Here is a 64,635-nt window from a genome sequence, read left to right on the forward strand (position 1 = left end):
CAAGAAAGTAAAAGGCCAGAGGTTAAAAAGATCACCTACATGTCTATTGAAATCACCCAGCATTAAGATAGGAATAATGTTAGAGAGTGTGATTTTGAACCAAGAGCTAAAATTGTCAAGAAATAAATGAGGTATGCCCAGAGGGAGCAGATGACAGCAATGATGGGGTAGTGGATGATATAAGCTCATAGATGATATTTAAAGCTGAAATTTGGAGAGAAGAGAGGGAGAATAATCTGGACACATCAATGCAGAGTAATGATGACACCTGCTTCACCTCCTGCCCAGTGTGGGAGGGGAAAAAACAGCCACTCTTGACAGGGGATGCAATGTCCCCAGAAGAAAGTCAGATTTCCATTAGAGCAGGAGGGAAAGATCGTATAAAGAAGTTGAAGATACGGAGAAACTTGGTTGTTGCATGGTAGAAGAAAGGTGTTATGTATAGGCATTGGTGGGAAAAGGATAGAACAAGGAATATGCAGGGCTTTTCTGGGATTGAGTGTAAGAGATAAGGGATGAGCTGGGTCTCCATGGCTTCTTAAACATGAGTGAAGTGCATAATGATAGAAATCCTGGATTTAAGGCAGGTAGTGGAAACAGGGTTGAGTGTTCAGTGTAGATAGGAATGGGGGGTCTGGGGATCTCTCCAGACCCTCATCCATGGAGGTAAGGAGGTCTGAGGAAGCTGGGTCTCTTCTTGATCTCAATGATGGGGATAAAAGGCCTGAGAAGGAGTGTGTCTCAAGACTTCTAGCAAAAAGGGTCCAGGGAAGATACCACCAACAACCTATATAACCCTTTCCCGCTGTTGTACACAGGAGGCTATTGGTTTTAGTATTCAGGATGCGACACTTATTTTGGGAAAGTGTTCTATGCTGATTATTTTCTAATCTCTGGAGTTGCAAGTATCCTCTACCCATACTTTTTCTGGAGTTGGGACTGACCTCTGGCTGTTCTAACTCCATATTTTGGTTTAAGGTTTCAGAGCAATCTTAGCTTTCCTGATAATGAATTTGCATTTCTGTTTCTTGATCTCTTTATTTTGAATATTTCATATTAAAAAGAAATGTTGACTCTACTCCATTATTTTAGAACTGAAATTTCCCTTTTTCATCTGTGAAAAACCCTTATAGTACCTCATTCTTCAAACATTCTTGGGGAACCCTGAATGTTTATACCTATAGGTCTTTTCTCATATGTTGAGAATTTTTTTAAAAAAGAACCCTCTAACATCCTGCCTTTGAGATAATAGGTCTGACTGTCAACATCCTAGGAGCCCAGCAGGAGGACAACAGGAATCCCCTCATTAGTAGGTGGACTTTTGTTCAATTCCCCTGTTTTCTAGTAAGGTCTCATCTATGCTTGGTGTCCCTGAGCAGAAAATTTCTCTGGTTCACATTCTTCATTCCTAGGGCTGGGTAGGAGTTGATGAACAACATGGGACAGGGGAGAGGCCTTAGGGTTCTAGCCGCTCCTTCCTTATATGAATATCTCTATAATATACTCCATCTCTTACCCCTATAGCAAATTATATTCTCCCGAATGGCCACACCTATGTATAGCCTACCCCACAAACACTTTTTACAAACTGGTGTTGACACACCTCAACTGAGGTGGTGGGGGCGGGTGGCGGGTGGCGGGGCGGGTCTCTGTTCCTTCCTCTTGATTCTGTGTAGAATTTTGTAACTGCCATGGCCAATTCTGTGAATGCAGCAAAAGTGATGCTTTGTGACTTCTGAGCTAGGTCATAGAAGGTGACATGACTCCATTCTGCCTCTTTGTTCTCTTTTGGGATGCTTACCACAGAACCCAGTTGTGAGGAAATCCAGGGCATATGGAGAAGCCACATGTGGGTGTTCTGCCCAACGGCCCCAGCTAAGGTCCCAGCCAACAGCCAGCATTAACCACCAGAGATGAAAGTGAATCCTCAGGTGTCTCCAGCCCTCACTTTTGGGACTTCTAGCTGAGCTCCAGACATTGTGGAGCAGAGACTAGCCATCCTCACAGTGCCCTGTGTGAATTTACCATGGTCCCACAGGAACCATGATAAAAAAAAAAATTATATTTGTATTAAACCACTAAGTTTTGGGGGTAATTTGTTACTCAGAAGTAGATAAGTAATACACCCCTGTCTTCGGCAGTCTCTTGCACCTCTAATTTCTAAGCTTTTTCAGTATTCTGATGCAAAACCCAGCTTCCTTCTTTTTTATCCCCTTGCTTTTCCCCACAAACCTGCTTCCCACTGCAGCATTTCGTTATACCTTTCTCTGATCTAATAAGTCCATTCTCACTGTCTGTCTACTTTCCCACTTTCAAAATTGTGTGACATCTCTGCATGTTGTCACTTCTCCTGTCCTCTGTATTTTAATAGGGTTTGCTTGGGTCTTTTTAATCCCTATGTGTTTATTTTAGTGGAGTCAAGGATGAGTGGGGATAAATACATGTATTCAATCCACATGTCTCCCCTCTCTGATTAGTTTGAACCCAAGATTATTTGATACTTTTCTGAGCCCTTACAACATCTTATGATTTAATTTTGTGGCAAAAAATAGAAATGAACTCCAGCTAGTTTATACACATACATATATGAAGCATTATGAGATTTTCCAGCAATCGGAGGGAGAGTTCAATGGCCAAGACATGGGGAGGGAAGAAGGTAGAAAGTCTCCACTGGATGTTCACAGATCTCTCTTTGTCTAGAGTAGTGCTGCCCAAAAGATAGAACATGAGCCACAGATGTCATTTTACATTTTCTAGTACCACATCGGAAAAGAAAAAGAAAAAAGAAAAAATATACAGGCAAAATTAATTTTCATGTTTTATTTTTCCCAATATATTGAAATAAATATAAAAATATATTAACAAGATATTTTACATTTTGACCGGCTACCTATCAAAATGCTCAATAGCCACATGTACTAGTGGCTACCAAATTGAACAGTCAGGTACAGATCATAATTGTTATTGCCCTTGAAGGAGCTCAGCTCCAGAAATTTTTTTGCCTATTTCTCTGTTTTAAGTACCAGATTTCCAGGAGAGAGAATTTCATTGTTTCATCTTAGGCCTATCCTGGGCCAATCAGCTATGTCCAGGAGCCATCATTTAATATCAAAGACTTGGCCAGTGGGGGCCATCTTGGGTACCACAGAAGGTGGAACTGTAAGTCAGGCAGCTATCCCAAGAGAGAGAGAAATACACTCCTGCAAAAATTTCATCACTTTTTTCATTTTAGTAATTTTGTTTTTTATTTTCTGCATTTCCTGAAGCTTTGACATCTTGGGGCCTGAACCTTGAGATACTTCCCCTCTCAGGGCTAGTCAATTTCTAGAGATAGTAAAGGACTCACCTGCAAATGTGCCTTTCATATGTAAGCTACCAATTCAGAGTCCATACCCCAGCCACCTCCTTTTATCAGGTTCTAACACTCAGACCAGGGACCAGAAAACTAGGGACACCGTCTATGCCCCAGAACCTACTGAAATGATCAAACTAGACAATCTTAAGCCTGCTTACCCTATCTCACCCATTCCTTCTCTTGGAAACACATCAAAGGCACTTGTTCCCATTTCCCCTTTCTCTCCCTCTGCCTCCTGACCAATGCTGGTTCTTCCCTGAGTGGCCTTGTATATTGTACTTTCTGTTTCTAGGGAAGTGTGAATATAAATTTCTTCCTTTGTGACAGTCATTTCTATGTCTGTGTGTCTTACCATACCTGATTGAAACAAATCCTGGGTACATTTTAAAACAAATTTGTACATTTCACAAGATTTCCAAATATAAGATGGTACTCAGTAAAAACTCTTCTTCCCATTTGCCCAGGATAACCTCTGTCTTAATTTTTCATGAATCTTTCCAGAATTTAAGAATATATAAATAAATACAAATATTTTTATTCCTTGTTAGCAAAAAGATAATGTAATATACCCACCGAAATAGCTTTTAATCATCTCATTGGTGTCACTTCTGTTCTTGATGTCCTTGTAGGATTTTTAAAAAAATTCTTATATAATCATGTATAGTTTAATTTTTATATTAGTATTATTTTTTAATTTGCCACACTCATAGATTTCCACTCTTGTCACATTTTAAATTAATGGAGGCAAAAGTGGTATCTTATTTATCTTTGACAGTGCTTCCCATGTGGTCAGTAAAAGGGAAGTAAATTGAAAAAGATGATGAATAGACCCTTGGTGGAATAAGTGAATTAATATTAGTGAAATATTTTCAACACCTATCCATAGTATTTATAAATACTATGCTTTTAAAATTATTTAAAATATATAGTTGTCTCTGTTTGAAATGAATTTTTTTTTTTTTTTTTTTTTTTTTTTTGCATTTTAAGGATAGGCTGATAGTATTTGGGAGCTTGGAAGAAGATTAAGTATAAAAATCATATCAGAATGTAATCCAAACCTAACATATGTAAATAACTTGAGGTCTTCAAATAAATGAGTCAAGGTTTAGTATTTTTCTTACAAGGAATGGACTTATATTTTTATTTGGAAACTTTTTGCGAAAAACATAAAGGCATAAGACAAAGCAAGCATAAGTCAAACTAATGGGTACAAAAAGAAAGAACAATATGTTTACAGAAAGCTCTATTAGAAGCTAAATGTCACACAAAACCTCTGCTCCTCTGATCATTCTGGTATGAATTCTGATGCGTGCTTTTTCACAGTCCCTGGTGAGTTTTTCCTTTAGAAGTGGTCGTTAGTAAGGTCTAATCCCCTCTCAATCCCATGGTGGGGTAACAGGTCTTTTTAAAAACCTTTTACTCTTATGTAAAATGGTCATTTGTTCTAATGCAACTGCATTTTCACCTTGCAGGACAAAATGGTCCCACAGGAACCGGAATTTGGTGTATTCCAAGTATCACTGGAATTTGGTGTATTCCAAGTATCACCATTCCCTTTGTTACCGACAGCAAATATTTATCAAGGGCAGGAGCTACGTCTTTTCTCCTGTGTGTCCCTGGAGCCTAGCACAGTGCTCTGTTTGTCAAGTGAAGATAAGAAACCTACTCTCAGGGAACCGACAGTCGACAGTGAAATTTAGCACTTTGTACAACTCCACCTAGGCATACGGAAAGCAGATTAAAATAATATCTTCAATTTTTTAAGCATTTTAAAACACTGGAGTAGTAATACTTAGCACAAGTCAAAGTACGAATCTGAAGTATACAGCTTAATGAAGTTTTACAAATGAATACGTTCATGAAAACACCACCCAGATCCAGATAGAGCACATTTCCAGATAGAGCACATGTCTTATTTCTAGCACTCCCACAATGCACCTTATGTCCCCTTCCAGTCATGATCTTGCCTGTATCATCTTAGACTCATCTCGCCTGTTTTTTAACATTATGTAAATGTAATCATACATTGTCATCTCTTTTGAGTCTGGCCTCTTCACTTAATATTCTGTGAGAGTCATCCATGTCATTGCACATAACACTAGTTTGTTCTTTTTCAGCACTAGGCAATGTTTCTCAGTATGAACATATCATAATTTACATATCCATTCTCCTGAATGAACACTTGGGAAGCTTCCAGTTTAGGCTGTTTTAAATAAAGTGCTATGAACATTCATATACATATCTTTTTAAAAAAATATTTTATTTTATTTATTTACTTTTTTGGTGTACCATTTCATGAATTTTAATGTGTGTGTAGAATTATACAACCACCAATCAAGATACAGTTCTATCGCCCCAAAGAACTGCCTGCCAATCCTCACCTCTAATCCCTGACGACCACCAATCTAGACTCCAACACTACAGCTTTGACTTTTTGAGAATGTCATGTAGATGGAATTGTACAGTATGTAACCAACGGAGACTGGCTTCCTCCACTCAGATATTTCCTTTGATATCCATCAATAGTTCTTTTTCTTGCTGACATCATTACAAGTATTCTGCTAGAAACAAGCACTCATTTCTATTGGGTATATTTTCAGGAGGGGAATTGCTTGGACATAGTTTCATCATATGTTGAACTTTAGCAGGTACAGCCAAATATTTTTCCAAAGTAGTTGAGCCAGCAATGCAAGAGTGTTCCAATAGTCCCTGTCTTCACCTGCATTTGGGAAATATTCTGGTGAGTATGATTGTATATTTCAGTCATTCTTATAGGTGTGAATGTAAATTAGACTTTAAAGTTTATCATAAATCATGGAAAGAATTAGTCATCTTCTGTAGCAGATGCTGTTGGTGCCCTGCCTGGATCCCCTGGGATCCCTTTTACTGTCCCACAGCTGCTGCAGGTGCTGTGGCTAACAGCTTACACATGCAACTTTATCCAGCTCGGGCCCTTGGGCCATAAGAGCTACCACACAGTTTACACCCCCAACACACTAGGGTGGTCACAGGCAATCACTGACTATTATGGGGTACAAGAGCCCAGTTCTTTCACCTCAAGGCAGATGGACTCACAATGTTGCAATTTACACTTACGAGCTCCCCATGGGATCAGGCGCAGTGACCTCACCTGAAATCACATTTGTCTTTGGCTCTTCCTCCTGCCCCATCCTGCTCCCCTCACTCCCTGGGGTTTTCCTGTGAGCACCCTCCCAATAAAGAAATCAGACAAGAAACCCCATTTTCGGCTCTGTTTCTAAGGAACCCCAGACAATTTTGCAGCATCTATTTCTCCATCCTCCACCCCAAAAGACCCCTTTTTTGGTGAATACTGTTAGAAAAACTAGACATTTGACTGTAACTCACAGAAAACCTGATAAGCAGTTGCTTTAAACAAGTGTTTGTGTGTTTCCTCCAAGCAACTTTGCCTTAATGTGACAAGTGCCAGGTAAGTGGCGGGTTTCCAGACAGAACTATGAGATAAATGAAATTACCCTTGATGATCCATCCCACTGGCTCTCCAAGCCCCTTTCACCTGTGTTGGTCCCTCCCTCTACTTGCTTCCCCCCGACATGTCCCAGTGATCTTAGAATGCTCACTCCAGTCATTTTCAATATAAAACTGAAAATTTTGAGGTTCTTCAAAGATTCTGCACACATAAATTAATATTTTATGCTGAACAACAGAAAATTTTAATTCCTGAGATTTTTATCATTGGTCAAATTAATAACTAGGCAGTTAATTTCATTAAACTTTTAAAGACATCCTTCTAGTTATTTCTCTTCCTAGGAAGTGATTGTATAAACTCATCTGTGCTCAGGTGCTAATGACAGTCATTAATTCTTTGGTTTAATTAGTGATTATAGAGGGCCTGACCCAGGCTCTAAATTAGGTGTGGGGATTACAAATATGAATAATATATTACCTCTCTTTTAAAGACCTTGCATGCACACATATGATTGCACTTTCCCTCTATTGTAATTGTCAGTTTGCTGGCCTATTTTATCCATTTAGATTGTAAGCTTCTTAAGGTCAGGAATATGTTTTATCTCTGTGCTCCTATAAATAGCAGAGTGACGGGAACATCCCATATATGTTTGTGGAAAGCAGAGTGGCAGAGGGGGATGAGTGAGGATAAAGAAAGACAGGCAGGGAGGGAAGAAGGTGGAATAAATTAAATAGGCCGCCAATTCTTTGTGCTTTCCTCACTGAGAGGCAGAGTCTATTTCCATATTCCTTGCATCGGCACTGACCTTGTGACTTGCTTCAACCAGTAGAATGCAGCAGATGTGATGCCGTTCCAGGCCTATGCTTTAAAAATAGGAAGCTTCTGCTTTTGCTCTCTAGAAGCTTCTGCTTTTGCTCTCTGGAAGCTTCTGCTTTTGCTCTCTAGGGGAAGCCAGCCCCTCGTAAGAAGTCCAACTTCCCTAAGACTACCATGAGGACCCCGTGGAGAGACCATGCAGAGGAGAACCGAGGAACCCAGCCAACAGCAAGGACTGAGGCTCAGATATGACCCCAGTTGTTTCAACTGGACCTCAGCTATTCAAGCCATTACAGCTGAGACCCCAGACATCATAGAACAGAGATGAGCTATTCCCACTATGCTCTGATCAAGTTACTGACCCACAAAATCATGTTCAAATGAAGTGTTGTGTTAAGCCATTAAGTTTGGGAATGCTTTTGTTACATAGCAAAAGATACATGAAGCTAGAGGTATTTGCCTTCAAAACATCATTTCCAATAGTTTTTATTCTATTTAAGATATGCCTGTGGGAAGAGAGGAATTCTTAATACAAAGTAAAAGTTATAATAATGGAGATACATGGGGCAAAAAAAATATTTCTGACATATTCTTTATATTCTAATAAGGATAAGGCCTATGTTGATTAGTCACGTTGGATGCTTTGATCGGGGTAGAAGGGAAGCTAGGGAGTCCACTGCATGTGTTGAAACTCAATTATCTACTATGGCCAGGAAGCTAAGATAAATGAATAAAGTGGGTTAATTATGGCAGGCATAGGGAACGGTGAGAATGATGGATTGAGAGCCACCAGTATTCACTCAATTCTAGCCAATTATAGTTACAAGAGAACAAGGACCCTGTGTTGCTGAATCATTCATTTTTTCCCAGAAGCAAAATAGCCATATTTTTACATAAAATCTCTAGATTTTATATCTGGGCTAAAAAAATTTGTAGAACTGCCAATATGAACATCCTGGTCTAGTGAATGAGAGCACTGGATGAGGTATCGTGCTCAATGTACATTTCATGTGTGTCTCTCCAGACATCCTGTGGCTTTTGATAATGAAAGTTAGCCTACCTATATGTTTTCCAGCAAAGTCCAACCAGAATAGACTCAGTGCTTGACATTCCAAGTGCTGGTGGAGATGTGGAGCAATCAAAGCCATCATATACTGCTAGTGGGTGTGTGAACTGGTACGATCATTTTGGAAAACTGTTTGGTGTAAGACTGAGCATACACCTACCCTATCCCTCTGTCCCAGGAGCGCCATTCCAAGGTAAATATCCAAGAAAAATGCAATATATATTCACCAGAAGACATGTACTAGAATAGTGGTCCCCAACCTTTTAGGCACCAGGGATAGGTGCTCCTATGAGAATCTAATGCCTGATGGTCTGAGGTGGAGCTGAGGCAGTGATGCTAGTGCTGGGGAGCAGCTGCAAATACAGATGAAGCTTCGCTTGCTGGCCCACTGCTCACCTTCTTCTGTGCGGCCGAGCTCCTAACAGGCCACAGAACAGTACCGGTCCATAGCCCAGGGGTTGGGGACCCTTGTACTAAAATGTGCATAGAAGCATTATTAGTAATAGTCAAATGCTGGAAGCAAATAGTGTTAATCAACAGTAGAATGGATAAACAATGTATTCATCAAGAGAGTATTACACAGCAATAAAAACATTTATGGTTTGGGCATAATAATTACCCTTGACAGGAAGATAGTAACTCGATGCAGTACAAGGGGACTTCTGGTGCACTGGTCATGCTCTGTTTCTCTTCTGTGAGCTGGTTACATGGGTGTATTCACTTTGTGAAAAAAGTCACTGAGCTGCATACTTCAATTTGTGTCCTTTTCTGCATGCATGTTCTATGTTAATACAAGTTTTTAAAAGAAAATTTTGAAATATATAGCACTTCTTCAACCTGGGTCAAAAGATGAGGACAACACCAACCTGGAGCAGTATGAGAGAAAATGAAGCCTTTGTTTTTCGAAGTCATGAGAGGATCGTGTAGCGCTCTGGGGCGGCCTGCTAGTCGTCCTTTCAAATCTTATCTTGATTTTCCTGGATATAGGGCTGCCTAACAAGAGGCTGCATTTCGGTCTACAGCCATGTCACCCTGAACATGCCCAATCTCGTCTGATCTTGGAAGCCAAGCAGGGTTGGGCCTGGTTAGTACTAGGATGGGAGACCACCTTGGAATACCAGGTGCCGTAGGCATTTTAAAAAAAAAAAAAAAGAGGCTGCATTTCCCAGCCTCTCATATTGGGCCAGTGGGAAGTAGGCAGAATTGAAGGAGATGAGCAATTTACTGATATCTCCCACATAGGATGAGCCACTTGCTGCAGACTTTTGCTTTTGCCCTTTCTCTTATGCCTGAATGTGGAGATGGGAAGGACCCATCTTTGACCATGCAGACAAGAATAACATCTTAGGGGATGGTAGAGCCACAAAATAGAAAGAAAACCTGTCTCTGGGTAACTATGTGACTCAGAATCACCCTGTCATCCTAAAAGAGCTAGAATGTCGACATGAGAGAAAAAAAAATCTCTTATTTAATATGCTATATTTTAGGGTTTCTTTGTTACAACAATTAAGCCTCTGCCCTTTCCCAGATGTTTCATAGTGCAGCTGACATCATACAACCACAAGCAGCAGGGACTTGAGGCTCATAGGCTGCAGCTGTGGAATTACCTAATGGGCTGAAGTCGGTCAGAATTAACATGTAATCTGGGACCTTCACAGCCATAGCTGTCAAATTGAAATATAGTGAAGTTGGAGCAGCAATTCTTAATGTGTGGCCCCCAGAACAGCAGCAGCAACAGCACTGGGAGCTTGCTAGAAATGCAGATTCTTGGGAGACATGTCAAGATGTTGAAGAAGATAGAGACTGTGCATGCCTCCTTTTGTAATGACACCAAAATTGTAACCAAACTACAGAGCAACCAGCATGTGGAGTCACCTGAGATCTGGGCTGAACAGAAGCCCTACAACTAGGGACAAAAATAAGAAGTCACCTCAGATAAGTAGGAAAGGTGGAGACATGAAATGGCCAGGTCCCACAACAGCGTGTGGCTGTCAAGAATTGGGAAGGCTATCTTGGTTGCATAGCCCCCTCCCCACCTGAGGAGCAACAGGTCCTGGCCCCATGCTGGGCTCCCCAGCACAGGGTTCCAATGCCAGCAAGAGAAGTCCCTACAACCTCTAGTTGTGAAAACCAGTGGAGGTTGTGGCTGAATGAGATGGAGGGCTAAGGGAGTCACAGGTGTTCCTCTTAAAGGGCCTGCACTCAGCCTTACTCGATGACAGACTCACTCACTCGCTCGTTCAGAGCTCCAGTACTGGGGCAGCTGCTCAAGGAGTACCAGGGAGATATGGGAAGACACAGAGTTGTCTGGCTTCGGGGCGAAAGCTGGAGGAGTGGCTTTCCCCAAACAGAAGTGCTGGCAGTGTCCATGTTCCTTTGCTGAGCCCTCCCCCTTCACAGCATACAGACAAGGGTGCCATCCTAGCTGAGTTGCTATCAACCTGGATAACACTGGTTACTCCACCCAGGTGATTCCCTGAGACTCTGCCTCTCCCAACTTGTGGATCCACCCAAGCCACTTCCACTAGTTCATTTCGTACAAATGCCTGTCTTGGATTATTCTGTGGACTTTTCTAAAATCTCTCAAAGCCTCACAAAATCCAAAGAAGCAGCATCTGGCCTCAGCATACCCTGTATCTCTTACTAGCAGCCCCAAGCCCTGCACTAGCGGCAGCCAGCCTTGGTTTCTAGCTTGGCCTCTCGAGGCACCTAAAAGCCCAGCATGAGTGGCAGCCATCTGTGGATTGCTTGGTGACTCATATCAGGTGGCCTCGGAGATGCACAAGCTTCAGCTGAACTTGGCTTGCAGCTGGACCCCTCCCAAGGCTGTGCCGCTGGGCCCCACAGGATCTACTACATAAAGCCACACTACTAAGACCAGGAAACTTAGGAGCCCTACCTAATATCTAGAAATGGATACAGGGAGATAGCCAAAATGGGGAGACAAAGAAGCATGTGCCACATGAAAGAACAGAACAGAGCTCCAGAGAAAGATCTAAACAAAATGGAGACAAGCAATCTACCAGATGCAGAGTTCAAAACACTCGTTATAAGGATGCTCAGGAACTTAGGGAAAGAAGAGATGAACTCAGTAAGAACTTTCATAAAGAGATGAAGAGGACATTAGAGGGAATCAACAGAGTGGATGAAGTGGAGGATTGAATCACCAGTACTAAGGATGAGGTAACAGAGGACATCTAATCAGAATGGCAACAAAAAAGAATCCAAAAAAATTAAGAGAGTTTAAGGAGCCTCTGGGACAACATCAAGCATAACAATATTCACATTATAGGGGTACCGGAAGGAGAAGAGAGAGAGCAAGAAATTGAAAACCTATTTGAAGAAATAACGATGGAAAACTTCCCTAACCTAGTGAAGGAAGTAGACATACAACCCCTGGAAGTTCAGAAAGACTCTCAAATAACATGAACCTAAAGAGGCCCACACCAAGACCCATCATAATTAAAATGCCAAATGTTAAATAGAAAGAAGGAATCTTAAAAGCAACAGAGAAAAGTGATTAGTTACCTACAAGGGAGCTTCCGTAAGACTGTAAGCCAATTTCTCAACAGGAACTTTGCAAGTCAGAAGGGTTTGGCACAAAATAGTCAAAGTGATGAAAACCTAGGATCTACAACCGAGATTACTCTACCCAGAAAAGCTATCATTTGGAATCGAAAGACAGATAAAGAGCTTCCCAGACAAGAAAAAGCTAAAGGAGTTCATCACCACCAAGCCCATGTTACAGGAAATGTTGAAGGGACTTCTTTAAGGAGAAGAAAAAATATGAATTAAAAATATAAATAAAGAATGACAATAACTACATATCTATCAACAAGTACTTCAAATGAAAAAGAATTAAATACTCCAATCAGAACATAGGATCACTGAATGCATAAGAAAACAAGACCCTTATGTGTGCTCCCTTACAAGGGACTCACTTCAGATTGAAAAACACACACAGTTGGAAGGTAAAAGAATGGAAAAAAAAATTTCACGATGGACCTAGAGGGTATTGCGCTGAGTGGAGTAAGTCAGATAGAGAAAGACAAATGCAATATGATTTCACATACATGTGTAATCTAAAGAACAAAACAAACAAACAAACAAAAAACAGAAACAAACTTATAGATACAGAGAATATTTTGAGGATTGCCAGATGGGAGGGAGTGGGGAGGTCGGTGAAAAAGGGGGACGGAATTAAGAAATATGAATGGGTAATTATAAAATAGTCATGGAGATATAAAGTGTAGCATAAGGGATATAGCCAATAATATTGTAATAACTATATATAGTGTCAGAGGGGTACTAGATTTATTGAGTGATCACTTTGTGAATTATATAGGTGTCTAATCACTATGTTGTACACCTGAAACTAATATAATATTGTATGCCAGCTATAATTAAAAAATTAAAAAATATTAAAAAGAAAAAAAAGAAATGTAAAATCTTGGGTTCCATCCTGGATGGAAAAATCAGAGACTCCGTGGATGAGGCTCAGCAATGTGTGTGTTCACTAGTCCTCCAGGGATTCTAATGCACACTCATGTTTGCCCTCCCCCTAAGCCTAAACACTGGCTTGTGGGGGTAAGAGTGGGGAAGACAGCGGTGTGTGATCAGCAAGCTTTTTCTGTAAGGGGCCAGATAACACATTACATTTAGTATTCATGTCTCTTTTCAGCTCCTCTTGACTGTGGCAGTTTTTCAGACTTCCCTTATTTTTTATGATATTGTCAATTTTGAGGAGTACAGGCAGGTATTTTGTAGAATGTCCCTATTTGGAATTTATCTGAAATTCTTCTCATGATTAGACTGGGGTTATGGGTTTTGGGGAGGATGACCACAGAGGTAAAATGCCATTCTCATCATATCACGTTGACAGTGTATATTATTCATAACTTGTCAATGTTGATGTTGGTCTTGATCACCTGGCTGAGATAGTGTTTGTCAGGTTTTTCAACTGACATTACTCTCGTGTTTCCCCTTTCCATACTGTCCTCTTTGGAAGGAAGTCACTGTGCAACCCACACTTAAGGAGTAGAGAGTTATACTTCACATTCTAGAGGAATTATCTCTGTTGTTACTTCACATCCTTACCTTCTGTCCATGCCTCTAACCACACGGTCCTGCATCTGCTCGGGTTCCTTCCCCAGAGCTGCTCAGACTAAGTTCCCTAGTACCTTCACAGACAGGGAACACTTTTACACTCTCAACTCCCTTGACATTGTTGGCCACATTCACCTTTCAAACTCTCTTCAAACCGGAGTCAGGCAACGAAGGCTTACATCTGGGCTATTGATCTCACTGGAAAGCCGCTCTCATTCACCATCTCCGCATCTATAAAATGACAATAATAACAGTGTCTAACCTGTCCTGAGTAATTACTGCTGTGTAAAGACCCGCCCCAAAATTGAGGAGCTTGAAATGCTATTTATTATTTCCTAAGATTCTGAGCGGTTGATGGTCTCAGCTGGGTGGCTGTCCCTTATGGTCCTTTGAGTGGTTGCAGTTAGATGGTTCCCAAGGCATGGGTTGCCTTCATGTACATGCTGAGTCCTAGACTGGGGTTTTGGGAGCAGCTGGGGCTGGTCAGGCATCTCTCTCTCTCTCTTTCTCTCTCTTTCCCTCTCTCCCACTTTCACACTCTCCCTCTCTCCTTCTCCACCTCCAACATCATATAAGTCAGAATTTCTCAAAATATTAATGTGTTGGGTGCTCATTTGTCTGTAAGGAACAATAGAAGGCTTAAATAATAGAAGGCATTTTTCACTCATTAAAAAGGATATGAAAATGGACAGTTGCAGACATTGTTTCAACTGCTCAAGGATGCCATCAAAGTCCCATGCTCTTGCTTTCTGCTCTGCCAACGCTGGCATCTGGGCTTTCCTCAGGATGCTGGCACCCGCATGGTCACAAGATGGCTGCCACACCTCTAGACCTCCAGTAGAACAGAGTTTGTTTAGGACTCATTTGATGTAACTATGTCACATGACTATAACTAGCTGAAAGGGAGGCTAAGAAGAGAGAATGGAGCTTGGTACATTACCATTGCCCATAATATTGTAGATCTGTTATCAAGGAAAAGTGGAAAATGGATATTTAGTAGGCAAAAAGATGTTCGCTACATTATGTCAGCCACACTATGTCTGCAGCTCATTCCCAGTACTTGGTAGATATATGACAATGTTTGTGGATGGTGGCCATCACAGATTAGGAAGTCAGGACTCTAGTTTACCTCCTCTGAAGGAGATTCCTTACCCCTCACCCCTGTGTAAAGACCCACAGATAGAATTAACAACTATATCCTCTGCCCAACAATACCCAGGGCAGACTTTTATCAAAGTACTTGAAAAACAGTAGGGTTCTTAAGTTTGCATTTCTGTCTCCTTCTCAGTTGTGACACTTTGAGGTCGGGAAACCAGATTTATTCAGTCCCCATCACCTAACATGCTGGGGAAATAAATATGACATTGAATTATGGGTTTAGGGAAAGTTTTGATAGTAGAAGGTCTACTTAGGAAAAGTGAGAGGAGTCAGAAAGAGAGAAAACAAAACAGAAGAAACATGCAGGATCGGTCACAAAATTCTCTTGAAAAATAGGAAGGTAAAGTTAGTTTATTAGCAAGTAAGGTTACTTTCGCTGATTCAATAAAAAGGAGAGTTAAAAAAACATACAGAAGGTGGTGAAAGAGATTCAAAATAAAGAAGAGGGAGAGCAAAAAGAAGGGAGAGAAGAAAGGAGAGAGAAAAGAAGAAAGGGAAGGTGGATATGTTAGTTTCCTGTGGCGGCAAAATAACAAACTACCACAAATTTAGTGGCTTAAACAACAGAAATTTATTCTCCCACAATTCTGTAGGCCAGAGTCTGAAATCAGTATTTCTAGGCTGAAATCAAGGTGTCAGCAGAGCCATGCTCCCTCTGGAGACTCCAGAGGAGAATCTGTTCCTGCCCATTGCAGGATCTGGTGGCTGAAGACATTCCTTGCCATGTGGCCACATTGCTCTAGTCTCTACCTTCATGGTCACATGGCCTTGTCTTCCGTCCAGATGATCTCCCTCTGTCCCTCCCTTATAAGGATACTTGTCATGGCATTTAGCAGCTCCCCCTCCAAATAATCTAGGATAATCTCCTCAATTTAATCACATCTTCAAAGACCCTTTTTCCAAATAATATCACATTCTCAGTTCCCAAGGATTGGGGCATGAATATCTTCAGGCTGCCCCAGTGGGAGAGAGGAAGGAGAAGAGGAGAAGATATCAACAAGTCAGCCTCTCTCACTTGAAATATCACCTTCCCTTAGAACAGTATTGCCCCCAAATCACTCTTTCTGAAATCACCTGAAGGATTTTAGCTCTATGTATGCACCTCCCATTCTATCATATGGAGGCCACAGGAATGTAACTCTCATATCTCTGACTACACAGAGTGTGACTGACCCTGAGCCTCAGCCACTGCATTCTGAAATCCACCACTGAGTCGGGAAGGAGTCCATGCTTCCCATGAGACGCTCCAACCAGTGACTGCGCACAGCAGGGACACTGAGATAGGGGCACCTCCAGGAGACATGGGACTCCTCTGACAGGTGACTTAGGCTCCCTGAAGGCCTTGCTGAACCTTCCTTAGAATAGCCTTGTAATCTAAGAAACTTCCACCGAACATTCTCCCTTTCTTCCTGCTCTCCTTCACTGAGGTCAGATACCTATCCAGGTCTGACAGGTCTCCAAACGCCTCCCAGTTCCCTCTCCATTTTCTCTCAGGTATATCCCCTAATAAATGCCTTGCATATGTAATCCCTTCCTAGTATTTGCTTCTTAGACAATCTAGACTAACACATATTACCTACTTAATATTCATCTTTAAATAAGTCATCATTAAATAAATGTATTTTAAAAAGAAATTTTACACCACTACTAGAAATAGAAAGCCAATATCACTTGCCATAAACAGAGGGAAAGATGAAAATTAATAGAGACACAGACCAACAAAATGATGTTACTAAATTTCAGCCAGGTAGCTATTGCTCGACTGCTGGAGGATGAAAATCTGCGGTTGACTTCTTGCTCATTAAAGGGAGTTCAGTGAGAGCTGAAAAGGTGTTAAAGACCTATCAGCACAAAGCTGAGACTTTCTCTTGTACCTAATTAGAAGGACCAGAAGAGAATTAAAAAGAGAATAACTTTCTCACATGGGGCATTCACTTTAACATTTACCGTAGATCAGTAAATACACCTCAAAGAGTCGCAGAGCCTTGCACATGATTGACAGGAACAGTTATGGGTTCATTGTTGAGAAGTCTCGTGGTAGGGAAATTATTGAGATTTTAGTTTGTGTTTTGTTCTAGCAGTAATTTCCCTCCATCAGTACCAATCAGGTAGATGTTCCTTCAGGTTTTCTTGTCTTTGGGGAGCTCTGTGTTGAAAAAAAGTATTTTGAAGACACCTCTCTTGCAGTTTTTAAAGAAAGCCTAAACTCATGAATGAGGAAGAGAGAGACATGAAAACAGGAGCACAGAGAGAAGCAGGGAGGTTACTCAAGCTGGGGAGGGGGACAGTGGCCCAGGATCCAGAGAGCAGTGAAGACCCTCATGACCCTCCCTGGGGAAGAAAGGGGAAGAAAGGGGAAGAAAGTGGCTGCATGTCAAACTCACTACATTGAAATGGGACCTTAGAGGCAGTTTAAGGAAGATAAAATTATGTGATGTCCACATACCTGAGTTTGTGGATCTAGATTCATATGCACCTACGTCTAAATGATCAATGTTATCATTTAGTAGAAGCATCTCAGGAAGATTAGAGCAGTAACTCAGAATGGTAATCAACTCACTCCCAATTTACATTGATTTTTTTTACATTGATATTTATCTATTTACATCTATTTACATACCCAAAATGATGGAGATTTATTGTTCCGCATGTATGTCCTTAATTTATAGAATCACACCTCTGTTTCATAGGAGTAAGCTAAAAAGTAATTATGTCCTGGTGGCTTTTAATTCATTGGGAAAGGACACAATGTCTTTTACGTTAGTCACAGAAGAGCAGAGAAGTGAGCAAGTGCCATTTTAATAGGTATTTAGTTGAAAGTGTTGGTATCAAGTGAGAAAGCACAACTCCAACTGGTTTAAGAGCACACACAACTGCATATGTGTATAGTGGTTGTGGTGGTGAGAGAGAGAGAGAGAGAGAGAGAATGAATATTTTTATTTAACCATTCCAGGCATAAAATTGCTTCAGGCAGGGCTAGATCCAGTACTATCGTGAGAACTCAGTCTTGCTCTCTCCAACTCCTGGCTTTGCTTTCCTCTGCGTTGGCATTATTCTCAGGCAGCTGCTGGTGGCAAAGGTGGCTGCCTACCCTAGGCTTGTATAACATCCTTTTTTAGCCTCAGGGCAAAGTCTCAGCAAAAGCTCCTCTCCAGTGCTAGTTTAGTTTGGATTTCATGTCTGCCCTTGAAGCAATTACTGTGGCCAAGTTGAAAGTTCTAATTAGCAGGGTTAAATGCCCACCTACCCCAAGAGGGGTGGAGTCGGCCTGTCCAGAACTGCGCTTTCAGTTACTGAAAGATGGAGGAAATGGAGGCTGGAGGGCAGATAAAAACACCAGGTGTCTTCCACAGGTAGACTCTTCACTTCCCCAGACACAGGTGCACACAGGAGCAAGGAGAACTCATTAGTATGGAGACACTAAGATCTCATTCTTGGAAAATTCTGAGTGTGTTAACAGACTAAGTAACCCTCAGGTTACTTAGTGAAACAATTCGTCTATCTCATAGAAGGTATTCGATTAACATTGATCATTTTAGTTGAATAGAAAAATGCTTTCTACAAGCACATTCACAAATATGATTCCATTTGATTCTCATAGTAACCCTGAGAGGTAGGTAAGAAATACCTTATTGTCTCATGTAGGAATAAAGACACTGAGGTTCAGAGAATTTTAAAGATTTGGCCATGTCCCTAGAGCTTGTCAGTGGCAGAGTTAAGTTTCAAAGCCAAGTCATTGGACTCTCAATGTTAACCCCAAATCACAATGCTGAGAAGGAAAACATGGGGATGCCTAAGGACAGGCTTCCAGAACAACACAGGCTCTTCATGCCAGTCATTACCTGTCTAGACCAGCACTGTCCAGTAGAATGACAATGTAAACCACAGATAAAATGTTAAAATTTCTAGTAGCCACATAAAAAAATTTTTATAAATCTTGAAATCTATTTTAATAATATATTTCATTTAACTCAATATATTATCATTTCAACATGTAAATCGACACACAAAAATCTTAAAGAAATATTTTGCAATCTTTTAGTAGTAAGTCTTCACAATCCGGTGTGTATTTTATTTACACATGTAGCACAACTCAGACCGGCCACCTTTCAGGTGCTCAGTAGCCACATAGGATCAACTGGTGGTTCTTGTTTTGGATAGTGGAGGACTAGAGGCAAATTAGGTATAAATTTAGGGCATCTGCAAAGCAGGAGCATAACAGAGAGGGGCTGAGGAAGAAACAGATTTTGCTTCAATGAGTTTAACCAGAACTTTGTAAATTAGTCTAGAAAGAAGAGATTTAAAATAAAGATACATATTTTGTGGTTTAGTATTGCTTTTATTTTGAATTATAGTAGTGTGAGTATGGTGAAACACCAAATCTTGTGCTTGATTAGGAGAGAACTGAAGATCCTAATGAGGTCCTGGGGACGATGCCAATTGCAGAATAAATGACCCAAGATGTGGCAACAGAACCTACTCCAGCTAGTTTAATCAGAAAAGGAATTTATTAAAGGATGTTAGGTAGCTCAAGGAATCTCTGGGAAACCTAAGAATCAGCCTCTCAAGGGGTCAGCCTGAAATGATGCTCAAATTGCAGTTCCAGTCTTCTCCAGTAGAGGCTCTGTCGCTGCCATCTCCTCCCGCGGGGGAGGGCAGATCCTACCACTTTTGCTGAGCTCAGGACCCTGACTACCGCAGCCTTCCTAAGGGAAGTCTGTGAGTATATCCCAGTAGCAGAACCTGGGTCATATGCCTGCATCCAGCGGCAAGGAAGTCTGGGAAAGCAATTTTGAGGATCCCTTGTGAGGAGGTGAGACTCATAAGAAGAAATTGCCCAAAAATAAAGGTGTGGTAAAGGTATTGAGTTTCCTCAAGCGTGGCCCATATCCACTACACCAAATAAGTTGGTTTTCTCATTTAAAGATTATTGTGAAATATATAACATAGACAAGAGTAAATATAATATGTATGTATGGTAAAATAATTATTCTTAGCCTCCAGGTTAAGAAATTCAGCATTACTAGCACAATAATCCTACAGGGTTACTTTCCAACCTCCCCGCTCCATCCCCAATGGATGTCTGAAACCAAGGATAGTACTGAAACCTGTGTATACTATGTTTTTTTCCAAGAAGTTCACATACCTTTTCACTTAAAGGAAGCACTTTACAGCTTCTCTTTGACATATCTGAATCCCTGGCATCACTATTCCTGTGCTTTGGGACCATTATTACATAAAATAAGGATTACCTGAACACAAGAACTGTGATACCCAGACAGTCAATTTGATAACCCAGAAGGCTACCAAGTGATTACTGGGCAGAGAGAGCCTGTACCGTGTGGAAATACTGGACAAAGGGATAATTCAGGTCCTGGGCAGGATGGAGCAAGGAAGCATGAGATTTCATCACTCTACTTAGAATGGTGTGCAGCTTAAAACTTATGAGTTGTTTATTTCTGGAATGTTCCATTAATATTTTCAGACTGTGGTTGACCACAGGTAACTGAAACCGTGGAAGGTGAAACCTTGTATAAGGGGAGGACTACTTACTTTGAACCCCCATTTGTCCCTCCTTGATTTTATACCTGTTCTTCTCCCCAAGTGACCATCACTATCCTAACTTTCGTATCAATACTTTTCTTGTTTTGCCTTATGTTTTTTAAAATTGAGATACAGTTGACACATAGCATTGTATTAGTTTTAAGTATATAACAGAATGAGTTTATATGTGTGTATGTTATGAAATGATTACCATAAGTTTAATTAACATCTATCACCACATATAGCATATAGTTATGATTTTTTTCTTGTGATGAAACTTTTTACTTTTTAGTATTAACTCTCAGCAACTTTCAATTTTTTTAAAGTAAACTTTTATTTTGAGATCGTGCACATTCATATGCAGTTGTGTTCTCTTCATTCAATGGTAAATTTTACAGAACTGAGAGTACAGTATCACCAGCAGGATATTGACATTGAGACAATCCACAAGCCTTATTCAGATTTACCCAGTTTTACTTGTACTCATTTGAAGTGTGTGTATGTGTGTATGTGTGTGTATTTAGTTCTATAGAATTGTATCACATGTGTAGGTTCGTATATCAATTACCATCATCACAAGGATTCCTCATTTTTCCCTTTTATAATTCTTAATTCCTGACAGCCAGTAATTTTTTCTCTATTTTTATGATTTTCTCATTTCAAGAATGTCATTTAAATGGAATCATACAATATTTAACCTTTGGGATTGCTTTTTTTACTCAGCATAGCTCTCTAGACATTTTTCCAAGTTGTTGCTTGTTGTCCAATGGTTTTAATATATGGGTTTCTATGCCTAAACAAGATATTGTTTACTTTTATCTGTTTTCTAAAATAACTTGAATCTTAAAGAACACTTCTTCTATAGCTTGGTTTTTTTCATTTGACAATATGTTTTTGAAATAACCTTTTCTAATGTGTGTGTCTGTGGCCATTCATCTTCACAGTATGGATTTATTACCATATATTAATCTAATCAGTTATTGATGGGTATTTGGATTGTGTTCAGGTTTTATTATTATTATTTTTTTTTAGTACGATGAATAATGCTACTATGAATATTCTTATCCATGACTCTTGGTGCAAAAGTGCAAGACTTTTTCTAGATTACAAAATTTGGAGTGGAATTTCTGGCTCATTTCATATGTGTACATCCAATTTTACTATATAAAGTCAAATTCTTTTCCAAAATGTTTGAGTCAGTCTACATGCCCATTAGCAATGTGCGAACAATCTCATTGCTCCAAATCCTCATCAACACTTGTCAAATTCTGCCATTCAGGTAAACATGAAATACTATTTCATTGTTGTTTTATTTTGCATTTTCCTGTTTACTAATGAGATTGAGCATCTTTTTATATGTTGATGGACTGTTCATGTTTTCTTCTCTCCTGGAAAATGCCTGTTCATGTCTTTTGCCATTTTTCTGTTGAGTTTGTCTTTTTCTTTTCCATTCATAAGAGTTCTTTAAAAATTCTGAATTCTGATTATTTGTAAGATGAATGTGTTTCAAAAAGTTCTCCCAGTCTGTTCTTTAGCTTATCATTCTCTTCATTGTGTCTTTTGACAAATAGTCATTCTTAATTTTTTTGTAGTCAGACTTATCAAATATTTTTATGACTTGTTTTTTGTGACTTAAGAAATTATTCTCTATCCTACGGTCATAAAAATATTCTTCTACATTGTCTATCTGTCTATCTATCTACACACACATTTTAATTTTAATCCGCCAGAAAATTATATGTGTGTACATTATTCAGTTTCCTATATTTTTCCCCAAATGGATAACCAAGTGTTCAAATTCCACTTATGGAGTAGTACATCTTTCCCCTACTGCTCTGCAGTGCCCTCTCTCATAAATCAAATAATCACACATGTGGGAGTCTGTTTCTGGGCTCTTTGTTCTGTACTGGCAATATAGCTGTGCACCAAAGGCACATTATTTTAATTACTATTGATATCTGATAGAGTGAGACTCACACCTGTTCTTCTTCAAAATATTTGGTCATCCTTTCATATAAACTTTACAACAAGTTTGTCAAGTCCCATGAAAATACCTCTTTTCAAGCATTTTTAAAAGATGTATTAAATCTACAAATGAATTTGGGGATTTTTGACTTCTTGTTTATTCAGAGTCTTCTATTCCATTAATATGGTAAATTTTTCTTTGATTAGTGTCTTTTTAAATGTTCTCCAATGAAGTTTTCTCATTTAATCCACAGAGTTTGCACAATTTTTAAAATTTATTTCAAAGCACTTGTATTCTGGCTGCAGTCAAAGGTCATTTTTTTTTTCACTAGACCTTCAATATTACTGTTACTGACATGTAAAAATGCAATTGACATACCTCCCCACTTACACATGCAGATTTTCTATACAACATACTTATTAAACTCTTATTAATTCTAATAATTTACCTGTAGATTCTTTCGATTTTTTCACATAGACAATCGTGCTGACTGCAAATAATGAGAGTTTTATTTTTCTTTATAATCCTTATTATCTTTATGTCTTCTTTTTTGTCTTATTATACCTGCAAGGAAGCCAGTCTAATGTTGAATGGAGTGGTGCGAGCAGGCAGCTTTGTCTTGTTCTGGGGTGCTATCTCCACAGGTGAATTTGGTTTGTGAAACTTTAGCTGCATACTTACTATTTGTGCATTTTTTTCTTTTTTGGGGTGGGGGCAGAGTCTAGGGGTCCTGTCTCCCAGCTCTTTTTCCTAGACCCTCCTTTATTATTATTTATTATTATTATTATTTATGCCTATAGCACCTGGTCTTCCTAGGTGGTCTCCCATCCAAGTACTAACCAGGCTGGACCCTGCTTAGCTTCCGAGATCAGATATCCAGCTTGTTCAGGGCAGCATGGCCATAGACCATGGACCGCAGTTGGACTGGGGCGCGAACCCAGAACCTTCTGCGTGTAAAGCAGAACGTGCTGACCGCTACACTATGGAACTATGTCCTGTGTGTTTTTTTCTAACACTATGTTATACTTCAATAAAAAGTTTTTAAAAAATGTTTAAGAATATTTTCCCAATATCCTAACTTCTCCTTATAACTGTATACTCTAAGGATGCCACTGAGCAGGTTTGTACCTGCCTATTTTCAACCTGACTATACATTACTGCAGAAAACAAGTCTTAAGTGAGAACACTGATGGCTGCTTTCATGTATTTGAAGAACTATCAGGGAGAGGGGGGCCCAGGCACAGTCTCAGCAGTGCCTAAGGGCAGAATGGAGAGGGGAGATGGAAAAGCATGGAAATAGGTTTCTATAAAGCAGAAGGAAAAGCTTTCTAACATTATTCTTGTCTTAGCAGGGAATAGGCTGCTTTTTTAAAAGGTGAGCTCCCTAGCACTGGAGTATTCAAACTGGACGGGTACACCCTAAGGATATTATGCAGGCTGCTCCCTTCCCCCCACAGTGGGTGGGGTGTGAACCATATCATGTCTTTTGTTTCTTCCAGGTCCAAGCTTTGACCTGGATTGGGTTCATTTCTTATTCTACTTTTAGGGGGTGCTCTGTGAACTCCACTCATAATATTTAGAAAACTGATTTTACGATAGAGAAGAGTCAACAAAGGCAAAACTGGTTCTTTGAAATTGTTAATAGTATTGGTAAACCCCACTCGAGTCTGATCAAAAAAGAGAGAAAGATAACACATTAGAACTTCTTTCTTCCAAAGAAAACCCAGCAAACATAGTAGGTGTGTATCCAACAATCGTTGAATAAAAGTGTTGTTATCTGTGTTATTTTTAATCCTCAGTCCCCTAAACGTTGCATTATTTGAGGTTTCTAGTTTTATATCCCATTATTCTACAATCTCAAATAATGGATAAAGTGATCCAGGCATTCATCGCTTTAAAATCCAGTCAAAAAGAGAGAGCTCTGTTAATGGAGGTTGACTACCTTTTGTAAAATAAAGCATTTTGAACAAAGTTTTAAAGATTTTTATGAGATGAGGGATAATTCTGATTTTATAGTTTTGATTTATTTTTACTTTCATTCAGCCACGCTCTTTCTAGCAAATCTCGTTTCTTGGCGGATAAAAATACATTCGCAGAGTTTCCCAGAAGCCGTGCCATCAGCCTCACAGACTAGAAGGAAGCCTTGTATCTCTATGCTGCTGTACAAATGTCTTCCTTCTCCATCCCTCCAAGCGCCCTCAACACTCACCCCAATCTCTCACCCCTACCCCACCACTGGTTACCCAGATCAAAGTTATTTTCATTCTTACTTGGCTGAGAAAATCTGTGGAGTCCGGACAAGGTCGAGCCCAAAGAGAGCGACCCCTTGAGGGCAGACTCAAGGCGTCTCGCGTCTGTTCTCTCTGCAGTCCCAGGAAAGCTGCGCCCCATCTCCAAGCGCAGGGAGCACGCCGGCCACGCCAAGAAATCCGTTACTAGGCTGCTGTGTCCCCAAGCGCCATTCTAGGACGGAAAAGGACGGGGAAAACCGCTGTGTTGATTTCCTAGGCCTGTGGGCTGGGCGCGCAGCGGCTCAGGTTACAGACAGGTGAGTCTGGTGGTTGGGTGAACCCCTGGCCAGACTCGCCCTCGCATCTCCTCGAGCTGGCACAGGTCTGATCACCCCCTGGAGGGGTGCACCCACTGCAGCCGTGGAGGCAGTGCTGTGCGTCCCTGGGCGCACCCGAGCAGGGGCTGTGGGAGCGCAGCGCTCTCCCCAAGGCCGGCACAGACGCTCTTAGAAACTTGGTATCTTTCTCTCACCAACTCCTCTTCCTTCTCTCCCAACCCCCTCAAGGTATAAAGGTAGACAGGAAAAACCAAAACCAAAGATAAATGCAAAGCTTTCCAGTCACCTCCCCAGTAGGGGCAGTAAGGGGATGTAGCCCATCTTCGCGTTACTAGCTTCCTGGAAAGGTATTTACCAGCCTCAGAATTTGGAGAGCGGGCGGTTAGGGGAGGCAATAATGGGAGTGGGCGAATATAAGAAATTCGTTTCGAATCTGCCTTTTCATAATGTGCCCTTGGCTTTTGTTTCCATTATGTGTTTATTTGGGATGAGGGTGCTCCTGGAATGAAAGGTCTTGGAGTGAAAGCTGCTTTGGCGGAACAAGCCGACTTGTTTTTCTTACATTGCATGGCACAAAATAACAATGTGTTCTAAAGATGTTGAATTTTAAAATTTATTATTACTGTTTTTATTTGGGGAAACTGTTGTTGATGATGGGAGCTTAAACGCCCAAGCTCCCCTCCCCTTTACCAGATCAGATCCCTGGGGGTCTCCCCACAGCCTCCCCCTTCCGGCCGCCAAGATTTCAACAATCCCCGGGAACAATCCACAAGGTCCAGAGGAACTGAGACATTTTTTGGCTTGCTTGTCGGAGACAAACACTCTTGGGGGTAGGAGGGGGCCCAACTCTCAAGAGGCCCCATATCTCTAGAGGGGTGCCCTGGGAAGCGGACCTGGGGTTTACCTCAGAGTTCGCCCCGAGGTACCTGTGATGGGAAATGGGGTTGGGGATTCATTAAAAAACGCTCTTCTTTTTAAAAAGGGGAGGGGGGGGGGAGAATCAGACGTTAAATTCTTTTGCAAACATTCATGCCTAAGGAAGGGCTGGAACAGGCAGCCCGGCCGCCGGAACCGGTCGGACAGGTAGCGAGCTTGTTGACACCGTTATGTTGCAGGGCGCATGCTCACTCCCAAGTTTCCTGGTGCCTTTTCTATTCCACCTTATGAAACTTTTTCCTCGGCGTGGTCTCACCCGCGATTTAAGGCATAGGTGTCGCTGAGCCAGAAGGCTAGGAATCGCCGGGAGTTCGGGGGAGAGGCCAAGGCCGCGCTGCGGCGGGGGACCGAGGGAGAGGGCCGACTAGGCGGAAAGGTGGGCTCTGGCCGACAGGAGCCGGGGACCCAGCCATTGCCGCCGCCTCTAGCGGGGAGCAGCCGGGAAGAGGGGGACGCAGTCCGGGTAGGGGGCCCCACTATGCCCAAAGTCTTCCTAGTAAAGAGGAGGAGCCTGGGGGTCTCGGTCCGCAGCTGGGATGAGCTCCCGGACGAGAAAAGGGCAGACACCTACATCCCAGGTGAGCGCGGGCGCGGGGTCCGGGCCTGGGCTCTGAGCTCCTGGGGTGGGGGCAGGGATGAGCAGGTCCCCTCTGTTCATCGGCTGAGGCTGGACTCCCCACCCCATGGCCCCTCTTCCAGGGGGAAGGAAGAAGTCTCTGAGAACGAGAGGATTAAGAGTGAGAGGGTTGGAAACCCGAGACATCTTGTTGCCCCTTCCCCCTAGTGGGCGCCTCTAATTGCCCAGCGGCGGGACCGTTGGCTGCAGAGCGGGTCGAGGTGGCCTAGAAGGGGAAACTGAAGGCCAGTAGGGGCTATCCCCAGTCTCACGTCCTCATGAGGTTGCACAAGGATCCGTCTAGCCCGCGGGGGCTGGGTGGGTAGAGGTCAGACCCCTTCACTCCCATCCCAGAAAGAGGAAACGTGGCGCGCGGGGCCCCTGAGTTCCTCGTGGGCACGGGGACCGGGACCTAGGAGCCGCCCCTAGGACCCGGAGCTCGCTCGGGAGGCCGAGCCGGGGGCTCTCTTGCGCACCCCCTCGGCTTTAACCAGGTCTGGGGCGGGGTGGGGCGGCTGCTGCACCGCCCGCAGGTCAAACTGCCGCAGGCGCCCGGGCCTGACGCCGCGTGTCTGTGTGTCCCCGCGCGGACCCTTCCTCCGCAGTGGGCCTGGGACGTCTGCTCCTCGACCCCCCCGAAGACTGCCGCAGCGACGGCGGTAGCAGCAGCGGCGGCGGCAGCAGCAGCGCTGGGGAGCCTGGAGGCGCAGAGAGCAACTCGTCCCCGCGCGCCCCCGAGCGCCAAACCCGCGAGCCTGGAGACGCCGAGGGCCCGGGTGGACAACTGGCGGCGAAGCAGCGCCCGGTCGCCAGGTCGAAAATCAAGGTATGGTGCCGACTCTGCCCCCGCCGCCACCAGCACCACACCCTGGCGTCGGGATCTGGGGGCCCGCGCCCCTCCCTGCCGCACCCGCCCGCGTACCCGGGCACCGGGGAACCCAGCTCGCCCGCCGCACGGCTCCTGCACCTGCCCCTGGGCCGGGGCCAGGGCGCCTCCGCGCGTTCTCCTGCTGGCTCCTAAGCCAGCCGCCTGCGCCGCTGCGTCCCGGAGGCTGGCTCCCCGAGCCGGCACAGTCCACCGGGCAGCCTCGGGAACTGCCTAAAAGGCTCAGGAGCAGCTTTCTCCCTCCATCAGTCAATTCCGTGTGTAAGACCCAAAGACTAACCAGGCCGTCGGGGTTCCCGTGGTTGGAAAAGAGGGACACAGGCTCCGGAATCCCACCCTCTGGGGAGCAGTTCTTAGCGCTGTGTGAATTCTGAATTTCACATCCTTACTTGGGTTTTGGAGACTGTGGCGGCAGCTTGGCACACAGTGGGCCTTTCACAATAACAGCTATTCCCAATGCCAATTATGGAGTGTCCGTTAGACACGAGGTCTGTGCGGCGCGCTTTACATTTGTCCTGTCTTTAAAATTTTCTTGAATTAAAATGAAGGATAAATGAGTTAAACTGAAAATTGCCTCAGTGCCCGCCCCAGTGGGTTGGAGTGTTCCTTCCTCTCTATCGTCGCGCTTCAGCTCCCCTCCCCCACTCCAGTCTTCTAGAATTGTAGGAGACATCTGCACTTCCATGATTGCCAGCGCAAAGAAATCCGCTACCCCCAAGATTAAAGAATCCCATTCCACTGACTCAATCAGCTAGAGCCAGGGAGTGGTGTTTTAGGAACACGAGCCCAATTTCTAGCCGGACGGGCCACAATGTGACCCTTTGCGGGCTCCCGGCCCTTGTTGTAGGTGATAATTCTTGGGCGGTCCGGCTGCCCAGGAGGGGGTGGAGAGGATAGAGAAGAGGAACCCAAGCGTTTTTGCTGTGGATTGGGAAAGCTTCCGTTACTTTTCCTGGGAGAGGCGATCTCTCCCCTATGCATACTCTTGACTCCTGAGGCTTGGCTGGGAGTTGGGGGCGGAGAGGGCTGGGGAGGAGGATCTCTAGAGTTTGCTGTGGATTGGGAAGGTCTCCGTTACTTTTCCTGGGAGAGATAACCCCTCCCCTACTCGTATTCCTTATTCCTGGCTCCAGGGCTTGGCTGGGAGTGGGCCGGGGTGCATTCGGTTATGAATCGAGGCTAAAGGGCTGACCTGGAATCCTTTGGGAAGACATCTTTAAAGGATGCTCTTAAGAGGGCATACTACTTCGTGTTAAGGGTTCTGCTGAGGTTCAAAGTCAGCTAGCCTGAGGCTTTTCTGGGCCAGATGAGGTTAGGTGGGAGAGCTCAGTTTGCCTGAGGCTGGCAGCTCTGCCCTTCAGGAAATTCTACAAAGTGTCCCACTTGCATATTTATCATCAGGCTGGGAAGACAATTGAAACATTGTTTTGGATTGGATTTTAGACAGTTTGCCCCTCAATTGCCCAGATTACTCTCAAGAGAAAGTGGCTGAGGAAAAATATCCAGCCCCTTAACCAACATTTTAGGAGATCTTTCTTCCCTGCCCCAGGCAAACAGTGGGCTGGGAGCCCTGGCTTAAAGGGAATGAATAAACCTACGTGCTGCCCCAGGGATGTGGGCGGTGGGGTGGGGTATTGCTTTTGCTCTTCAACCATTAACATAGTTTCCGGAGGAGTGTTGTTTGTTTACTGAGGAAGGCCGGCAGCTTCCACCCACAGATAAGGAGACATCTTGGTGTTAAGATGCTCCAAGCCTCCAGAATTATCAGTCGTGATAGTGGCCATTTTCAAATGACTGGCCAAATTGCCCATGATTTAGCATGTTGTGTAACAATAAAGTTCTATGCAAAGCACGGAACTCTCAAGAATTAGTTTCCTAACCAGAGTGAAAAGCCACTAAAGGATAAGGCTCATACATGATGCATAAATTTAACAACTTAGTTTTAATGATTTTAAGACACTTGGCAGATGGCTCTTAGGACCAGAGGAAGGGCAAGTGTGAGTTCTTGACCTGCAGAGAGAGGCAACATCCCATCTAACAGTGTGGAGTGCCTGCTGTGTACCAGGTAGCAAGCCAGGAGATAAAAATGCTCCCACTCTAGTGTTCTATAATCCTCTGACAGTAATGGTTAAACCTCTAGGCTCTAGTTTTGTCACTTCTTAGCTGTGTGACCTTGGGCAAATTGTTAATCCCTCTGAGCCTCAGTTTCCTTGTCCTTAAAATGGGGATAATGATACTTATAGATTTGTGCGGATAAATGAGTTAAGATTGGAGCATGGTAGGTGCCCAATAACTCTAGCTAGAATTATTTGGATTGGTGGGGAGACTCAATTATTAATAACTCTAGTACGGGAAAGTAAATTCTAAACCAGAAGCACGGAAAAGATGTGGTAGATTCTGAGCAGGGGAAGTTTTCTTGGTGTGGATTTGAGGCCTATGGAAAAGGGGAGAAGCAGGCTTTAGGGTAGTATGAGCTGAGTCCAAAACCTGTATAAAGAAAGGACTCAGAACTATGGTGGCTGCAGTATGCAAAACTGTTGGGGATCAGGGAAAGTTGAAAGTGAAATGTAGCTAGGACAAGGTGAGATAGTGAAGGGACCAAGCCAAGTGTGGATGTTCCCTTGAGGGTGAGAAAGGATCTCAGGAAGGTTTTTGAGAAGGAAAACCTCAGTTGAGTCCATCTTACCAGCTATGGTTAGGGACATATGACCTCTTCTGAACTCAGTTCCCTGATGTGTAAAATAGAGAAATAATAGAATCAGCCTCTCAGAAGTGTTGCGTAGGTTAAATGTAAAATATTGAGCACTTTTGTATATTATAAATTGCCCAATAGGAATTTAGCTGACAATGACTTATAGCAAGTTTTGTTAACATCCAATATTAGTTTGCCTGTAGTAGAGACAAGGGATTTACCAACCTGACTACAACCAGTGGATCTGGAGAGGAGTGGTAGGTGCCGGTTAGGAAAAGTTCTTTCTCAGCCTAGTTGTCTTTTGACTGTGTGCCTTAGGGCAAGTTACGAAATTGTAATTGTCTCTTTACTACTGAGGATTCTGTAATTTACAAAACAGATCAGGGTGAGGAGATGATGTGCCTCTGGGAAAGTGTTCATGCCAGAGGTCCAGGTCACTTTAAGTCCCTTTTGTGCTGGAACCATTTGTAGAGACCCCCTCCCCATCACCATTGTCCTTCCAAGGTTTATTAGAAACAAAGTTAACTCTGAAGTTAAATCAGTTTGTTGACTGATATTATTCATTCCTTATTCAGAGTGGCTGGTGGGACCCAGGTACAAGTTTAGACTAGCAAGTGAATTTGTCTTCTTACCCGATCCCATTCTTTTTCTCTCTTCTTTTGGCCTCTCCCAAGGATTCTTCAAAGGAATTGAGATTAGAATTATTTCGAAAGTATTCTTGGCTTTTCACCTGGCTCTGTAGTCCGGAGTCTTCCAGTAGTGACAGATGTGTGAATGTGGAGTAGTCTTTTTCTTTTTCCATCATTTTTTTATGAAGATTTTCAAAGGCAGAGTACCTGTCACCTGGACCCAACCACGATGAACTGGTGGCAAGTCCCACCCATCCCTCCCCTGACCTTATTTTAAGGCAAATCTCAGACATTATAAATATTTTGGAATGTGTCTCTAATAGATAAAGACCAAAATATATGATTACACTCATATTCACAATGGTGTTCACATTGTTATTTGTTTCATAAATTCATACCTTTATTTTTTCAGTTTGCTGAATTAGGTCTACATAATGTCCACGCATTGTAATTGATTTATGTGTCATTCAAGTGTCTTTTTACATATTTTCCCTCCCTCTCTTTTTCAGTTAGCCGTTGAGGAGATGGTTAATTTGTTTGTGGAGTTTCCAGCAATCTGGACTTTATAGAACGCATCACCGTGGTGTTTAATGGTCCTTGTCACCTACATTTTCTCTAAATGGTAGTTGGGTCTGCAGCTGCACTGTCCAAAATGGTATCCACAGGCATTTGTGACTATTTAAATTTAAATTAATTAAAACTAAAAATTACATCCCTCAGCCCATATTTCAAGCGCTTAGTAGCCACTTGGTTAGTGGCTACTCTATTGGACAGTACAGATTAGGACATTTCTATTATTGAAGAAAGTTCTATTGGACAACACTGCTTTAGATGCTTGATTGGGTTTATTTTATTTTAGCTAAAGTACGTCACAGTGGTGGGCATCTTTCCATCAAGGGGCACATAATATTTGGTTGTCTCTTGTGATATTAGCAGTCATTGAGGCTCAAGGTCTAACTATTTTAGGTTATTAGGGGTTGCAGAACAGTAATATTCTAATTCTGTCCCGTATTTATTAGCTGAAATTCTTCTATAGGGAGACACTTCCCCTCATCTGCCATTTGGTTTCCCAGTGAGACAGTTCATTTAAGAAAAGCAAAATATGATTCCTTTTATTAACTAGTTTTCAAGATAATCAGTTGGTTCACCAGAATTCTCTAGTGATGGTCAATTAGTTTGTGTTTAAGTATTATTGTGAGTCATAGATTTAAGTAGTTTACAAAAACCCATCCATTTGATATTTTGAAGAGAACATAAATTCTGTCCCTGACTCCTTTCTTATTCTGTCTCCCAAAAGAGAATTGGATGTCCTTCTCCCTGCCCCCATTGTAACTTGCTACTCATCTCCCTGACTACACATTTGGCTAATCAGACTCCTTTTCTTGATTCTAAGTCTGCCAAAGGCAGAGAACAAGCCCCTACTGGGCTTGTATCTCCAATACCAAGTGAAATAATGCCTGACCCACGAGAATATAAGTCAGTACAGAACAGAAATACAGGCAGGGAAGAAGTCAACAGTCCCTAGACTTAAGTGACAGCATTTGAAGTAAAACAAGAAGAAAAGGGAGATCTTAGAAAATACTTAGAATCGATGCTCAGAAAAGTTTGAATTAATTTAAAGGGGGAAAAGGAGGCATAGGAGAACAATATAAATGTTAACTGCACCAGCTTTTAATTTGAATATAGCGAAGTGGGTTTTTATTGTTGGAAGGGCCTGCACAGGTTTAGTCACAGACAACAAGTCCACTGTAGCTAGCTTAAGCAGAGAATGGTTAATTATAGGGTACTAAATAGACTAAAGAAAGACCAGGCTGAGCTTCACTGCAGAACTGGGCCACCTAGGGAGCTGCAACTACTGCCTGTATGGCTGCCTGCTCCTGTATCACGATGCTTCTGCTAATGTAGAGTGTAAACCAATTGCCATGTGCCTGCCTCTGTTCAATTAATCCAGGTCCGAATTCAAATCTTCTGATAATGCATGTAATTGGCAGAACACAAGTCCCTACTGGGCTATATTTAAAAACAATAGCTGCAAGGGAGTTTGGGAAATGTCATTTCTAACTTCCTGGTCTCTGCAGTACAGGAAGGCTGTCCAGAAGGAGGAGGAATAGAGGCTGAATGTCTAACCATAGGATCTATCACAGGGATCTTTAACACTTATCTCGGCCAATCTCATTTTCAAGGGGAGAAAAGGAAAGCTCAGAGAGGTTTAGTTGAATTCCTCAGTTATTAATGGCGAAGTCCAATCGAAGGAGCCTTATTCTTTTAACGTCGTTGTATTGCATAATGGGGGAGGTATCTTTGGTACTGTAGCTGTTAGCGTTGACAGTCTGCCATGAAGGAATCTGAAGCTATTTCTCACCATGATATGAGACAAACAACAGGGTTCTTCTTTCCCTTTCCCCACATCATGCCCAGACCCATGGGTCTGTCAGGTGGAACTGTAGGCACAAGTTTTGCAAGCCACATTCAAAATTTCTAGTGTGGGCACCTACAAGTCATGTGGCTATATGCAGTTTACAGCTTTTTGAGCCTCACTTTTTTTCTGGATTCTAAACATATATTCTCTTCATCATCTCTGCATTTGAGAAGGTTCTCGTTCTGCCATACAGCAGAGTTGTGACGCTAAGGAAATGGTAAGTGGGACCAGGAGCAGAAATTTTATCCCCCCTAAATTGGAGTAATAAATACTCTTAGTATGTTTTGAGCACTCAAGCATAGCAAATGTGTCAGTGGACATGTTGTTCAAATGGCCATCAGAAGGTAGCTTGGGCTCATAATACCCTCCCACAGGAAATAGGACCATTAATTTAGTGAATTTGTCTGGTGGAAGCATCAACAGAAAATAAAAGGTTTTTTAATTTTTACTTTTTAATTTTTATTTTAGATTGACAGGTAAGTGACCTTAGCCAGCTTTGAAGTTGGTCGAGGGCCAACCCGAAGTCCCTACCTCCCCAGACGCTCCTGAAGTTTTCAGCAGCACTGATACAATGATTGGTTTGTTTCTGCTGCATAGGCCTGTTTTTTAGACTAGAGGGGAACTTTGTGTGTTTTTTTAAATGAAAGCAGAGATCAGGACAGCAAGCAAGATAGCACCAATCCATGGGGTTCGAGAGTTGCTCAATCTCTCTTCATTTTTCTTGCCCTGAATTAATCTGCAGACTGATGTCATCTCCCACCGTCCATGGTAGCTTCCCCACTTCATTATTAATAAGCCTTTTGCAAAGCGTTAATTTTGGATTAAGGGTGAAACTATTAAGTTTTTTTCAGAAGGTAGCAAGCATGGTGTAAATACCACCCCTGGCAGGTCTGGAGTGGTACCCTGTAATTAAACACATTAATATTTTCATATCAAAACACATGAATATTGACACCAAACAGGAAAAGTCTATGTATCACTCCATGTCAACTTGGATCAGGTTTTATTGCCAAGGGATATAGGAGAGAATGTTGGTTTTCAGAGCTTTTCGGATTACAGAGTTGTGGATGAAGGTCTAGAAACTTGTGGCTCACACTGAGGGTTAGTCTTCTTATTCTTTCAGCATAAAGAGAAAAATTCAAAAGCCAAATGAGCAAACAAGGGGTTTTGACCAATTAACTTTTATTTAAGATCACGGAATTTTGGAGCTGGTCTAACTGTAAGAGTTAGGACTTATCAAGCATCAGATTTTTTTTTTTAAGTAGCTTTTCTTCATTTAATTTCGTAAAAATCCCAAAAGGCAAATATCATTATGATCTACATTTTGCAAGTAATGAAATTAAGGCTTAGAGAGATTGAGTGACTTGTCTACGTCCCAGAGTCTGAAAGTGGTGGAGCAGGATTTAAACTTAGGAAATTGAGAAACAGACTTCGCTCTTAGCTTCTTATTCTGCTGAAGAGCTCATCTAATACCATTTTATTATTTTTACATGTGGGCAACTGTGGCCCAGGGATATTATATGACATCATACAACTAGCCAGCTCTAGGTTTTTATTTGATCCTCAGCATTTCTGTCTCCCTATTCCACTCATTTTGTAACTAAGATAACTATTATGTAACTAATTTTGGTCTACTATGTGCAGAGTAGAATAACAAGGTAAAATAGGTTAACCCTATTTGAACCTTTAGGAGGTGTAGAGTGTTAGCTATGAACTTGTGTAAACATGGTAAAGATGGCTTGGTGAGCAGACGTGTGACCCAGGAGGGATTGCTGGTCCTCTGACTCCTGGGATGTCATTCCAAGAATCAGATGTGTCTTCTGCCTTATGCAGCCCTCTTGGGAGAGAACATTCAGAAATGTGGCAGATCTGGTGTTCTGTAGAGGATGTGATACGTCTGTTACTATTCCAGTTTTAATCTAATTGCTGCTTCACAAATAACCCCAAATTTAGTCCCTTAAAATAATTATATTTTCTAATTCTGTGAAATGACTGGGCTAAGCTGGGCGGGTCTTCCCTGGGTGGGTCTTTTCTTGCTATTGTAGTCCGACGACAGCTGGGGCTGGAGTTTTCTAGGAGTTTTCCATGCTATGAAATGGGGATGAATATGAAGGTGGAGAAATGGAAAAATTGCCTTTGCCGAGGCATACTTGGAGAACTTTTATTTTTGCTCCAAGAAAACCCGAGGAAAGCTCCCCCTGAGGAAACAGAGTTACCTTAGTCTGCATCCCTCCTCCATTCTTATTTTCTCCCCAGCTTCTGTATCTTGTTCAGATGATCCACTGGCCCTGTAGTCCCTTAAATTGTCACTAATCTCCCTTCCCTCTGCCCTTCAAGATTTTATTCTTTTCAAACAAAATAATGCCAGTGATTTGAGATTTTTCATCGTGGACCGTATTAGAAGGTATCCATATTACATGCTGAGCATTTTAAAAATAGGAATTTACCAAAAGGATTAAAGTAAACAAGAGTTCGGGTTTGAACTGTAGTCCTCAGGCACATTCTACAGGACTTTCAAAAGATAGTTCAAGCTTTCTACATGTTTTTAATCATAATTACCAGGGTTAATTGTCTGTGTTCCATTTTATTAGCCCCTCACTGTGTAGACTTGGCCTTGAGAAGCTCTAAGTACTCAGTTTGCCAAGACTTGGGTCATATTTAGGCTTTTCACATCTCTTCAAGGGAGGCAAGACCAGAATGAGGACTGCTGGACAAGAAGGAGACCATGACCTGTCCTAGAGATAGAAAAGTGATTGCCTTGGGCACAGATGGGTCTACCTCAGGCAGAGTGCCAGGTCCCACCCCTCTGGGGAGCAGAGGCAGGGTGTGAGGCAGTTGAGGGCCTAGGATGGCCACCTATCTGAGTCATCAAACTCAACCCCTGCAACTGTCCTCCTTCTGACGTCCCCACCTCCCACCCACTCAGAACAGTCTTGCTCGTTAGGGCCCCCAAAGTAGAGCCCTAAGGTGGACCCTGCCCTTCTCTGCTACCAGAGCTCTCTTCATTGACTGCTTTCCTGGGGCTCAGGCTAGCCACGTGGAACCACACAGTCCCCTGTTTCCCAACACCCTCTCCTGGAATACTCTTTGCCATTCCCCCTCTCTTCCTCCTCATAGCTGAAGATCTCATTTGCTCTGGATGCACCTTCTCTCTTGCTCCACGTCAGGGGTAGGTGTCCCTCTGAGGTGTGCATTGCACCCAGTTTTCCTAGGTGTGAGTAGCCTGTTGACTGATCTGCTCCCCCACTGCAGCTTCTTGGGGAAGAGCCATCCTGGTGGCTGTATTCCCTCCAGCTCTGAGCACAGGGCCTGTTGCAGATCAGGCACTATTTGGTCAGCTGAGACTCATTAAGCTGCAAGTAGATGAGAAAACTGGTTCAGAGGAAGCTGACAGGAAAACCCTATTCTGTGGTCTTATGCTTCCCTCGGGTCTTTTTGTATCTCTTTGTATCTTCCCACCTGTGAGCCACTGCCTATCAGCACTTTCTGACTGTGCACTGGCCCGTGTCTGGGCTTGGGGCATGGGGGTCAAGAATGTACACAAACATTTACTGATGCAGCGCGCTTACTTGAGGAAACCAGATGAACTCTGAGGAAACATTTGTGTGTAAGAGCTAGTTAGAAATGCAACGTGTAGGCCCCTCCAGACATCCTAAATCAGAATCTGCATTTTAACAAGACCCCCAGGGGATTCATGTGCACCAGAGACTTGAGAGACACTGGTCTTATAGGTGGGAGAATAGTGCAGCCAAGGGCTGTTGTAGTTGGACAAGCTGCATCAGGGAGGAAACAGTTGCAGTGGGTCTCAGTGGACGGCAACACCCAGTGGATGAAGGGAGGGTTGTATTTGAGGCTAGGAAGGTACTGAGCCAGGATAGGACCAACTCTTGCTAATGATGTTTTTCTGAAAATAAAGTTTTTAGGTCCTTTATGAGTAGAATTTTGGCAGAGCAATTGAATCATTCTTCTAAAGGATCTGATTTGGTAACTAGGAAAACTTTGATGAATATATTAGATCTGGTGTTTTTCACCACATAATTATAGATTCAGTTTTCTTTCTCAGAGGTGGCAAATACATTGAGAGAACACTGAAGTGGGAGCCCAGAGCCTGTGATGCAGCTGTGGCTTTGCTGATAATGAAGCTGTGAGATCCCGCCCAAGTCATTTCCAAAATGATCATTTTATTTGTTTATAATTTTTTGTGTCAGGGGCACAGCTCAGCTAGGCAGTATTAGCTGGGCAGTATTAGCTGAGGTCACTCACTCAGCTGGGGCAGTCATGGGCTAGGCTGGAAGGTCTAGTGAGGCTATTTTCATACCCAGCACCTCAGTGCTCCTACACATGGCCTGGCCTCTCACTGTCCACATGGCTGCTTGGGCTTCCTCACAGCCTGGTGATCTTGGACTTCTAACATGGAAGCTGGCTTCTAAGAGGGAAGATGTAGAAGCTGCAAGGCCCTTTAAGAAGGCCCTGGAACTGACACATTCTCTCTGCATCCCGTTGGTCCAAAAGGAGAGGAAATAGTCTTCATCTCTTGATGGATGCAGCAGCATGCATGCATGGGAGGGAGGAATTGACTGTGGCTGACTTTGAGGACTATCTACTACAGGCTCCATGATGTTGTCTGGACCTAGACTCCTTTCTTTCTGCTCTCCCATCCTCAGCATTGGCTTTCCCGTTGTGGTCCAAGGTGGCTGTTAGATCTCTAGCCAGCAGGAAGGAGTAAAGGAGGGAAAGGGTACCATCCTTCCTCCTTAGAGTATATTTCATTGGCTGGTAGTCATAGAGCCATGACTTGCTTGCTGTAAGTCTGGGAAATGCAGATCTGGAGGCAGAGTAGCCTGCTAAAAATTAGAGGTCTGTTCTAAGGAAGAAGGGGAGAATGAATGTTGACAGGAGCTGCCAGTCGTTCCATCTTCCCCAGAGCCAAAACCTGCCTGGAATTTTTAGGAGCAGAAGCCCTAGCCAGGCCAAGCCTAGAGACACAGGGATGTGGGCTCCTGGGATAAGCCCCCAGGATGTGTCCGCCTACACTGGAGTCCTCATAGCCTCTCTCTGTCCTAGTTCACCACAGGCACATGCAATGACTCGGCGGTTCACAGCTGTGACCTGTGTGGCAAGGGCTTCCGCCTACAGCGTATGCTCAACCGGCACCTCAAGTGCCACAACCAGGTGAAGAGGCACCTGTGCACCTTCTGCGGCAAGGGCTTCAACGACACCTTTGACCTGAAGAGGCATGTCCGCACACATACAGGTGAGGAAGGTGGCAGGTGCTTTTGGTTTTGGTTTTATTTTTATGGCCAAGAGTTCCAGTTTCTTTCTCACCAAAGAACCAAGTTGGGAGTAGTGTCGTGTTTCTGGAAAGGTCACAGGATGGGGCACTTGGAACCAACCCATCTGGGTTCACCTCCTGGCTGTGCCACTTGCCAGCTGTGTTACCTTGGGCCAGGCAACCCCCCTCTCTTAGCCTGTTTTGCCCTGTGAGACGGGACTAATGATGCAAATTCTGGCACAGCACAAGACAAATCACTGGCTGGAGGTGTTCTGAGAATTGTGAGGCTGGATGCAATGCTGCAGGTTAGCGTAGTTCAACCCCTCAGGCGGGGCCAACTGCTGGGATGTGGTCCCTGTGGTCCCTGTGGTCCCACTGGTGGTATTTTATGCTTCTTTCTTGGGAAGTAAGCCCATGTCTGAATAACATCATGTTCTTCCTGAGAACTCAAAAAGAGAAGAAAATGGTTGGTTCACTTAGAGTTGACTGAGCCTCCTACTTGAGGCTGGCAGGCAAGCATCTTCCTCCCTTTGGGCCTCTCTCAGTTTCCCTCCTCAGGAAGTGTGAATCTGGGTCCTCTCCAACTCACGTCACAGAGAATCCTGGGGGTGCTCATGGGCCTCTCTCTCTCTGATTGATGACAGCCTCATTAGTTTTATCTTAGAAATATTTGGCCTCCAGGCTTCTCCTTGAAGTCCACGGTCTACATCAGTGCAAAGTGATTCCTTGAGGAAAATTCTAAGGATGCCACTTTCCTGCTAAAAAAGTCTCCAACTCTGGGCAAGGGGAAATCCAATCTCCTCATCTTGATGGGCTTCGTGTAAAGCCCCTCACATCTGGGTTCCATCTTCAAATCCCCATCCTATCCTAGCCCATCTCAATCCCATTCCATCCTGTTTCATTTCATTTAGACCTATCCCATCCTAACCTGTTCACCCCATCCTGGTTGCTACCCACTCTTTCCACAGCCTCATAGAATTTACTGTACCTAGTACCCTTGAACCCTGAAGCCTTTTCAGAGTTTAGGGTTTCCCCTGGCATTTTTGGTAGGAATAGGGAAATGTCTATTCCTCCGTCCAGATAGGGTTTCCAGTCCCTCAACTCCCCCACAAGACCCTTCTCAGACCCTCTAATTCAGATTTCTTTTATAGCCCTTATGCTTCTTTGTTCTTAGAGTACTGGCCATAGCTGCCTCCTTGGCCTGGGGAGAGTGTCCTCCACCTTAGAGGGTGGGCTGGCATACTAAAAATTTCTTTTTTATTTTTTCCTTTTCAAATACTTTTTTCTGGAGGGTATTCTTCATTCAGATATAACAGACATCCAGAGAAGTACACAAATCATACATGCATAATTTAACAAATTTAGGAATTTTTACAAAGTGAACATACCTATAGAACTAGCAACCAGACCAAGGAATGGAATATTTCCAGACACCAGAAGTCACTGCCCACTCTCTTGTGCCCCCTCCAAATCACCATCTCTTTCCTTAAAAGAGGCACCGCTATTTATTGTAACTTCTAACAGCATGAATTACCATTGCCTGTTTTTTAATGTGATAGAAATAGAATCCTACAGTGTGTATTCTTTTGGGTCTGGCTTTAAGACTTCTTTTTTAGACCCTAGCACCAATGAATCAGTAAAAGTTTGAACTCTGTGTGGCCAGGCTGGCACCTTAGGTTGAAGTGGGGAGAATGCTTAGGGTATGTCAGGTTGGAGGTAGGTCCTATGGGGTGGGGGGAGGGTCCTACAGTTGGTGGTGGGTCCTATAGGTGGTAGAGAGTCCTCTGTGGTGGTGGAGGAGCCTAAGACTATCAATGGACCCATCAAGTGACTGTAAACTTAGGCTCATAGACAGCTGACCCAAGGGCTGGAGTAAATTGGGGACCACTCATACAGTCATTTGTCATTGTTTGCCCTGGAGCATTTCTGAGCTTTTCATCTCTATCTTAGGATTTCTTGAGGGCATAGCCTATTTTTTCTACTCCTTGCCTGGTAGGCTCTATGGTCACATCCTCCATCCTGGCATTTAAAACAAAGTGAATGTGCTCCAGGAACATTGCTGGCTGTTGGTACCTTCAGCTGGAATAAACACTGAGCTGATAGAGTGGCCTCATCAGTGCCTGAGTTAATTCTCTGTTGATGGAGAATTAATGAGAAAATGTTAGAGAATGACCGCTTCTCAGGGAAGAGTTTGCAAGTCGAGTCAATGGTATAGTAAAGAACTCTGAATCTGAGTTAGCTGACTGTAAGCATTTTATTTGGGAGATGATCTCGGGAGGCTCAGTGAGGGGTAGGGAGAAGAGATAGATAGAGGAGAAGATCGCCAGTAAGAGTGAGTTAATGAGCAGGTTACCACTGTGGGCAACTGGGGCTCAATCCCGCTGGGGTCCTTTTGACGAAATGTATAGAATATACCCCAGAATTTCTCCAGGGGTGAGGAAGCTAGGGCACTGATCTATCAACTCCCATGTCTTCTTGCTTGAGAGTCCATCCTGGGACCCACCCAGACAGTCCTCCAACCCCATCCCCCTGGCAGGCCTCTCATATTTCCTGGGGAACATCCTCACACCCGAGATGCAGGAAGCCACTGGCCTTACAAGGCTACCTGAGATGACCTGGTGGTAGGCTGAAGAGATTTGGGTGGGGGGTTGACAGTGTCTGCCCAGGGAGTAGAAGGGTTAGTAAATGAGTGGCATGGCTTGGCAGAGAATGGAGACCCTGCAGAGGGTTACACAGCTTCTTCAGATGGCAGCAAGCTACGAATGGTCACTTCATGCAAGGCCCTCAGCATTTATCATCTTATCCCAAACAACTCCAAGGAGTTGGTGGTGTCCTTAACCCCACTTCATAGATGAGGAGACCAAGCTCAGGGAGGTAAACAACCATATGTGGTAGAGCTAGGAACCAGAGTGGCTGGTCCTGAAGTTCATGGTCTTCTATTCTCTATGGAGTCTCTTTGGACCCTTAGCCTCCCAGTGCCTTCCTCATTCAGCGTTCTCCTCAAGGTTGAGGCCTCATCCAGCCTGCCTTATTTCAGTTTCTAGAAGCCTGCTTGCTCTGCAAGAAGGTGAGATAAAGGGAAACCTGGCACAAACTCCGCATTTCAGCCTGGGGTTTAGCAGGTTGCAGAGGAGCCTTAGCATGTGTTCAGTGGCATCTAGATGTCCTCTGCCCACAGCGAGTAAGAAACATCCCCCAGACTCCTGGGTTCCTCTACCTCCCGCTCCTCAAAGGTGATACTTCTAGAGATTCTTATAGAAGAGGCTGAAATCATTGAATATAGTAAATAAAAATGCCTTCTGCCTGATGCTTTCCCAAAGGGCTTCACATGGTTTGTCCCATGAGGGGAGAGGCTAATACTGAGCAGGCATCTAAGAATGAGAAAACCTGCAGCACACCGGCCAGTACAGCAGCCACCGGAATGTGGCTGGTCTGATTGAGGCATGCTGTAAATATAAAACAGACATTAGCTTTTTGAAGACTTAATGCAAAATAAGAATGTAAAGTATCTCAATTTTTAATGTTGATTTCATGTTGAAATGGTAATATTTTGAATATATTGGGTTAGACAAACTATCGTTAAAATTAATTTCCTCTGTTTCTTTTTCCTTATTTTAAAGTGACTACTAGACATCTTTAAATGACAAAGCAGCTTGCATTTTAATTTCTATTGGAAAGTACTAAGATCATTGATATCTACAAATAACCATTAAAAATTTTTTAATCATAGTTTTGACCCTTAAAGTGATCAACAGATAGAATTATGGAAATGTCTTGAACTGTTTTCCCTGTGCTGGTTTATTTTCCACTGAAGATTTGTGTTCAGGTAATAATGGACCAGAAAGAGGAGCCAGGAGCTTACTGACAGATTACCTGGTAGCAAACTGAAAAAGCAGGGCCAGCCCTGGGGATGCTGCTGTGCTGGTTGGGGGCCTGGTTTCTTTGTGTGAGAGAACTGACCTGCCATCTCTTGAGCTCTGTGCAAAAGGGATAATCAGTATAAAGCTATTGACTAGTAAGTAAATGTTGTATTTAAACCAGAAGCAAAGATATGGACACTGTTCACAAATACATTTAGACAGTTGAGTGAAGGGTATGTTTGCTCATAGTTCGATTAGGCTAGACCATGACTGATTTAAAAACTGTTCTGAGACCCTTCTTCTGAGATTGTAGATATGATATTGATAAGGTGGGCAGAGACAGTGGGATAGAGAATCAGGATTAGTCCTCCCATACCCCATATTTCTTCCTGTCCCCTGCAATTACTGAGAGGACAAGGCATCTAAGGAAAGACTCAAAACACAAGGAAACATCTTAGAAAAAGATCCAGGGAAACCAGAGCCTGAAAATGTCTTGCCTTAATATCCACACCGATGAAAGAAAAGATTAAGATGTCTTTTTTGGATATGACTTCACCAAGAAAAGAGTAATCAGAGGAGTATGTGTGAGATGGGGATAGGGGATGTGAGCCGCATGACATCTGATTCAAGATTGGAAGACAGAAACTAGTACAGAAAGAACTCTCATATTTTGCAGAACTATTTCAGCAAACGAGTGCCTATTTTCAGTCCAAATTGTCTTAGGTCAAGTTCCCTAGACGCAGATTCTGAAATGGTGGTTATTATAATATGACTTGTTGAGAGAGGGCTCTCAGGAGAAACCTGTAAGGGAGTGGGGAGCAGGACAGGATAGAGGAGGGAGCCGAGCAGGGTGTGCCCTCAGCTGGAGCCCAGCCCCGGTCTGATCTCATGGGGCTCTGGAATTTGGATGGCACCACAGCCTTGTCTTGTCTACAGACAAGCAGGAGACATTTCTGCACCACATCAGTCAGACAGTGGTTGAGGTCTGCCTCTCCCCTGGGCAGAGAGGTCAATTACTCAGTGCCCATTCCTCAGAGAAGGGGATAGCCAGAAGCTGTTAGCTGCCAACACACATGATAGCAGGGGGATGATGCGCTGACTCAGAAGATGGGTCTGGATGAGGGACCAACAGCATCCACTATATACATAGTAGAGAGACTTGCTCTATTTAATTCAAATTGACAGGATTGCAGAGGCCAACGTGGGAAATCATGGCTGTTGATCCACCTCACGTCAAAATGGGGAGAAGTGGGCTTGAGTTTTAAAGAAACTGTGCTCCTGGAAAACATCATAGATCTGTTTTTAGAGGATATTCTTTTAGATTTGTTTAAGTGTTGAACCAGCTGAGATGCATCCTAAGAATGGCCATCCGTTGAAGGAATGATTTGTTTTTGGCGGAGGGAGATCTGTGTTTCACAGTAAAAAATAATAACCAACTCTCGCATGTGCCAAACTCTGCTCTCAGTGTCTGCACCCAAAGTGCAGTCCATGCCCCAGCATAACTGGCAGCACCTGGGAGCATGTCGGAAACCCAGAATCACATTTATTGAGGGCTGTATGTTAGGTGTAGTCTGGGCATTGTTTACTGGTATGACCAGATATGCCGGGCTCATCAGACAAGTATCACTTTTATTGAAAGTATTTTATTTTTCTCGTTTGTAAAATGACTACTTATACTATAAGACTATAGCCAATATAAAAGCTGTAAAGGAGAATGTGTAAGTCACTACCGATGGTTGGAAAGGGCACACACATCTGTACGGTCCCCAGCTCAGTCTCTGGGGGGCAGGGTGCCAGGGGACATAACCCATGTTAGTTTTAACTTTACAACTCTGAAATAAAAAGTCTGTTCCAGGTGCCTGCCATTCCTGTAGAAGCTTCTGAGTTCTCTAGAGGGAAGCCGAGGAATTCAGATTTGAGGTCAGGGAAGTGGGGAGGGGGTACTGCGCTGGTCAAAGCCCAGCATTTGTCCCACCCCCTGGGACGCCTTCTAGCCTTATCTTCTGATGTCGGCCACATTTGAGAGAGACAGAAGAAGGCAAACAAATCCCATCTTGATTGAAGAAGAGGAAACAATGGTGTCTTTGTTTGGAACCTAAAGGGAAGGATCGAAGGGATCGGGGAAAATGAGAGGTTTGGAGCTGGGCAGATGGAAGAAAAAGAATAAACTGCCCTCCACTTCTCGTGAGTTGAATGCTGTCATATGGGATTGCCTCCTTTACTCATCAAACTTTCACTCCTCTACATTATTTTAACTTAATTTTGAGTTAAAAAGCAATGTGAAAGGGGAAGAAATGACACACGAAACCTCCCTCCTCATGCCCCCATTCCACTCCTGAAAGCAAACCACCATTTAATTAAAAAAGTTTTTTTCCCAGTTTTAATATACGTTGCTTTTTTCGTGTAGCATATATATCTTGAAGATTGTTTCATATCTGCACAGGTAGACAACCTCACTCTTTCAGTTATAGTCAGGGCATTTCTTAAATATGAGATTATGACAAAATTTCAAATATGGAGGCACCATCATTTTCTTTTGTCCGAAACTGATAACACTCATTTCCAATTTTAGGTTTTTTCCTTTTATTTCTTTCTTTAAATTTCAGACAGTACTGCCATGAATATTCTTGTATATCCTTTGCCTGCCTGTGTGAGTCTTTCTGTAGATAATTTTCCCGAAGTGGGCCAACAGGTAAACACATTACGATTTTTATGGGCGTTTTTTATGGATATTTGTCACCCTAAATATCCACTCCCACAAGGAGGCCTGCAAAAGGCTTCTCACTGAAGCTCATGTTTGGATAAAGTTCAGTAAAGGAGCACTTCGCTACATTAAGGAGAGCAAGCAGAAAACGCCAGTAACAAAGAATTTTCTTTGGTGATATGAAGCTTGATTTTGGTTGTAGAAATAGCAAATTTGAAAAGAAGACACCCTTTCTGATAACCCAATGCTCAGTGTTTTTTGGACTAGGTAATACAGGCTTACAACACAACATTCAAAAGGGTAGACAGTGAAAGAAGGCTCTTCCCTTCTCTCCACCAGCTACCTAATGACCACATTTAAAAAATTATCCTTTTTTTTTTTTTTACCGTGAAATGATACAACCAAAAGTACATACAAATACAAAAAGATACATATAGGCATAATTTAAAGACAAATACTAAATACTCAAGTCTCCAAGAGCCAGCTTCTGAATGGAGCATATCTGTGTCATGTTGAGCTGGATTGTAAGATCTCGCAGTTGGGGCCTATTGAGTACTTAGTATGTGCTGGCCCTTTGCATGTAATGTCTCGGTTAATCCCCAGAGCAGCCTTACAAGGTGGGCATGAATATTATTCCCATTTTATAGATAAGAAAACTGAAGCCTGGGTGGGTTCCGCAATTTGACCGTGGACTTGGTACACCAGCAGCAGATGTGTGATGCCTGGGTTTTCAGTGGCTTTGGACTCTTACTGTCTCGGTGTCAGCGTTAATGGCGTTTGGTGCAGAGACAGTGTTTTCTGCTGTCCCACTTCAGACGTGGACGAAGTTGACCTTTGCTCGAGAGCACTAAGGTTGTGAGACCCTGTGTCAGGGAGGCCTTGGCATCAGTCCCCCTTGTCTGGGGCTCCTCTCTGGCCACTTTTATCTCTCACCCATGATTTCATGGGGTATAGGAGGCTCCAAGAGGGAGGAGCTTGTTTCCAACCCCAGAAAGAGTCACCAAGGGGCAGCTGCATGACAATGTTTGCCTCCACCAATGAGTGAGGTATGAATGTGGTATGTACAGAGAGGAAGGGAAGCAGGCTCATGAAAGTCAAAATTGGCCATAACTGGAGTTTTAGGGCCTACTGTCTCTTTTTCATCTCGGTGTCTGTGGATCACCCATCCTCCAAGCCAGGTTCATTCCCACCCCTCTCTGGAAAACAACAACAACAATAACATGCTGTAGCCACCCCATTCTCTCCATTGTTTGGATGAGGCAGGGCTCTGAAATCTTTCAGCCTTGGCTGTGTAGGCCTTGTGGGGTACACAGCTAACCCATAGAAGATGCTCAGCTGATCTGCTAAGTGGGGAGAGGAAGGAGATGCGACCCTATGCATGCTAGATTCAGTCCTGGCATGCTGGCGTCTTCAAGGGGGCAGGGATCAAGCAAAGCAGCGAAGCTACCTTTTCAGCATTGGAGGTGGAGATCCCCATGGGTAGGGTTGGGAGCATCTGTTTCCAGGAATCCGGAGTTTGTTGCATCCAGGTGAAAGCCTGGTTAAGTGTTCTGGTTTCCCCATCTGTTTAGTTTAGATGTTTTAAAACAGTTATTTCCATTAACTATTGAAAGGAGCAGCTGGTCTCTGGGTAGATTTCTGTTTCGATGAGCTGTGGGTTTGAAATCAGGTTTGTTGCTTGATCTGCCAAAAGTGAGGGGAGCCAGCTGCCATGTGGGCATATTCCTCGGCAGAGGTCTCATAACCCTTAAATTTAGGAAAGCTAGCTCCAAAGATGTAACCTCTCATTCACTCATTCATTTAAAAATTATTTACTGAGCACCTATTATGTGCCAAATACCGACAATTATAAAGTTTAACTTTTGGCAATTTTTCTAGAATATGTGAAATATACTATAGGCCTGCATTCCACTTGAGTAGGCTAGAGTAACATCTCACCATAACATTGATCCAACACAATTTTTTTTTTTTTCACAAGAGTGTTACAGGAAATGATGTGTCCTTCTGGATGTGGAAGAAAAATGAGTGATTTGATTTGTTCAGGTGTTTGGATGGGGGTAGGGAGGATATTTTTTTCCATTTTGACTTCATTTATTTTATCGTCTGTATACTTTAAAAAAATCTTTTTGAACAGAAGTGGCTCCCTTATCCCCCTTTCACAAGCTACCATTAAGGAACTGGGGACAATTAACCTTGAAGAGAAGACATGAGCTGTGTGGCTGACTTCAAATACCAGAAATGCTGTCCCTACATGTAATTTGGCATCACTTTAGACCTATGACTCTCCAAGTCTTGGTATAAGCTTCCTCAGCATCACCTGGGAAAATGTTAGAAACAGTCTCAGCCCCACCCCAGAATAAGGGGTGGGACCAGGCACCTGTGTTTTGACAAGCCTCTTGGGTTGGAGATCCGCAGCTTTTGCATTCAGTTCAGTAGGTCTGGGGCGGGGCCGAGACTGCATTTTCAACAAGCTTGCAGGTGACACAATTCCACCATTTGTCCACCAGGTTGTACAAGGCAGTATGACAAGGCAGTATGAGATGTGGGCTAGGGCACTGCTTCCTCCATCTCTATAGTTTTTAAAAGATGGGATTTGGGTAGAGCAGTACAACAAAATGCCATGGTGCTCTTAAAGAAGAATGAAATCAAGCTGTAAGCACCAACTTGAAAAAATCTCCAACAATAGTATTAAATGAAAAAAGTAAATTTTGAAAATATCTTTTGAGGAATTTGCTTCCGTTAAAGCCAGCATATAAAATCATAATAATTTCCATTATTGGAAATTATACAATACAATATTTATACAATTATACAATATTTAAACATTTTAAATGTAAATTTTAATAAACCTACTTTTCAATTTTTCTTTTTTTTCCCCACAATTCGAACATTCTGGAAAAAAAATAACTATTAAAGAATCTATGAAATCTTATGATTTTACTACTGTGGAATATAAAATGAAAAGTACAAACGAAATAAACTCATAGGTACAATAAAATGGTGGTTACCAAAGGGGAAAGGTGGTGGGGGGATGAAGTGGGTAAGAGGAAGGGATCATGTATATGGTATGGAAGGAAAGCAGACCTCCGGTGGGGAGCACGCCATAGAGTGCCCAAGTGTAGAATGCTGTACACTTGAAAATTATACAATGTTATTAACCAGTATTACCCCCCAAAAAACAATTAAAAAATATGTAAAACATCTACATAAGGGCATACATTTGTCCTTTCACCTCGAGCTCCACTGTGACTCCACACGGCACTGTCAGATCCTGTCCTTATTTAAAATTTTGTCCATATTTGTTTTTCCTGTACTTACTTAAAATTTTGTTCATCATGGATTTTTTAGTGTATTTTGAGGTTTCAGTATTATTTATCTTGATGGATTAGTATGTACTCTTAAATTTTATGCCTCAGACTTTGGGGATTCCTCTAGGCAGTGGCCCTCCTGGCCTCTGGGCTTTGAGATGGTCTAACTGATGGCTGCTCCCTCTCTGCTCCACATACCCCCAGCACTCTCTCCCAGGCTTCCATGCTTATATGACACCGTGTTTCCTTTACAGAAATCTTACTTAAGTCTTTGTATCTGACATTCTGACCTCCCACAGTCGGGGTGAGTACTGATGGTGGAAATAGGAACGACTGTGCTTTGATAAGGCTGAGCTCCCTGGTGTATATGGCATGTAGGAACTCTCCATCTAGAAGACAAGCCCCACTAATATTAGCCCAGTTCTAAAGCCAGCATGAGATCTAGTTTGGAAATGCTTCCATAACTGTAGCAGATGCCATCAGTGTCCTACTCCTGCCCCCAGACCCTGCCATTTCTGGGCACACCCATCCATGCAGCAACTGCCCACATGTGCAGCCCTGTTCTTGTGTTCTTGCTAGAGCCCATTCTACCTACCCGAGGCAGGCTAGAAGTGCCATGGAGGGAAAATCTGCCACCCAGGGGCAGCACTCCGCAGTGCTGCTGGAGCAAGTGGGTAGAAACCCAGCTCCCAGTGGGTGCATGACTCCGAAGTGTTCTACACTGTTTCCCGACTTGCCCAGCTGATTGGACTCCTGTTGCCTATAGCAGATACTGGCTTGTTGACTCTACCTTGTAAGGTCTCCTTTCCATGTCCCTGTCTCACTTCTTCACCCCCTTACCGGAGCTTTCTGGCATCCCCTCCCAAGTAACTCCTTGTACTGGAATCTTTGTTGCAAGTTCTGTTTCCTGGAAAACCTAAACTAAAATAAAAACAAGGTTTGTTTTGCCCACTCTAAAATCAAAACATTAGGGCATACAAGTGGGAAGAATAAAACTATATCCATTTTTTTTTGTTTGCTCGGGAGTATGCTGTGAACCTTTGTGGACAGTTTTGTTTCCTGCCTTGTTTTCCTCCTGTTGAATCTTTGGTCATGATGATTTTCTTTACTCCCTATTTCCCACACCCTCAGCCTTTAGCAACCATTTTCCTACTCTGTTTCTATGAGTCTGACTTTTCCGAATATAAACAATGCCAGTGCAGTATTTGTCTTTCTCTGTCTGGCTTATTTCACTTAGCATAATATCCTCAAGTTCCATCCATGTTGCCGCAATAGCAAGATTTCCTTCTTTCTTGTGGCTCAATAATATTCCACTGTATAAATATACCACATCTTTTTTATCTGTTCATTTGTTGATGGACACTTAGGTTGTTTCCATTTCTTGGCTATTGTGAATAATGCTACTATGCACATGGGAGTGGAGATATCTCTTTGAGATCCTGTTTTCATTTCCTTTGGATGTATATCCTAGAATACGATAGCTGGATCTTATGGTAGTTCTATTTTTAATTTTTTGAGGAGCCTCCATACTTTTTTCCATTGTGTCTGCACCAGTTAACATTTCCACTAACAGTGCATGAGGGTTCCCTTTTCTCTACATCCTTGCCAACACTTGTGTTATCCCTTGCCTTTTTGGTAATAACTATTCTGAAAGGTGTGAGATGATATTGTGGTCATGATTTCCATGTACCTGATTATTAGTGATGTTGAGCACCTTTTCATGTACATATTGGACATCTGTATGTCCTCTTTGGGAAAATGTCTATTCAGTTCCTCTTCACTTTTGAATCGGGTAGTTTGTTTTTTTGCTGTTGGGTTGTCCATGATGATTTTTGATGGCTTCCTAGGTGGGAGACTCTGGCTTGGCCGTGACCAACTGGTGATTTGTCTGCCCCTCACCCCTGTAGGTATTCGCCCCTACAAATGTGACATCTGCAACAAAGCCTTCACCCAGCGCTGCTCCTTGGAGTCCCACCTGAAGAAGATCCACGGGGTGCAGCAGCAGTATGCCTACAAGCAGCGCCGGGACAAGCTCTATGTCTGTGAGGATTGTGGCTACACAGGCCCCACCCAGGAGGACCTGTACCTGCACGTGAACAGCGCTCACCCGGGCAGTGCATTCCTTAAAAAGACATCAAAAAAACTAGCAGCTATTTTGCAAAACAAGCTGACATCCACACTCCAGGGGAATGCCAACCTGAGCGAGGAGGAGGAGAAGTGAGGGAAAAGAAGAGAAGAGACGCCGAGGTTGCCACGTTTACATGGATTTTTGGTTTTCAGGGTCTCCTGCCCCGCCAGCTTTTTCTAATTGCAAGTGTTCAGTTCATTTCTCTGTTCTTTTGGGGCCTCAGCAGGGGGATCTGTTCTAAGGCTGCCAATTATAATTGTGGCATCTGGCCCCCTGTATCTCATGTCCTATTGAACACAATGACATTAGGAAAGTTTACGGGTGACTAATCACCACGCGGAACTTTTTTTTTTTAGGATTGTCACACATGGGGGCAGAGATGTTCTTAGAGAGACCATCATTTTATGGTGCCTTGAAATAAAAGTACTTCCACTTGAAATGCTACTCAAGCAAGAAAAATGAATTTTATCTTGAGAGAGTTTACAGGAATTATTTTAATAAATGAAATGTTCTCATGAAACTTCCTTATAATAATAAACGGGGGAGCGTTGAACTATATAGCTCCTTGTTTAGGGCTTATTGCATGACATTCTACTTCAGGTTATTTGGCAGTTGATTATTTTGTATCAGTGGGTGGATGTAAAGAGGCAAGGCTTGAGCGTTGGGCAGGAGCACAGACTGCTGATGAAAAGAAAGCACTGACAACTGACATGCGCACTGATTTGCAGACACCTGGGATCAACTCAGTAGGTAGCTCACAAATGCTCTGGTTACTTTTTGTGGCCTTGGGGTTACTGCCTCTGGGTTTCTGGGTTGGGGACTTGCTGGTAGAAGGCACTTCTCCCTTCTTGGAGTCTGGCACTGGGGACAATGTGTGGCAAATGCTAAAGTGTGAGGAATGCCCACTGGCACACATAGCACACTTGTGGAAGGGGCAGCAAGCAGCATCAGCAGCCTCCTTCAAGGCACGTGACTGCTGAGCTTATTGACCTTTGGCCACCTCTATCTCTTCACCTGAGAGGCCTGGGAGATTAACAATAAAGCTGACTTGAGACCATAATAGGGCAAAAGGGAGGCAGCAGGCGGTTTCAGGGTCCTTCCATGCATGGATGGGCAGCAGAAAGGGCCCAGTATCCTCAGGAAACCACAGTGGCCAGGAGAGGTATTATCCCAGTCTCCTGAATTGAGTGAGTGATCAGCCACGTTGTCCTGCCCCTTGTTCCCTGGGCATTGCCTAGGCTCAGTGCCTCAGGTCCATTTCTACCCTAGAAGATCAAGAAAACCTTGCTTTGGGACCAGGCTGTTCCTTAGTCTAGGAAACATTGGATGCTGAGGCCATTTTCTTATTTCCTTCTTCCATTGTCCCCCTTCCTCTTCAATTCCCTTCCTTTCCTCTCCCTCCTTTCCTTCCATTTTCTCTCCCTACTTTTCTCCCCCTCTCCTCTCCCACACTGGGCTAGGCATTACGCCAAGATTTGGACAGTGTAAATAGCATATCCTATAACTTGAGATAACGCTTCTCTTCCAAATCAGCACTTTTCTTTTAGAAAGAAGGAAATCGACCCTCTTGCAGGGCAGCTATGATTTGTGGGGTGCTGCACACGTCCTTGGAGCACTTCTGTGGCGGGCGGGGGTGGGGTGGGGTGCGGTCAGCTCCCTGTGCCCCTGAGCAGATGACATGACAGCAGAGGCCAGCAGCTGGAGACCAAAAAGGCCAGGAATCCTAAATCCGCTCAAAACCTCTTTTTCTTCTCTCCTTACTCTCCCTTCAAAAAGGAAAGAAAAGGCCTCAGGTTTGACTTGGCCCTACACAAGAGACAAACCTGAGACTAGGGCAGGCTTTAAGGGATCCTCACCCCTCTGGCTTCTCTGAATGGCAAGGCTCAGTGCCATGGGGCCAGCCCAAAGGGCCGATGTGGGTCCTGCTCGGACTCATCTGAAGCTCTGGGTGCTTGGGCTAAAGCTGCGGTGCCACATGGCCTAAATGGCCACATTTGAGCATCAGCAGTGGCAGGGGTTGCACTTGAGACCCACGGCAGCACAGTGGTATAAAGTGCAGCCTCCCGGGGCAGAGCCAGGGCTGAGGGCTCAACCCTGGCTCCAGCAGGCAAATCGCTGACCTCGCATCGTGTCTCTTGATACAGAGAAGAGAGAGGCTTGAAGGCGGCTGATTTTCTTTCTTCAGTTATCTGGGTCATTTAGACAATAAAAATGAACATTCCTATAAAGGAATATCTAGATGGCTATGGCTGGGTCGGCTGGCTTATGGCCTGTTTTGTCCAGGGAATTGTAAACTAGCTGATGTGACATTCTCTTTAGGGTCAGGTTTTTATTAAACAGAGCTCTTGGTTGCAGGTGACGGAAACTCAATTTAAAATGACTTTAATAGAAAAGGGAAAGCTAATAAGTCTAGGGTTGTTCCCATTTCAGGGGTGGCCGGATATAGGTGTTTAAATCATGTCATTATCCCTCACCTTTCTCTCCCAGGTGGCAGGACAAAGTGGAAACTGGATGACCACCCGCCCTTGGACTTCTATCCCACCATGCAGCAGCCCTGTAGAAGGAGGGTTTGTCTTTTAGCCAAAGATCTCGGATTGGTGCTTTTTGTCTTGGTTGGCCCAAGTTGGCTCTCAGGCCCGCCCCTCATCCATTCACTGTGCTCTGGGACACAAGGCTCTCTTGGCCCAGGCCTGAGTCCTGTGATTCTGCCTACCTCTGAAGCAGGGGTGGAGAGACAAGATCAGTTATACCTCTGGCCTGGGAGTGGTAGGAAAGTGGTCTCCAGCAGAAAAGCAGAGTACGCTGACCAGGCAGGAAATGGATATTGTGCAGGTCTACTAGCTAAGACATGGTGCAGCTCCTGAACAAAGATTCCCAGCAAATGCTGTGGCTTCTTTCTTTTGTTGCTCTGCCATGCTCTGGGACATTGTCAACATGGGCATGGTTGAAGCTGGGGCTCTGTGGGTTTCAGCTGATAGGAGAGTTGCCTTGGTTTAAGTTCCTCTAGAAGTTGATTCTGAGGCCAAGGTTCAAGTTCAAGTCAGCTGCTTCTGTGGGTGATCCAAGAAAACATCTGTCGGGGAATGGGGAAGTGTGACAGGAAAGGGAAGACAGGCAAGAAAGGGATTATAATCAAGGAAGTTACTACCGTGGACAACTGGAGCTTAATCCCCACAGGGATCTCCAGGAGACAGTTCAGATGTGCCTCAGAGTTTCCCCACTTGAGGGGCATAGGAAACCATTCATTCACTACCTCTCATCCTTGGGGATTTAGCTGAGGTGCTAGCATTGGGGACATTCATTTTGGAGCCCTTCCAGCTTTCTCTGTGCACTGGCCAAGCATGCTCTCTGTGCCAGGAAAAGCCCTCAGGCAGAATGACGGGTTGGCCATAAGCCGTCTTCAGCACACAGAGCTGAGTGCTGAGGAAACCTGGGTAGAGTAGCACCGGGTCTGGTACAAGTGTGGAAAGGTCACGCTCATTCTGAAGCTGCTGGTTTGGGCGTGGTACGTGGCCCTTACACTCATTTTCCAGGGCAAGGATTTTGCCACAATGCTCTTGTATGCCAGAATGAGGGAATGGATTATGGTGGGCAACTCTCAGTCTCTGCCACAGCAGGCCAAACCAACGACGTCCTAATTTTAACCCCCTCTTCCTCCCAACCTGTTTGCTTGTCCTACTCTCATTCAGTTGTCAGGAAATCCACCTAGAGCATACAGGGTCATGACTTAGAGTACTGGTTCTCAGGTTGGCAGCCCTGGAAACTTAGGTGGTGGGGATGTATATGAATGAGTTATTGTCAACATTTTATATCCCTCATTAGAAATGATTTATTAACCTGTACAAAGTCCACTCAGCAGTATCTTTGCTTTTGGCTGGTGTTAGGTCAGTACGGTGTGGAAACTGGTGTTCATGCTTGTCAGAAGTGCCTACTTACTGGTGGTTCATTTTAGAGAGAGACATCTGTTATCAATCAATGTGGTTTATTTAGTTGATGTCTTAGATTGGGTTCCTAGAAGCAGAGCTGAGACAGAGATTCTGGGGTAAGTAATTCATTGGGGGAGGCTTTAAGAAGAAATCAGTAAGGAGGTAAGGGGATCAAGGTACAATAGAGGAAGATGTAGTTTCAACTGGAATCTAGCCTCGGCCAGATCTAGGGAGAGCACTGGAATATGAATGGCCCCATAGACACTGTCCTGCCTTGAGGCCAAGGGCTGGTCATTCTCTGTGGGTACCCTTGGGATGGCGAAGGGGAAAGGCATGACCGCCAAGCTGTTTGGCAGTGAACAGTCTAAGCAGCTGGGGATTGGTTCACTTGGAGGTTTCCAAGGCAAGGGCGAGAAATCACAGAAATAGATTTTAGGGATGAAAAAGATTGAGGTCCATAGGCTCTGGCTACTTCTCCATAGAATATTTACATTTTCATGGACTTCTTTTGAAGCTAAAGGAGTAAATAATTTGTTGCAAATTATGTGGTGTTTGGGGGAAAAAGAAAATATTAAAACGTATACAGAGAAAAGTCTTCCCTTCAAATATGTTCCTCATCTGCTACGCCTCTCCTCTTCGTCATGGTTAACCACTCTTAGCTTCTTGGTGAACTTTCTTGAGTTTCTTTATTCATATGTAAGCAAATACGAATATATATATTCCTGTTCACCACTGTTTTATTTCAATCAGCAAATAGCATTATGCATACTGTTTGGAGACTTGCATTTTTTCTTTTAATAATACATCTTGTAGTTCTTTCTATAATAGTACAAAAAAGTGTTCTCATTTTTCTTTACAGCTATCTAGGATTGTGTTGTATGGATGTACCATAATTTAGATTATTGGTCTTCTGATAGACATTTATGTTGTTTCAAATGTGTTGCTACTGTAAAGGATGCTACAGTAGGTAACTCTATCATATGTCATTTCACATATGTGCAAACATCTGTGGGATAAATTCCCAGAAATGCAATTGTGAGGGCTAAGGACATGCCCACCATAACGTTGATTGGTTTGGCCCAACAGCCCGGCACAGAGATGTACCACTTTGCAGTCCCAGCGGCAGCATGTGAGAGTCCCCTCGCCTCACCATCTTGCCAGCATTGTACTGCCATAGTTTGGGATTTTGGCCAGTCTGATAGGGGAGAAATTGTTTCTCAGAGTAGTTTTATTTTTTACATTTCTCTTATTATGTGTGAAAGAGGTTGCATGTCTTCTCATATAATCAAAGGCCATTTGTAGATCCCTCTTCTGTGAACTGAACTTCCCGAATGCCTACGTGTCTACTGGGTTGTTGGCCTTCTTTTTCTGCCCAACTTCTAGGAGTGTGTTTGTTTGTTTGTTTGTTTGTTTGTTTGTTTAAGTGTATCAGGAAGTTTAGCTCTTTGTAATGGAAGTTACTGGTTTTCCTCTCAGATTGTCATTTATCTTTCAATTTTGCTAATGCTGGTTTTCCTTGGCCAAGCAGAAGTTTTGTGATTTTTATGAAGTTTGAATTGATCCATCTTTTTCTTTTAAGGTTTCTGGAGATTGAGTCACAGCTAGAAAGGCCTTGCACTCCAACGTTATGTCAGAATTCTGTCATGCCTTTTTTCTAGGACCTTAATGGTTTCATTTTATCATGTATAAATCTTGATCCATTTGGACTATTTCCCAGTGTGTAGTGGGAGGTATGGATCCAACTTTATCATTTTCCAGATGGCTGACAAGAGATTATTTTTTAACAGGGAGCTTGTCCAAAACACACCAGAGAACGCTTTCTTCAGGAAAAGGTCATGTGCCTCAGCAGAAGGTATTACAAATTATAGTAAGGAGCAGTTTTCTTTAATTAGCAAGGATTCATTTGTTCAATGAATAATTACCAAGTGCCCACAATGTGCCAGGTACTTTTCTAGATACCGAGGTTAGGTAAAAGTAGACACAAGTCCTTGCCCTCCAGAGGCTCCCATTCTCATGGGAGAGACAGACAAGAAATAAGCAAGTAAACATATACTGTGGTAGCTACTATGGAGAAAAATCACATTGGTGTTCCAGTTACTATGGCTGTGAACAAATTGTCCAAACTCAGTGGTTTTGTGGGTCAGGAGTTTAGAAAGGGGTCAGCACAGAGGCACAGGGGATGGCTTTACTCTGCTCCATGATGTCGGGAGCCTCAGAGAGGGCTTGAAGCTGGGGACTGCAAACCGCCTGAAAGCTTGTTCGCTCATGCGTCTGGTGATTACAGCTGGCTGTTGGCTGGGGCCTCCACATGGGCTCCCTTATAGTCTCTCTGTGAAAGCTAGTTTAGGCTTCCTCTTTTATGGTGGGTTCTAAGGGAGAATGTCCTAGGGGAGTCAGGCAGAGGCTGTATCACCTGCGAAGAGCCTGCCTCAGGAGTCCTGCAGTGTCACTTCTGCCACAGTCTATGTGTCGGAAGTGAGTTCCTAAGGCTAGTCCACATTGAAGGGGAGGGGAGTAAGACTCCCTTTTGATGGGAAGAGTGCTTCTAGAAGAGCTTGTGGGACCATGCATATTGCTATGCCACATAAGGCAAGGACATCTGGGATGAGGATGGGTAGGTGATGTCAGTGGAGACTGTTGACATTTATATAGGGGGACAGGGACGTGCGGTCTGAAAGAAGTGAGGCAATAAGCCCTGCAGGTATCTGCGGGAGTGTCCCAGGCAAAGGGAACAGCAAAAGCAAAGGCCAGGGAGCAGGGGTGTACTTGACTTGCCTGAGGAGCAGGAGGACCAGTGGCGTGAGAAGAGATGGAGAGGGTATAGATGAGGTCAAAGGTCAGGGGGAGCAGGCTATTGTAAAGACTTTTCTTCTGAATGAATTAGGAAAACACTGTGAGTTTTGAGCAGAGGAGTAACATGATCTCGCTATGTTTTAATGAGCTTGCTGTGGCTGCTATGAGAACAGATTTGGAGATGAGAGGCACAGGTGGAAGTGAAGAGACCAGCTAGGAGACCGTTGCAAAAATAAAGGCAGGACACAATGAATGTTTACGCTGGGGTGATGGTGCAAGAGACTGTGAGAACGGCCAGATGCTGGATATGTTTTTAAAAATAGAGCTAACTGGGTTTGTCGATGAATCGTATGTGGGTTAATGGACAGACCATACGTCCTTATTTGTCTGAGATAGTTCCAGTTTATATAATGAATGATATGGTCACCCTGGTGATGAGAAAAAGAGAGGAATCAAGAATGGCTCCAAAGCTTTTGCCTGAGCAACTGGAAGAATTGTGATACCTGAGGAGCGGAGTCGAGGTGGGGGCGAATCAGGAGTCTAATTTGGATCTTTTACAGTTGCTTATGAGATATCCCCGTGTCTGGTAAACACAAGGACAAGTTGAGTAGGAGGAGGGAGTTCCAGGACAGGGTCTGAGGTGGAGATAGGGAGTTGAGTGTTGCTGGGCCAGAGAAAGCATGAAGCTGTAGGCTGGAAGCGATCATACTGCAGCAATGAGAAGAGGCCTGAACACACCGGTGCAGCCGCTGGGGAGGGAAGAAGAACCAACACGAAGAACAGGAAAGAGCTGCCATAGGAAAGGAGAGGATGGAGTGGGAGGCTGTGGGGGCTAGCATCCTTGGAGAGGTGTTTTCTGTCACCAGCTGGGTGCCTACTCTTTGCTTTGAATAAGAATCTAAGATATGTGTATTTCCTCATCTTAAACAGAGAACAATGAACATAATCTGCTGTTAGAAGTGACTTACTCATCGTTATAAATATAGCCTGTGGTCTTACCATGTGTAGGCATGGCTTCTCGAAGCCTCTGAGGCCCACAGGTCTGCTCATCCCTGTGCCCTGCCCGCTCCCCCCCACCCCCCGACTGTGCTGCACCTCCTGTTTACATTTCGAGTTTTCTGTCCTCCACTTGCTGGCAGCTGTCACTTTCCTTCTTATCTTATCACAGCCCCTCCTCCTTTAATCCAGGACTTTCCAGGCTACAATTGTTTGATAACCAGGGTATTGAGCACACTAGAATTGTGGGTGAAGTGAGGGGCTGTCCTGTGACCTTTAGTCACTATTTAGGCTGCTTTGAAGGCTCGTTTCATTTCCTCTGCCTTTTCCCTGGATAATTGCTTAGTAAATGGAAACTTTTGGATAATAAGACAAGAGGCACTATAAAAGTTATGTTGTTGCCAGATTAATCAGTCATTCAATATTTACCAGGCACATCTTCCCTCATGTATCCCAAACATTGTGTTAGACCCAGTGGGGGCTACAGAGAGTAACTGATTAGTTCATTCATAAAACATTTTAGTCGTTGGCCTACAGACAAAAATCCCTGCCTGTTTTGAGTTTCCATTCTAGAGGAAGAAGGTGGACAATACATAAGATAAATTAGGTGATGCTAAGAGCTGTGGGAAAATCAAGCAGAGAAGGTACATGGAGAGTACAAGGGCAAAGAGGTTGCAGTTTAAATAGGGAGACTCTAGGAGGCCTGAGGGGGAGTCTCAACCTGCAAGCTTGAGATCCAGCAGCGTCGAGATCAGGTGGCTGTTGTGGATCATGGCACGTCCAGGGCTCCCCCTCACATTAAGAATAACTCCCAAATCCCTTTCCGCAGCCTGCAGCACTGAGAGAGTCTGATCCTTGGCTGCCTCTTGACCTCATCACTCACTGCTTAGCTCCAGCTTTCCTCACACACCCCAAGCACATTCTGGTCTCAGGGCTTTTGCATCCCCTCTTATTGCGGCATGTCTCACTTTTTCACTTTATTCTGGTCTCTGCTTACATGTCACATAATCGATGAGGCCTTGTGGGTAGCTAGCCCCCAGCAAACCCTGCTTCCCAGTGCTCACCTCCTTTGCAGTCCCCTCCCACACTGAATCTGTGTTGGCCCTGTGACTCACTTTAATTAACAGAATGTGTCAGAAGTGATGCTGGGCCAACTCTAGGCCTAAGCCCTAAAATGGCCTGGCAGCTTCTGCTTTTGAATATGGAGAGCCCTAAGCTGCCACGTAAGAAGTCCGTCTACCCTGCTGGAAAGGCCATGTGAGAGGCCACATGGACAGGTTATCAGGAGAAGGAAAGGCCCTGAGACTACATGGAGAGAGAAGCCCAGCTGTCCTGACATCCCAGAGGAGCCCAGCCTTCTTCCCATCTCTGCCAAGACACAAGACATGCGAATGAGTCATCTCGGATGTTACTGCTCAGCCAACCTGCAGATGCCTGAAGCCCCAGCGAAAATCTGTGGGGAGCAGGAGAACCACCTAGCTGAGTCCAGAATTGGGAGATAATAAAACAATTGTTTTAGTCACCTAGTTTTGAGGCACTTTGTCATGCAGCCATAGTTAATTGGAACACTTTCCTTGACCATCCCAACTCAAATTGCAGCCTCTGTCTCTATTTCCTTTCTTCTGCTTTGTTTTTCTTCACAGCATTTAAGCTTTCCTGATATTTGACATGAAAGTGTTCACTGTTCGTCTCTCCCACTGGACTATAATCTCCATGAGATGAGGAATTTTGTTTGCTCTGCACACAGGACCTAGGACAGTTGCCTATGTCTTAATAGACATTCAATAAGTAGTTGTCCAGTGAATGAATATGTAAGTATCCGTGCTTCTAAGATCAAAATAACCTGGGTTTTAGAATTCTTTCCTCTGAGAAAAGAACATCTAATCCCCAGCTTGTAAGGGCACATAGTGTTCTGTGAGGAACATCCTGCAACTGACCTTAGACATGAAAATCTATACGTTTTTATTGAACTCCTGCTACATGGAAGATTGATTGGAAAACTAACAGATAAACATTTAAAAATAAATAGCAACCTTAAACAAATCCATTTTTATGTTTTGGGAATCCCTTGTGTTTCCAAAGGGGGCAAGAAGCAGCATTGATGCAAAGCCAGCTGGAGGAAGGGCTGAAAAGCACCAGGTATCAGTGGGGATGTGCATGGAGCGTACTGACCCAGCTACTCACGACTCCCAGGGCCTGCTTTGCGCACGTGTGCGTGCATGCACACACACACACACGTGCGTGTGCAACCTAACGATTCCCCTAGAGGCCTCCTGGGCTCTGGGAGTCCTGCCTTCTATGCAAGGGGCAGATTTGAGTAGCCGCCACCATGGTCCACACAGTTGCTATTTTGGTTCTCTCCTCTGTTCCAGTGCCCTGACGTTTTCTCAACCAATTCTAAGCCCAGTGCACCATTTTAGCTGACGTGGGCGAGTATTTCGTGAAGACAGCAGATGGATGGGATGACAAATAGCTTGATGGTGAGGACAGCCGAGAAGTGCTTTTTCCTGTGCCAGAACTGTTGGCTGTGCACGTGCTCTAAGGTAGTCTAGATGTACTGTGGAAGCGGCAGCATGTGCTAGGGGACAGTGGACAAACTGGCTTCCATTTCTTTCTTTGCTGTTAAGCATCCTCATCCATACATCCAATGTAATCAACAACCTCACCAACTGTCTCCCTGAGACAATGGTTTATTACTGTCCCCAAGGAATGTGATATGATCATGGGGAAGTGAAACAGGGAAGAGAAGGGTGTGCTGGTGAGCAGGTTACTATTGGGCCTCAGTCTAGCTGGGGAGCTCTGGGCAGCTATATAAAACATGCCCCAGAGTTGCCCATCCTGAGAGGTGAGGAAGCTGGGCTATTCCGCCACAACTCCTGCATTTCATTGGCCTAGGGTCGACCCCAGGGGAGTTAGCTCTGTGGAAACTTGGCCTGTCCTGCAGCCAGACAAAACCTTAGGGCAGTTCTCAGGTTCTTATAAGAAACCATCTATTTTAGTCAGCTTGGGCAGTTGTAACAAAGTATCATTGACTAGGTAGCTTGTAAACAATAGAAATTTCTCACAGTTCTGGAGGCTGGAAGTCTGAGATCAGGGAGCCAGCCAGCATGGCCAGGTTCTAGTGAGAGCCCTGGTCCAGGTTGAGGACTGCCACCAATTTCCGCTCGTCTTCACATGGTGGAAAGAGAGCAAAGCTAGCTCTCTGGTTTCATCTTGTAAGGGCACTAATTCTATTCCTGAGGTCTCCACCCTCATGACCAAATCATCTCCCAAAGGCCCCACCTCCAAATACCATCACATTGGGATTAGGGCTTCAACATATTAATTTGGGGGGACATAAACATTCAGTCCATTGCACCAACATTCAGAACAACGGATGCTGAGGGGATGTGGACAGGGCAAGACAGTGTTGTTACGTGGACCAGCGTGGCCTGTGTATCTGCCACAAATCAGGCCCTGTATTAGCACTGAGTGCAGAGGAAATATAAAACTGATTCTTGCTCATCATCTAGTGGGAGAAATAGATGTACAAGCAGATGTGGTGAACACCAACATAGAGGCTGTGTAAAATGCTGCAGGAGGCAGATCACCTCTGAAGGGACTAGGAAACTTCACAGAGCAGAGAACACGAGCTGGGTCTTTAGAGCCAGATACAAGTTGAGGATCACATACATGTTCTTAACAGTTCACGGAGTTCCTGCCCTCGTGTAGTGGCTGCCGTCTGCGATGCTGGGCAGTTGGAATTCCTAACCATGATAATGTCCCCCGGGCATTTGGAAAAAACCTACACCAGAAGTGGGTGGAGGCCTCTGGGTCAGTTCCATGTGACATGCAAAAACAATCCTCAGCACACAAACTATACAAAAACAGGCAGCAGGCTGGATTTGCTCCGCAGGCCATAGTTTGCTGACCCCTGAGCAAGTCTATTGCAATAGCTGTCCAACTGGTCTCTGTCTCAACTCTTGCCCCTGCTTTCTGCTCCAAACAAGACTGATTTTCTTGAAAAGGGATAGGATGACTTTATTCCCCTGCTTATCCCATCTTTCCATCTTCCTTAGACTAAATCCAAAGTCATTTCATGACCTATTGAGTTTGGCAACACCTGACTCCCCACCCACTAGCCTGCAATTCCTTCCCTTTCCTCACTGCTTCCTGACCACCCTGTCTTCTTACTGTTGCCCCTCCTCTAGACTGTAAATTCTCTTTCCTGCCTCTAGGCTTTGGGAATACTCTTCCTGGGGCTCTTTACATTGGCCACATTTCATCTTTCAGTTTTCATCTTACATGTCACCCCTCAGAAGAGCCCTCTCTGACCACCTAATCCAAAATTTCAGTCACCTTGCTGGCTCAATGATTCTGGTTCTTCATGGTGCTTCTCAATCTATAATTTTCTTACTACTTTTTTTCACCTGCTAATTGCCTGCCCCTCCTCTAGACTGTAAACTCCATGCCTATCTTGATCTTCAGTGTCTTGTACAAGCTGACACAAAACAGACACTCAATTTGTGCGGTGACAAGATGAATTAACCTCTAACTCACAACCTCGTGCTTTTTGTACCCTCTGTCCTTCTCTGTACTGCTGCGCAAGTCCCATTTTACAAGTCTAGGTTCGCTGTCTTGCTCTTCTAGTTTTGCGTTTACTTTTCAAATCACTGAGCTCACAGTCGAATGTACAACCTCTTAGCAAAGGGCTGCCCAGAACTAACGACAACGTCTCCGACTGGTGGACCAGTCTGATTCCCAGCTCTTTTTCTGCTGTTCTGAGGCAGGGCAGTTTCCCTTTTATTGTTTGTCTCTTCACTTATCTCTCTTAATACTGTTCTGTGTGGGTTTTGTCTACTTTCTTGACTTTCTTGACTTTGAATTCAAGATGCACTCAGTTCTCTCAACTTGTGATAACCTGTGCTTTGTATCATGTTCTGTAGTTATTACCCAAGTCTTGATTTAAAAATTAAAAACAACCCACTCCTTCTATGTCATGGAAAAGGAAGCATTCACATGTAAGACAGTTTGCCTAACAAGCAGTATATATGTATTGAACGCTTCACATTTGTCCAGCACTGTTGATGTGTCCCAATGACTGGGAAGATTATATACACATCTGAAATGGTTAAGTGATAGAAAAATGTAGAATACAAATAAGAATCAAGATGAGTGGTAAAAATAATGACCCCTTAGGAGTTCAGTGAAGGGTGGAATCATCACATGTTGATTGGAGTCAGTTCCAGGGAGGAAGGAACAAATATTTGCTCAGTGCCTACTTCGTTTCCAGCATTCTCATATGTTTCCCCAATAACACTGGGGTCAGTACCATCCCCAAATTACTGATAAGGAAGCAGGTATGGGGAAGGGAAGTAACTCACCTAATATTGCAGCGCTGGGATTTGAACTCTAGTACGCCTAATTCTAAATCAAGAGATTTCTGCACTACACCACCTCCTTTCCAGCAGAGCTGAGGAGACTTGCGTGGGACATTTGGTGGGACTGGGGTTCAGGTCCAAGCACTTAGAAAATTAAGATTTGGCTGAACAAAGGGATGAAGGAAAGTTATTTTAGGCTAGTGTCATCACAAAGAACAGCTAGGAAATGAACGTGAGCCTGGTACTGTAGGATAGTCAAGATTGGTCTGAATGGATGTTTCTAATTGCAGGTGACCCTTGCATGTTGTTTAGGCTCTGTTTTCTTTTCTTAACTTTTAATATCCCATTAATTTAGTGACTGCACTTATTTAAAGATATATTATGTAATAGTTCATTAACATTGCTTTTTAAAAAATCCTTATATTTCATGGAACATTTTTGTATAGATCTTTTTAAATGTATCTATGTCTGATGATTAATATCTAACATTTTCGTGCACCCGGAAAATCTTTTTAGAATATAATTTTAGAAGTCTTCGCAGCAGACAGGCCAAGCCCATTATTTGGAAAGAAGTTAACTGTGCCTCTCAGCTCAGCCCCCTGTGGCAGTTTGAGAGAGCAGCCCTGATGCGTGCACTTGACCATCTCTGCACTGGTGAGTTAGGACCGCTCAAGAAAAGCCTGCCCTGCTTGGAGCTACAGTCTCTTGCCAGTTTGTGAATAGCCTTGTTCCTAATTTATCTCACTTCTCTTTTCTGAGCCAGTGACCCAGATTCATTCAGCTGTCGGAAGCTGCACAGGGCTGTGCAGACAGGTCTCCATGTTGCTGTACTGGAAAAAGTCAGGAGAAAATCACGAGCTGCCTAAAAATGGGAGAAGATAATAGAAAAACTCTCATGCAGTTACTTTAATTCAAACCAGACCTGTGTTAGTGATTAAAATGTCCCAATCCACCCTAGGTACATGTAGGCCTACTCATATTTGGCTTCTGCTCCATAACTGCAGTCTACTGCTTCCACCACTAGGTGGCAATCCCGTTTTAAAGCAGATTTTATTCAAACAGTAATGGTGTTCAAGATAAAA

General features: G+C 43.6%; 1 protein-coding gene and 1 non-coding gene across 2 annotated transcripts; both read left to right on the plus strand.

Moving 5' to 3' along the window:
* The first annotated feature begins 9,699 nt into the window (after window positions 1-9,699).
* Window positions 9,700-9,818, plus strand: LOC120612044 (5S ribosomal RNA). The gene has a single exon (XR_005655342.1). It is a non-coding gene; the product is annotated as a 5S ribosomal RNA (ribosomal RNA).
* A 16,275-nt stretch (window positions 9,819-26,093) lies between these two features.
* On the plus strand, window positions 26,094-51,522 carry OVOL2 (ovo like zinc finger 2). The gene is made up of 4 exons (XM_039874425.1): window positions 26,094-26,542; window positions 27,186-27,406; window positions 38,271-38,460; window positions 50,258-51,522. The coding sequence occupies exons 1-4, from the start codon at window positions 26,443-26,445 to the stop codon at window positions 50,569-50,571; spliced, it is 825 nt and encodes a 274-aa protein (XP_039730359.1). The 5' UTR covers window positions 26,094-26,442; the 3' UTR covers window positions 50,572-51,522.
* Window positions 51,523-64,635: the final 13,113 nt, after the last annotated feature.

The sequence above is a fragment of the Pteropus medius genome, unplaced genomic scaffold, assembly GCF_902729225.1.
Source record: "Pteropus medius unplaced genomic scaffold, Ma_sr-lr_union100, whole genome shotgun sequence".
Classification (NCBI taxonomy): Eukaryota; Metazoa; Chordata; class Mammalia; order Chiroptera; family Pteropodidae; genus Pteropus; species Pteropus medius.

Coding starts and splice junctions, on each gene's coding strand:
- OVOL2 (XM_039874425.1), top strand. CDS start 26,443: ATGCCCAAAGTCTTCCTAGTAAAGAGGAGGAGCCTGGGGGTCTCGGTC. Junction 27,407..38,270: donor TCGCCAGGTCGAAAATCAAG/GTATGGTGCCGA, acceptor TCTCTGTCCTAG/TTCACCACAGGCACATGCAA. Junction 38,461..50,257: donor GCATGTCCGCACACATACAG/GTGAGGAAGGTG, acceptor TCACCCCTGTAG/GTATTCGCCCCTACAAATGT.